We start from the raw sequence: 72,089 nt of genomic DNA, 5'->3' as shown, positions 1-72,089 counted from the left end.
TACATGCTATGTTTGGCCTTGGGCAAATCACTTAGCTGGTTTTTTTCATCTGTTAAAATTCTGCTAATAATACTTACCTTGCAGGGTTGCTGTGAAGATTGGAGATAATGTATGCAAAGTAGCTAGCTTAGTGCCTGGTGTACCTCGATAAATGGGAGGTATAATTATTATCATGAATAAGATATAGTATACTTAAGGAACTTACCATCTACTCAAAGAGAGAGAAGAGTACTTTTATGGTATATTGTTCTATGTATAATAATGGAAAGATATAGGTGGTAATGGAGTAGTCTCTGGGGCTTTACATGTTCTCTCTTCTGCCCACCTTTCTGTCTCCCACTACTTACTCACCACCCGTCCCCCCAACCTCCAGTATGCTTCAGCCACCCAACCTCCCCTTCTCAGTCTCTTTCCATTTGTCCCTTGTTTCCTCTTCCTGCAAAGCTCTTCTTCCAGGTCCTTACATGCTGGCTCTTCCTTATCATTTAGGTTTCAGCTAAAATGTCACCCATTAGAGAGGGTTTCCATAACCATCCAATCTAAAGTAACCCAGTCCCCTAAAACAGAGTGGATATATGTATACATATGACTGGTTCATTTTACTGTACAGCAAGAAACTAACACAACATTGTAAAGCAACTGTACTCCAATAAAAATTAATTAAAAAAATAAAGTAACCTTATCCCTTTACCTCCAATTTTTTCACTCAGTTTTGTTTATTTTATAGAAATTCTCTGTGATTATCTAATTTGTTGGCTTAGATGTTTATTTTCTGGTGCTCCCCATCAGGATGTAAATGCCATGAGGATAGAGATCATATCTGGTTTTGGTCGTCACTGTATCCTCAACGTGGTTGAGGATGAGCTGTATTCTCAACAATGACAGCAGCGGAGAGCATGTTCAGTAAATTTTCGGGGGAATGAGCAGTGGTAGGGAGGTACAAGGCAGGGATTTCAAACAGAAGTGTTTAGTAGTGGTGGGTCTGCATTTTGCTACTGCCGCTGCTGCTGTAATGAACAGCCCACTGCCCTACACGGATGCCATCATGGGCTCCTGAGTCTAATGCAAGAGGCTAAGGTCATGGGAGATTCACAAGGTGGTTTCTGACTTTGTACCCCTGAACCTGGTTTCAGAAAATTGTATTTAAATATCCTTTTAAGATCATCTCCATGTGAGTTTTAAATGTCTGAGTCCTTGTTCCTGGACCCGAAGCAAATTCCTAGTAGGGAAGTGATTTAGACACCAAATGGTGGCCCTTGATAAAGTTTCATGGAAATCCATCTTTTATTGCCCCTTTTCCTATGGCTTCCCAGTGGGAGGTGGGGAAATTTATAGGAATAAGTAGGTAGGCATTTGGGTTTTTGTGAGGTTGAATATTTAGCTTTAAGCATACGGACTTGTAGAATTCAGTGCTAATGTTTACAACTAATACAGTTTGCCCTCCATGTCCATGCGTTCTGTATCTGTGGATTCAACCAATCATGGAGTAAAAATATTAAAAAAAAAAACAACAAACTTCCAGAAAGTTTTGAAAAGCAAAACTTGAATTTGCCATGTTCTAGTGACCACTTATATAGCATTTACATTGTGTTTACAACTCTTTACATTGCATTTACATTGTATTAGGTATTACAGGTAATCTAGAGATGATTTAAAGCAGTTGACACGAACAACAGTTTTAAAGTGTGTGGGTCCAATTATACATGGATTTCTTTCATTAACACTACAGTACTACACCATCTGAGGTTGGTTGCATCTGTGAATGCGGGATCACATCTGCTGAAGGACGACTGTATATGGGAGTATGCGTGAGGGTTATTTGCAAATACTATGCCATTTTTTATAAGGGATTTGAGCATCTACGGTTATGGGTATCGGAAGGGGTCCTGGAGCCAGTCCCCTGCAGACACTGAGCGACCACTGTATTTCTCCCCCAGAATCCGAGTCAGGCTTAGAATGAAGGCATTTAGAAGTCCTAGCCATGTTTTTAAAAACATGTGATCTTGATCAAAAGCAGAGATTGAGAAAAATATAGAAGGCTCAGTGGGAATTTATTCCTTCTGTTGGAAAAACAATTCAGAGGGCAAGAAGCACACATCAAAGCTCCCAGTACACTGAGGGGGACCAGTCACACCATTTCCCTATGAAAAGGACAAGTTTTTGTTTTAGTTCCACTAAGGCTTGCCAGCTCTGTTATACAAAAATATCTGCAAGGCATCCACTTAGCTTCCAATCAAGTGGTTAACTAAGACTTTATAGTTGCTTCATTGGTGCCTCTCAACCCTCACTCAGAATTTTAATTGGCATCCAGATATATTTATGTTTTCTCTTAATTTTCTCTCTCAGTCTCAATCAAAAAGGAGCCCGAAGACTTAATGCTACTTAAGTTTTATCTTTATATGATTACAGTTAAATGTAATTTCAGGTTTTATTATGGCATGGGAGAAACAGATATGGCTAAAGGACTTAATTTGATTCATTGCAATTCATCTTTAGGCCTTGGCAGTGTCAGAAGCTCCAAAAATTTGTTCCAGCCTCTTAGTCCTTCAGCCTACCTTGGCTACGTAAATTGAAGCTCAGAAATAGAACTTTGTTTATTCACACATAAGAAAAGTCTTTTAGATGAGTCATATACGTACATTTAAGAGGACTGTTTTGCTTATTAAGATGAACTCAAATAGATATCATAGTATTTGAATTTTATATTTTTTTAATACAGCAGGTTCTTATTAGTTATCTATTTTATACATATTAGTGTATATCTGTCAATCCCAGTCATAGTATTTGGATTATTATTAGCTTCCCATCAGAATATTCGTACGCAGGCTGGAGGTGCTGAGCATCTAAGTGATTGAGACGTGATTTCCATTAGCAGTTGCTGTCCGTGATGGGATCTTTAACAATGTCACGGTGCTGCCTTGTGTCTGCACGCTCTATATTTGGTACACTCTTCTGTTTCTTTTGGAAGCAGACCTCAACCATTAGATGATAGGCATCAATACATGAGCCAAAGGGAGCCAGTAATAGTGCTCAACCTTCTTTAGGCTGGACGTGATCATTGTCTGGCTGACATTAGCCCTTGCATGGGATCTTTGACTCAAGCTGAAAGAGAAAAACGCTTTTGTCTTTGAGTCAAGCACCTGTTAGAATGTGAGTCCATTGATCCAGGCAGCCGCATTTACCACAGTCAGGAGGAAGTCTCTTTACATGAAGAGAAAATAAAGCCTTATTCAGGAAGAAGCAGAGACAAGAGATCCAGAAGCACTTGAGTGCCTGGTCTGCTCATCCCAGCCACACCCTTGCCTGTGCAGGGCACATGAGCAAATACTGTTTGTTTGTTTACTTTGGTTAAGGCAGTTTGAGTGAGGAGTTCTGACAAATAACCAAGAAGACCTTCATTAACATAGACCCTAATTCACACCAAAGGGACAAGGGTTGTCATATCCTTCCCATGAAGTCAGCATGGAGAAAAACATGTTGATTAGGATAAAGGAGGTGAAACACTGACCCAGTTAGAAACATAGATACAAAACTGTAGCCACCTTACAAAATAATAAGGGCCTAGAGATGAGAATGTAGCATCTCCCCAGAGATGATAAGGACTCTCAGGAGAGGGTTGGTAAAAACTGGGGACCACTTACTGAGATACATGGGCTAAGTAAGGTTCGTACCAGTCTCACTGAGAAGTGGAGCTGAGCATTTACACAACCCACTGTATATTAGGGCGTTTGTATAAACCGTCTGTAAAAAGATTCTTAATACCCAAATGACTCATATAGAGAAAAGCCTTTTTGTTATCTCTTTGGTGTTTATTTAATGTCTAAGTTATTGCTATTATGAATTAACAGTGATTTTTAAAGCAATAAATAATAGACATTCTAAATATTCACATATTATTAGATCATGATAAATAAAAACTTATGGGTTTAACAAAATAAATTTCCCCAAACACTTAGACATTGACTGTGAACTTAAACTTGTTTCTTGAAGCTCTCCTATGATTTAATTAAAAGCACAGATCTCCAGGAGATTTTAAAAGCACTTAAATATACTAGGATGCAGAGATAACACACACAGAATATCTCAGTGGTTACCAAGTTATTATACTTACTATAAAACTTAGTACCATAACACAAATAGCATAAATTGAAATGTAGTTTTTCATGTCTCTATTCTCATTCTCATATTTATTATTTTTGCTGTTCCTAGTCTTATTTTTAATTTCTATTCTAATTATTTTTTTCTACTCTTATTTTTACCCTTATTTTGATTCTTTCCCAGGGTTACCTTTCTAAACCTACAGTAGACATGCAGTATACTCTATTTTCATCCTATGCTTGTGATGATCTTACCAGACTCAACTGAAAAATAATACCTTCCTGACTAGCCAAGGTGACTTGTCTGAGCTGTTGACCAGTTGGTGGTACAGACCAGAATTATGCCTGAATGTTGGAAAAAGGTGAAGCTGCTGCTTTTGAATCATTGACAGAGCTGGAAAATATATTTCTTGCTTATTGATTCCTCCAATTTAACAATTTATATTTCTGTCTCTTCTTTTAGTGTGGTTTTCATTTTTCACTAAGTCTTTCTATTGTATTGAAAATTTATTCTTAGTTTAATGTATAATAAAAAATACCTACTTCTTGTTTCAAAGGGTAATAAATCTAGTCATTCTCCAAAATCTTCTGCCATCTTCCTAAATCCCAAGTTACACTGTGATAGAGGGATTCTCTTACTGTGCTGGGTTGGGCTTCCCTCACTTGTGGAGCAAAGTCTGAGTTAAGCAGTCTCCCTTGTCTGTCTTGACGAGACTTATTTCTGTCCAAATGTGAGGCACATTTTCCTTGCACTTGGAGCTCCATTGACTTTCTGCAGACAGATACAGTTTTCTGCTTTTGGGCCTGAAATAAAGCCATCGCCTCATTTCCTGGATGTAGCTCAATCAGCACTCCCTGTTTTTCTAAGAACTTTGGAATACCTCCATAGGGAAGTTACCATGGAAATGAAAAGTGCAATTGTCTGGTTATTAGCTTTTATTGCCCTATGGAACGTCTAACTAGAATGTTTTGACTCCTCCAAAGAGGAGTCAGAACATTTGTCTCTTCATAAAGTCTGGGAGGAGAAGTTCTTGCCCCTTTGGGAGTGACAGTAGAGTCTGGAACTCCTCAGAAAGATGTTCTGCCAGGCCATCCACTCAATTACTGCAACCATTTGCTGCTAACAACTTCTTACACCAACAGACCCAGTTTTCTGTCTCAAGAGTTTTAAAGCACCACGTTCCTGCCTATTCTGACAGTCAGTCCACAGCTTGCCCTAAATGTTTTCATTTTATGTCTGGCAGTTAATAGGAGCATGGTTTTTTACATGCAAAACACATTTGGACTAATAAAAAATGAATAAGACCACCTGGTGGTCCTTCCCTTTAATCTAGACCTTGGGCTCATTTCTGCCCCATTTATTCAAGGTTGGGGCTGAATTCCATTTGCCAAGTATAACAAGTGCAATCATTTCTGTTTAATTTTTTTTTCTTTTTGTTTTTGGAGCCTGCACATTTTCTGACTTTAGTCTGGGTGAATACAAATTGAAGCAATGCAAAACCGGACTGTGCAACTTTAAGAAAACTTCAAGTTCATTCAGCTCTGCCATTAGGGGGCAGCAGTACTCCATTTATTTTTAAGGCAATAAATGGAGTAAAGATAATAACGATGACGATGATGATCATGATCATGATGAGTGAGGCATATAACCTTGGATTTACATATTGCCTTTATTCCGGTGTAATTTTATTGCTGTTTTCCCATTGATCCTCACAATATGCATGGGAGGTGGGGAAGGGAAAGTCTTATTTCCATGTTGTAAGGTGAGATTAATTAAACTCAAACTTGTTGAGAGATTTGCCCAGTTAGCCTAGCAAGTTATTGTCAGAGCCAGTCCTGGAATCTAAATGTTGGGATCCAAATCCAGGCTTCTGTTCACCTGCACTCTTTTCCACAAAGCATTAATTCTCTTTAAGTATGAATTTATGAATCCTCATTAAATATGAACTTAAATTTACCAAAGAATTATATTTCATCCACAGATAAAGGGAAGAAGTAGAAGGCAAGAATGTGTAAAGTAGAGATCTACTTTGCCTAAAAAAATGGGAGAAAAACGTTGTCTGAGGGTGACAACATCTGTGAGTTTTTGAGGCCAGATCCCTGGTTTAGTGAATAACAGGCATTTGTAGTTTCAGCATCTGTTTCTTCTGTGTCATTTATGACATATAGGAGCTCCTGCATGACTCTCAGACCACCTGAAATAATATTTGGTGGCCTACTGCAGGGGCTGGGGGTTGCAGGAGTGAATAATGCTTATACTGGTCAGTGGCTTCACACAATAGAAGGAGAAAGGCAGTGCATATAAAGGGGCAGTGAGACCACCCCAAGGACAAGAACCACACTTCTCCCAGATTTATTTTGCAGTCAGTAATCGTCAAAAGCACAGCAAAGCTCTGAGCATGGGAGGTCTGTGGGTGGGATGAACTCTGAACCATACTTGGGTATCAGGTGCCTGGGCTTAAGGGAATTGGGAATAGAAAAAGTTATCTTTAGTTTCCGTTTTCATTCTTTGCCTTTGAAGCAAAAGGAGAGTCTTGAGTCAAACCAAGAATTTTCTTCCTCTCTTGAGGAAAAATCCAGTTCATGGTCTGTGTCACAATCAGGTAAGAGTAATAGCAGTGTGGCCAGGGGAAGAATCTTTCCCAGGTTTATTGAGAGGTTGCTACAGCATACAGACAAGTGCGAATGAAACAGTTAAACTACTGTTGGGTTGGGTTAGGGCCTGTGCTTGGGCAACACGCAAAGGGCACAGAAGACATGATTTCTCACCAGTGAGGGAGATATTAACTACATAGATTTTTCACATACTTTTACCCGTTTTTGGTTGCATAGTGGCTCTATGCAAAGTCTAGCTTGTGAACAATCACATACAGTAATTGTATTCTCTGCAAAGCGTCTGTGAACTCTGAAGGCTCCTATGTAGATGGGAACACAGATCAGAGAACAATGGAAAGCCTGGAGGTTAGAAAAGGATTTGTATCAGAACCAGGGCAGAGACATTGCTTGTATTTTCTTAGATTTGGAAGCAAAGAACTGTCTTTTCCCAGGACATATGGGGAGCAAGACTTGGGGTCTAAAGGCACATGGTCATGGTGTTGCTTCATTGCTGTCTTTGAAGGGAATTCTCTCGGTAAGAATATTCCAGCACCAGATATAAATATTTGTGGGATTTTTATTGTTTTATATCACCCGTGCTTCTGCTTTTTTCCTGTAGTGTGGATCACTGAGCCCAGAGGAAGTAGAGAACTGTTTGATAGTGGCACACATGTGCCACATGTTTTGCATATATTATTTCATTTGCTTATGTTATTCATTGACTATTGATTGAGAACTACTATGTATCTGGCACTGTGCTACACCAACAAGTCTCTTTTTAAAAAAATATATTATTTTTGTTTTTTGGCTGCATTGGGTCTTTGTTGCTGCGCATGGGGGCGAGTTGCGGCGAGCGGGGGCTACTCTTCGTTGTGGTGCACGGGCTTCTCATTGCAGTGGCTTCTCTTGTTGCGGAGCACAGGCTCTGGGTGTGCGGGCTTCAGTAGGTGCAGCATGCAGGCTCAGTAGTTGTGGCATGCGGGCTCTAGAGCACAGGCTCAGTAGTTGTGGTGCACGGGCTTAGTTGCTCCGTGGCATGTGGGATCTTCCCAGACCAGGGGATGAACCCGTGTCCCCTGCATTGGCAGGTGGATTCTTAACCACTGCACCACCAGAGAAGTCCCACAAGTCTCTTGATATAAAGCCCATAGTCCATGCATTTGTGAGTGGAATAGGGGAAATGGATATAAATTAAACCAAGATGTACATGCTAAGATTCTGGTTCCAGTTCCTGTGTGTGTGTGTGTGTGTGTGTGTGTGTGTGTGTCTTTTGTGGTTTCCCACACCACCAAGCAATTCTCTGACGCCAACTGAGTGTCCTATAATTCAACTCAATTCTCACACTCTCTACCCAGAGATAACATCAGATTCCACAGGTTAAGGGCTCAGTCCAACAAGACTGCCCACTTCAGGTGCCAATCACAAGTCCAGGTTGTTACCTGTGCTTCTGATGGAATGGCTATAAATCAGATGTTCCTTGGGTTCAGTTAATTTGCTAGAGCAGCGCACAAGACTCAGAGAAACATTTTACCCACTAGATTTTTCCAGTTTATTATAAAAGGATATAACTTAGGAACAGCCAGATGCAAGAGATGCTTAGGGCAAGGTAAGGGGAAGGGCACAGAGCTTCCATGCCCTCTCCCAGAGCGTCATTCTCCCCGAATCTCCATGTGTTCACCAACCTGGGAGCGCTCCGAAATAACCCTGACCTTTTGGGTTTTTATGGAGGGTTCATTACAAAGGCATGGTTGATTAAATCACTGGCAGTTGGTGATTGATTCAATATCTCCAGCCTCCCACCCCTTCCTGGAGGTTGGGGGAGGGGTAGGGGACTAAAAGTTTCAACCTTCTAATTACCTGGCTGTCTCCACAAGCAACTAGCCCTCTTCCTTAGGTGCTTTCCAAAAGTCACCTCATTAACGTAACAAAAGACACCTTTATCCCTCTCAACACTTAGGCAGTTCCAAGGGTTTTAGGAGCTCTGTGCCAGAAATGGGAAGGAAGACCAAATATATGTTCTCATTATAAATCGCAATATCACACACATACATAGGTGTACATATCTACATAGTGACAAGGGAAGTTTTGTGGCTTCATGCAGATGGATGGAAGGCAGAAGGAGAATGAAATGAGTGGTAGGAAGCAACATATGAAGATCATGGGTTTAGTGTAGGATATACTGAACACGAGTAGCCCTTCCTTGAGACACCAGGTGAAGGGATAGATAAGTCTGGGCTTAGGGGAGAAGTCTGGACTGGGCTGTAACTTCCGGTTTTCATTGGCGTATGGTGTTTAAAGTCATGAAAAAGGACAAAGTCATTTTGGCATAGTGAAGAAGAAAAAGTACCGTTTTAGATTGCAGCCTTTTTGAAGCTGCTGGGAAGACAAGTAAAATGAGGGCTGATAACACCCACTGGATTTAATGATAGAAAAGACTGGCCTCTTTGGAGGGTGTTCTGTCAGGGAGAGCAAATGACACACCCCTAGTCCCCCCACCCATATGTGTATAAATAGGCCATGCCCATTTACAAGTCTTGCTTTCCTGATCATTTAGAATTTTATCTTTCTTTTTATTTGTTCATCTCCTCGTTAGACTCAGAGGAGAGAAATCACTGCCTGTTATCCTTCAAATTCCTCTTTGAAGACATATATCTGGGAAAATCCATCAAGTAACTGATCAATAAAAGGATGAAAGGTAGGAAGCAGCAGCTATTACATGTCTCTCAGACCCACTGCCTGGTTCACATTGTGTTCTTTTCTACCAGGCAGGCCCTGAAATGGGGCTGCTTTTTGTGTGGCTGGTTAATCAATATCCAACTCAGACTCCACATATTCTGGCCCATTGTCCTGTGAAATGCGTTTGTACCTGTAAGATGGTGTGTCCTGATTTTTTTTTTTTTTTTTGTATAACATGGTTTCCATAAGAAGAGAGGAAGGGGTTTCCTTCCAGAGAGGCAGTGTTGATGGTCCCAATGCTCTGTCACCCTTGGTGCCAGTGATTTGAGACACATCTTGTCTAATCCTTGTTCTTTCCCTCTAGCATTCACTGAAGCATTAAACTCATCTATAATGGAAGCACTGCATTGGCAAGGGTTTGCATCCTCTCAATGGAAAACAGATGACTGTACTTTTGATTGCTGTGATCTCCATTGACTTTGGGACTTCTAAACTTCTAGAAACATGTCCCTGTATTAAGATTTAGAATAGAGAGAGAATGCAGTATTAGTTTGCATAATATTCTTCCTAGAAGCTGCATCACAAAATTTTTCAGCTGTAAGCAGAGACCCGATGGAGAATGCATTACAGAAGGCAGCTTGATTGGGGCATCTATAAAGGTGGAAGCTGCAGACAACAATTGAAGGGCCTCAGCCAGGGAGAAAGATGTGTTTGCTGAGACTTTTTTTTTAATCCTTTGGGAAAAAGAGCTAGTGACAGCCAGCAGCCCCTCTGTGAAGGGAGAGCGATAGAGGGAAGTTCTGATGGCTGTGTAGACCTCAGGGTAGCTGGTAGATATAGTGAAGGGGACGGGACTCTGATCCTGAGCTCAAGAGCGTCCTGGCTCGGGGCTTAGGTCTTCCCAATGACTTCACTGCAGAGACCCAGAAATGCATTTCAGGAATATCCAGAGGATATTTGGAGGAACATCTTGTGTACAAGCCTAGGAAGGCCTATGGCAGCCTTGAACAAGAACCTTGATGGGAATAATTCCATACAGAGTGATGCTTGGGTTAAATTTTGGGAGAATGGGGAATAATTATCACTTTTTGAGACCAACTTTGTGTCAGGCAATGAACTAAGGTGTCTTACCTACGTTATCTCATTTAATCCTCAGAACAAATGTACAAGGTAGCTGTTCAGTCTTCTTCTGTAGGTAAGAAAACTGAAGGTCAGAAAGATTCACTCATTCAACAAACAGTACTTATAATAATAGCAAACATCTATTGGGTATATGCTATGTGCCAGACACTGTTCTAAGTGCTTAGCTGAATTATTTCATCTCCATCTTCATAACAACCCTATGAAATAATTACCATTTATGTAACCACTTTAAGATGGAGAAGCCAGCAGAAAAAGTTTAAGTAACCTTGCCTCAGACCACATAGTTAGTCAATGTCAGAGCCAGGGTTCAAATCCAGACAGTCTGACTCGAACTCTGAGACCTTCACTGTGACATAACTTAAGTGTCAGTCGTGCTCCCAGAACCATGCTGAGCACTGGGGCAGAGTACAAACAAGGCAGACATGATCCTGAGCTTCATGGAATGTGCTCCTTAGTGCTAGAGAGGTTAAGTGAATTGTCTAAGGTCACACAGCTATTCTGGGTTGGAGGTTTGGACTGAAGTCTTTCAAAAAAGTCACATGTTACAGGGCATCTAAGCACCTGCCAAATACCCCCTGCACATCTGATCAGGACTCTAAGCCCTTGGAGTACCCTGTAGCCTTCCTTACTCTCCTAGTCTGTGTTCTGCCATTTTATCCTGTTTCTTCATCTTCCCTCTTCTTGTCTCTGATTTTATGCCATCTTCCCGAACCTAATGCAGCAAATCTAAAACCTCAAGAGAGCTGCACAGAGCTTCTCAGAATGAAGAGATGGAAACTGTCATTGCACTTTCTTTTTAAAGTAATCTGAGGCAATCTGGAGCATACAAACTTCTCTCACTGTCCAGCCCTGAAATTATGACTTTAGGTATGTAAGGGGGGTAACCTCAGTCTGAATGACGTAGCCCACTATGTTAAGGATTAGTTCCTTTCAACATTAACTTCCTTCCTTCCTTCCCTTTTCCCTCCCTCCCTCCCTCCCTTCTTTCCTTCCTTCCTGCCTTCCTGCCTTCCTGCCTTCCTGCTTCCTGCCTCCCTCCTCCCTCCCTCCCTCCCTCCCTCCCTTCCTTCTTTCCTTCCTGCCTTCCTTCCCTCCTCCCTTTGTTCCCTCCTCCCTCCCTCCCTTCCTTCCCTCCTTCCTTCCCTCTTCCGTGGGTGTTAGATCTGACCTGCATCGTAGTCTGAAGGCTCACCCTGCTTACTTCTGCGCCCTCTCTTTATCTATCACAAGGTGTTCCTCCAATAAATGTCTTGCACTTCTAACTGTCTTGGCATCTGCTTTTTGGAGGACCTGAAGTGACTCAGCGAGTGTTAGTCAGGATAGGCTTGATTACGCTGCAGTAACAGATTAACCTCTGAATCTCAATAGCTTAACACAAAAAGCTTGATTTCTCCCATGCTCTGTATCCAGTGCAGGTTGGAGCTCTGTTCCTCAGGTATCTAAGCTGACAGGGGCTCAGGCCTATACCTGACTTCAAGGATTGCCACAAAGAGATCTGGAGAAAGGGAGAACTTTTATGGCTATGTCTGGATGTGACTTAAATTACCTCTGCCCACATCACATTGTCCAGAACTTAATCACATGGTCCCACTTAAGAGTAACTTGTGAAGTGTCATCTTCTTGTGTACAAGCCCGAAATGAGGCAGTATTGCAGGGAATAAACACTGTCTGTGCTTCAAGTGGTCACGATGTGTCAAGCCTTATCTATTTGCTAAGGTTTAAATTATCCCTGTTTTATCAATAAGGCACCTGAGGCTGAGAGCAGCCAAGTATTTTTCCCAAGGTCACAAAATTATCAAGAGGTAGAGCCAGAATTGGGAGTCATATTATGTCTGACTACAAATCATGCTTTTAACCACTCTTCTATGGGCACAAAAGAAATGACTATATGCCAGGGGGTTGTTGGTGGCTGACAGGTCTCTAAATCTTGACCCTACACACCCCAATCTCTCCAGAGATGGTTGAGGCTTCTGTGATACGTCTGAGACATAGGAAACAGGACAGAGATTTGTGCCAATCCCATTATACCAAGTGTCTTCCGTTGCTGCTGCATTTTCATTTCTGAATAGGATAGATGGTGTTTGAATGGGGCTTCTTCCCACATCTCCAGCCAGGAGGCAGGAGGAGAATGTTTATTTGGCTTTCATGTCTTTGGGTAGAATAGAGCAAGTGACAAAAAATGAGTTGAACAATTTTGGGGGCTATATGTATTTTTTTTGGTTTTTTTTGATCATAGTTAATAGTTTTAAAGAGTGCTACAAAATGACGTAGCTTTTGAAAGAAATGCTTTTTGCCCAGTTTCTTTCTGGCCAAGGTTTTGAGAAAAGAAAGCTATAAATAGCTGAGATAAAAGAAAATTGCTGCTGTGATCTGTGAAGAAAGAAAGAGGAATACAAAAGGACCGCTCTGAGAGGTTTTCAAATAAAAATTATGGTTCCCCCTCCAAGGGTCTAAGATTGCTACTTCTTGGAAGATGGAAAGGGCAGGGATGTGATGGATGTTTCCCCTTTCTTGTTTATTTTCAGAGATGTTTTAACTTAGTTGCTTTTATTCTATAGAACTCAGAGCTCTTCCCATCTATTAACATTTTAAATGAAATGAATTTTCCCCCAAAGTAAATAATTTACATATAGAGGTTTTTTTTATTTGTAAGGCAGTCATCCAGTTCTTTAGTTCTCTGTCCATCTCTCTTTTTTTTTCTCTCTTGTCCTCATGTGTTCTTTGGAACAGATGTGTTGGGGTGGAGGAGAGGTAAAAACAAAGGTACAAAGAAAAATCGGCACCAGTTTGGTTGTCGAATGGATAGTGCCCTTTTGTTTGTTTCTCTCCAATAAACCATTTTCAGTTTCCTGCCAAAATGTTTGTTTGCTATTGATTAAACTTCACGTCTTTTGTGTTTGTTTGTTTGTTTGTTTTTTGCGGTACGCGGGCCTCTTGCTGTTGCAGCCTCTCCCATTGCAGAGCACAGGCTCCAGACGCGCAGGCTCCAGATGCGCAGGCTCAGTGGCCGTGGCTCACAGGCCCAGCTGCTCTGCGGCATGTGGGATCTTCCCGGACTGCGGCATGAACCCGTGTCCCCTGCATTGGCAGGCGGACTCTCAACCACTGCGCCACCAGGGAAGCCCCCAAACTTCACGTTTTTATTACCCAGAATTATATATAATGTTTATGAAAATGGAAGGTGAAAAGAGAAATTTCCCTGTGAGTTGTTTTATTTTCCTGTAACCAAAGGGCTTCCCTAAGCCGAAATTATCTTTTTGTTTGAAATGCAGTTCTTATCAATTGGAAGTAATTGGGCCACAGCTCAAGTGTGCAGCTACTGTTTTGAATAACTCATAGATCTCTATTTGCTGTATGTTTTTAGTTTGATACAAAAGTTGGTTTCCAGAGGTTTTCTCAAAACAAAGTCTGGGAAACTGTGATCTTTGGGTTGAATGAAGATAAACTGGTTTAGGTTTTAGGGACTCACTGATATGTGTGTACACTTACACTTTTCTTTTGAGTTACATCTATCTTTTGAGCTGGGGACCCTCCTTGCTCCTGTGGACAGAGCACAGGGACTGATCTTAGACTTGAAAGAATTAATGGGTTTCTGTGGAATTGTCTCCCAGTGGCAGGTGGGAGCTCTGTCAGAGTCAGGGAAGGAGAAGCATGTCTCCGAGATCAAAGTCATCCTGACAACTTGACATGGAGAAAGGGGAAAAAAGGGAAGTTGAAAATGAGAGAGAATAAAGTCAGAGAGGAAACTCACCCAGGGGCATTTTAGAAAGTGATCTTGTGATATTAACATTTACTTTTAAGAAAAAAAAAGGAAATAAATTGCTGTCCAGTGACCCTGAAGGTCATTAGCACCAGCTGCGGCTTCGTAAGGCCAAGAGAGAATGACAGTGAGGAAGGATGAGATGGGTGTGGACTTGGGAGTATAATCAGATGTGTGTACAGTTTAGTAAGCCTGGACATTTGTAGCAAGTTCAGGCTTAGTTGAACTGAGCTGGCCCTAGAATTTAGTTTAGCTGTCACCTCAGGGTCCAGTTAGAAGGTACACGGGATTAGGAGCCAGAAAACAGGGATGTAACGTTCATTCTGTCCCTGGTTGTATAATTTGTTGTGTAACTTCACTGATCTGTGCCTCAGTGTCATTATCTGTAAAACCAAAGATTTGGGCTGGATGACCTGTAATCCCCGAGGTTCTAGCTAACTGTGTGAGGTGTGGTATGTCTATGACCAGACCTCCTATTATCGATTTTGGTCAAGAAGTCGGTCAATGAACACATGCACTTTCTCTGTGCTAGGCACTGTGGAAGGGATGGAGAGGGTATAAGGAGTTAAAAAACCTGGTTCTTGTTTGCTGACAGTCCCATGTGAGGCTGCACTGTGACTTTTTCAAATCACTGTGTCCCCAGGGTCTGTCACAGTACCTGACATGCAGAAGTGCCTCCAGAGATGTCATTTGGCTGATGAAGGAATATTACTTTGTATCTAGTTAGAGAGATAAGGTATTAATAAAAGGTGCCCAACAATGCAAGTCATTGGTACCAAATCAGTGATCATAGTACAAATTATAGAACTTTTGAGAAGGTGGCTCTCTTTGGGCAGAAATGGCATGAGATTTTCCATGGAGAGGGAGATTTAGCTTCAGTGGCTAAAATCCAGGCATCAAATTTATTTTGGAGCCTGTAGAAATCAGTCTCCAAGCTTAGACAAAAGGAAAGCACAAATCTTGCTTTACTGTTCTTTCGTACAATAAATATCATAATTCAGGGCTTAGTTTGTTGTACAGAAAGGGTCACAGTGAGACTTAGAAGATGTAAATCTGAGGACTGTGGGGGGAGAGCAGCAAACACTTCCCACATTGGGGTATAGACAGGTGTATTTCTCAGGGCAGATTATATGAGAGCGAAGCACACACTTGGCCCCAGTTTATCCATTCAATGTTTATTGGCTTTGGGCCATCTTCCTGTGCTCATTTTCTCCCTCCACATCCTCTTTTCTCTGTGCTTAGATACCACCACAGTGGTAGGTGATGTGCTGGGTGCTGGAGAGACAGAAGTGAGGAATAATATGATATCTCCTCTTGAGGAGACTGGGTCAGTGGAAGAGGGGGGCCGTAAAATAAGAAAAATTACAATGCCTTGACACTACGTAGATGTGAATAAATAATTGCTGTGAAAGCTTGGAGCTGCAAGGGATTAAGGGCCTCAGCAAATTGGGAAAGACCTCTGGGTGCCAAACCCATGCTAAGTGTGGTAGAGGATGCAAAGATGCAATTACCATGTGAGGCAGGCATAGTGCACCTCACCTAGAATCTGAGGTACACTGCTTTGCGAGGTTTCCTCCAGGGACTGGAAGAGAAACAAACATGCATGTTATTTGGATGGAAAAAAGAGACCCTGCATTTCTGTATTAGTTTCCTGTTGCTTTTGGAAACAATTACCGGAAACTTCACGGTTTAAAACAACACATGTATTATCATAGTTCTGGATGTCAGAAGTCCCCAAATTAAGGTATCAGCAGAGCTGAGCTCCTTCTGGAGGCTCTAGAGGAGAATCTGTTGCCTTGCCTTTTTTAGTTTCTAGAGGCTGTTTGCTTTCCTTGACTCATGGCTCCTTTCCTCTGTCTTCAAAGCCAGCAGTGTAGCATCTTCCAATCTCTGTCTCTGTCTCCGACCCTCCTGCCTTCCTCTTACGAGGACCCTTGTGATTACACTGAGCCCACCTTGATGATATGAGATAGTTTCCCCATCTCAAGATTCTTAATTTAATCACATCTGCAGAGTCCATTCTCTTTAGAAGGCCATTATTCAACCTACAGTAGTACCCAAATGTTCTGAGAGTTGACCCTCTCCTAGATCTCTCCGCCACACTATCTGGTCCAGATCCCTCCACAGGGAATGTAGAATGGGAGTAGTGTAGCTCAATGATTCTAGATTAAACCTCCAGTGTAACAATGGTCTAGTTATTTAACCTTTCAAAACCTCAGTTTCCTCATCTGTAAGGTAGAGATAATAAAGATACCTATACATAGAGCTGTGGTGAGGGTTAAATAAGGGACCATGTACAGAGTTCTTACTTCAGGAGAGTCTTGCACATACAATATGCTCAATTAATGTTGTTTATTATTTTTGTTATTCTAATTATTATTAGGATGCCAGGAAGGGATACAGGCAGAGAAGAGGAAGGTCTCCAAAAACCTGAACTGTACTGAGAACTCAGCTTTGTCTTGGTTTTGGTTTGGGAGGTTCTCGGTTTGCATGAAATCTGATTTCCACTGGCTGACTTTTTCTCCCATCACCCTAGCTCAAGAGAACCAGTGTGTTCAGACTGACACCACTCCATCAATATGCCCCAAGTCCAGCATTTTGGGGTAGGGAAGAGAGGGTCATTTTTAGGCTTTCAATCTTGTGGGAGTTTTAATTCTAGGAGCTCTTTGGAAGCAGAATGCTCTCTAATTCCCTAAATCCATCTTCTGATTTTATCCTGGCATTGTGAGGAAAATTGTCTCATTTAATTTATTTGCCCTGGTGTGTGCCTATCTGATGGCTCCACAACCCTCCATTTTTATCTATAAATGCTGCTCATTAAACTAATAAAATCTTTGAATGGTGAAATTTCAAGAGGAGTGATAAAGGGAGATGAACATAATTTGGAAATATAGGGGAAAATCTATTTGGCCAATATGTTTGCCAGGTTATTGGGTGTATTTTTGCCTAAGGCTGTAGCTCCAGCAATGGGTTGCTGTAAACTATTCTTTCCTTTCAGCGTTTTCCATTCCTCCAACTTTTGAACACACATTTTGTCTAATTCAGTATTCTCAAAGGGGCTCCAATGCTCTGGGGAAGTTGGGATGGATGGGATATTTAGCATCTGGAACTGGAGTGGTGGTAGGCATCTGATGGTTAGGGATATTGTAGGTCCTGAGTTTTTAAGTAAAGGGCATGCCTGGATTGCAATTTTTTGTAATTTTTTTTTGCGGTACGCGGGCCTCTCCCTGTTGTGGCTTCTCCCGTTGTGGAGCAACAGGCTCCGGACGCTCAGGCTCAGCGGCCATGGCTCACGGGCGCAGCCGCTCTGTGGCATGTGGGATCTTCCCGGACCGGGGCACGAACCCATGTCCCCTGCATCGGCAGGCGGACTCTCAACCACTGCACCACCAGGGAAGCCCTGCAATTTGTTTATTTTTATCTGCTTTAACAGAGGACATTTTAAATTCAGCTCAGTTATTAAACATCCAATATCTCAGGATCACACGAGCAGATAAAACCTCAACATTTTTATTAATGTTTTTCTTTTCCAGAGCTATATTTCTGCAAATGAAATGTAATAGTAATCTTCAGGCACCAGGTTTGATAAGTCCAATAAGGAAATGGGATTTTGCCCCAGTAGCTGTAGCAAATGATTAGGCAGCACATGAGTCTTTAACTTCCAAAGAATCTCTTGGGAGAGAAGAGGTGGTATATTTATTGGTGGTGCAAGGTGCTAGATGGAAAGGCTTAGAGGATCCAAATTCTATTCCTCACAAAAGAAACCTTGCCAGCTCCCAATAGGTGTGACTTGTTTTGGGCGGTAGGGATTGTTCCTAAGGGATAGAATAATAGTTTGGGTAGGAACTTTTGTTTCTGCACCGTTTTATCTGTAACATAGAATTTTGATGCCCCTTTTTACATCAATATCTGAGAATGCCTTAAAAATATTAGTTGTTGGTTTTCTCAGGGCTCTGGGATGATAATAGAAGTTACTATTGATCAAATACCTATGACAAGATGCTTTTAGTGCATTTTCTCTAATCCTCATCACAATCCTACAAGAGGGATATTAGGACGTTTGTTTTACAGTTAAGGAAAGCAACACTCAGGATGGACTAATAACTTGTCTAAAGTCACATAGCTACTAAGCTGTAGAACTGGGATTTCTGGAAAATTCAACTGCAGAATTGGTAGTGGTGGGGGATTAACTAGTGCTCTCTACATTTGGAAGATAAAGGGGAGATTAAGTTTGAGAAGAGAGAATTTGAAAAATGATGATTTAGTTAAAAACAAATAAAGAAAAACAAAAAACTATACCCACTTAATTGCATTAAAATCATCCAATACATTATATAGTATAGTACTCTTTAAGCTGTAGTTTGCAATCCAGTAATGTGTCATGAAATTTATTATATCTCAAACACTTTACTTTTAGTGAGATAGAGTAAAATTAAATAGAAGAGAAAATACCAGAAGACAACACATGAAGTAAGGATGAGTGGCTTCTGAAAACATGTGTGTGTAGGTATGTGTGTATTGGGACAAGAAGGAAAATGTACTATGGGTTATGGTGAAAAGAGTATGAAAAATACTTACAGGATTTCCTTAATAACACTGACTCTCACATATCCATTTTTAGAAATACATACCCCAGTCCTTCCTTCTAGAAATTACTACTGCTAATGAAAGGACTATCCCCAGGTGTGCTGTGGTATAGTAGCCAGAAGCATAGCCCACTGAACCTGAGGGTTCAGAGAATTTCTTGGGAACTAAACAGTCATGAGCAGTGACCATTGGGTGCTACAAACATTAATAGAGATAGAAGGATGACTCCTGGTTTGACTGATCAAACCCTCTGATCTTGATTGTCTTTGTCTTGGTTACTTGGTTTAATTTTGGTCACATTGTGTTTATGTGGGTGTGCTTATGTAAGACCTCAAATGGTTTATTTGAAGAAGGTATGATATAAACAAATAAACCAAATACACAAATATCAATGTATCCATTATTCATTTAATAAATGTATAATTGAGCACCTATTTGTGCTAGTCACTATGCTAAGTGCCAGAAATGGGAAAAAGTGTACCCTATGTTCACTGTTCTTGATGAGTTTATATGGTTGTGAGACACATAAAGAAATAATAACACAAAAAATGGGATGCATGCTCTGGTTGATGTAAATCCAGAATGGCACTGCTATGGACTGAATGGTTGTGTCCTTGTTAAATTCATATGTTGATGCCTAATCCCCAAATGGTGGTATTTGGAGATGATAACTTTGGGAGGTGATTAGGTTATGAGGTGAATGGAATTAGTGCCCTTATAAAAGAGACCCCCAGAGATCTCTCTTTCTGCCATGTGAGGATACAAGAAGAAAATGGTATCTATGGACCAGGAAAGAGACTCACCAGACACAGTATTTGTCTGTGCCTTGATTTTGGACTCCTCCATCAGCAGAACTGTGAGATATAAATGCTTGTTGTTTAAGCCATCCAGTCTATGGTATTTTTGTTATAGCAGCTCACATAGACTAAAACAAACACCCAACCCAGCATCTGTGTGAGCATGTAGGGTAACTGTGTGGGGTGTGAGGGTGGGGTAAGGGGTAGAGGATTTGGTTACAGAAGGCTTCTTGTAGGAAGTGGTGTTTGGGAGTCATATAATGCAGTGGTTGTCAAACCTTATTGACTGGAGGGGTTGTTAAAACACAGAATCCGGGCTTCCCTGGTGATGCAGTGGTTGAGAGTCCACCTGCCGATGCAGGGGACACGGGTTTGTGCTCCGGCCCGGGAAGATCCCACATGCCACAGAGCGGCTGCGCCTGTGAGCCATGGCCGCTGAGCCTGAGCGTCCGGAGCCTGTTGCTCCACAACGGGAGAAGCCACAACAGTGAGAGGCCCGCATACCGCAAAAAAACAAAAACAAAACAAAACAAAACCCCCACAGAATCCCGGGCCCTACCTCCACAGTTTCTTTTTCCGTAGATCTGAGATAGGACCTGAAAATTTGCATTTCTGACAAGTTCCAGGGTGATGCCGTGTTCTTGGTCTGGGGACCGTATTCTGAGGGCCACTTTCAAAATGTTTTTAGTTGCAGACCCCCCCCTTCCCTTTTTTTTTCCATGTGAAATCTTACCTGGAGTGTTCATATATAAAATAGACAAAAGTGGAGATGGCTGCAAGGAACCCTGACTTTCTCCCCAGCCTGTGCTCTCCACAGTGGTAGCTTCTGAAACATGGAAATTATAAATCTAGGGGAAAATCAGGTTCCACAATTTTATAGTTTTCTCTGTGGCATCTCCCTCTCTCCCCTTCTTCCTCTTTCTTGCTCTCTCTCTATTCTTCTAGAATCCAGTCAAGTGATTCTAGAAGAGCCCTGTAAATCAGTGGGCAGAAGTTTTGGCAAAGAATTTGTGGGCTTATGTTTTGATTTCTCCTTTTTCTTAAAAAAAAAATGTGGTGATTAGGTTTGTTCTTGGACATCTTTCTCCAAAACCTTGCTTTTTGATGCTTTATTCAATTAAGTTCAGCATTTTTTAGATGAGATCTACAGGTGTTAGCCCTCTCTCATAAATTATTCTGAAGACTGCTCTGTGTTTCAGTATATAGTAGAGTGAGAACAATGCTTTGGGTCAAAAGCATAGCAGAGTCAGGAAACTTTCTTTGATGGCTCTCTGAGATGAGTTCACAGTAAGTCATTATCTATTCCTTAAAGCATCTTTAAGACGCTTAATGTCTTAAAGAAAATGGAAAAATTGATCAATTCATCCAGATATCCAGAATGTTAGGAAAGGCTTAAAACTGATTGAACTGTTCGTTGTCCTTCCAGATGTTTTGCATCACAGAGTAAATGTAGTTCATTTGTTAAGTGGCAAACTGGTTGTAGTATAATTACTTGAATCCATATTGATGATCTGTAACTGTAATTGCTTATAACATTTTAGTGTCTTCATTTTCATCATTGGTTGAAATGAAGATTCTACAGAAGAGAAAAAAAAGACAAATGCCTTCCTATTTTGGAAAAGAAAAACTCTTGAAAGCCTGCTTTGGGATTATTCCAAGTTTTGCTGAATAATTAGATTATTATTTATTTATTTATTGTCTTGGTGGGACATTAGCAAAAGCCCAGAGTTTTGCAAAAGCCCAGAGTTCCAAGCAAGTTTTAATAAATACTCAGAAGCTTGGATGATTTACTGAAACTTGTCCAAACGTTTTGTCTGGTTTGGGACTTTGCAAGCCTCATCTATTAAGGTACTTGGCACTTCTACCCAAAATCAAAAAATTCAAAGGCAAATAGAAATAAAAAGTGATTATTAAACAAAATACAATCAACATTTCATGATGTTAATTACTTCCACAGTTTTGGGAAACATTTTATTTGATTTGCTATGCCTATTTCTGATGATGATATTACTTCATTTGGATTTAAGTCTGAGGTCTGATAATTTTTTAGTTTATAACATCACCAAGTCTTCATTTATATGAGATACCAAAATGGTGGGGCCAGATATTAGCCATTGCTAATTTTAATCTGTTTTTCACTTTTCTAAAACCAACTGGTGACATTGGGGGTTGGATTGTGGTTAATGTATTTTAATGTTTATAGAAGCCACTGCTCAACTTGATTTCTCCAGAAAAGGAGACACTTTTGCCAAGAAGACATCTGGGAGAGATCCATCAGTGGTCAAAGATTCAGAAAAGCATTCGCATACTCTTTTGGAGTTGACAGAGATGTGTGAAAACCTAACACATCTGGAAGACAGTCAGCCCTTACAGTTAGTCAACATCTGGGAATGTAACCACCCGGGGTTGACAAAATTGGCAATTAAACGTGATGGAAGTTCACCATCTATAGACAAGTACAGAGTAACTGCCTGTGAATTATGCGAACATACATACCTCTTGCATGCTATAATGAGCCATTAGCACCCAGCTTGTTTGAGTTGGAAAGGCATCAGAACACAGGTTTGCATGGAGATGTTTTCCAATTTGTTTTTCTTTCAGAGCAATGTATAAAACTACACATAAATTCAGACAAAGCAAAACAAAAAGTTTAGTTTCTCTATGCTTCCTCATTCCTTATCCTTCATGTTTTAACTTGCTATTTTCATTTTCTGGCTTCATCCTCATTCTCAAGCCATTTATTTTTGTGTGTCTGAGTGTCAAATACCACCATTATTGCTACTTCTCCTGGGTCCTTCTTCAGATCCATTTTAATCACCCTTTGGGCAACTTCAGATGTTCCATAACAGTAGCCAGTATCTACATTTCCTTCTGGGTTTTTTTTTTTTTTTTGGCTGTGTTGGGTCTTTGTTGCTGTGTGTGGGCTTTCTCTAGTTGCGGTGAGCGGGCTTCTCATTGCAGTGGCTTCTCTTGTTGTGGAGCACAGGCTCTAGGAGTGCAGGCTTCAGTAGTTGTGGCACATGGGCTCAGTAGTTGTGGCTCGCGGGCTCTAGAGTGCAGGCTCAGTAGCTGTGGCACATGGGCTTAGTTGATTCGCGGCATGTGGGATCTTCCCGGACCAGTGCTCGAACCCGTGTCCCCTGCATTGGCAGGTGTATTCTTAACCATTGTGCCACCAGGGAAGCGCTCCTTCTGTTTTAAACATTGAAAATAATTCACTTTGCTTAAATAATCATTAAATATGACTCTTAAGAAGAACCCAAGTAAGAACAATAAAAATGATTAACAGCTTCACTCTCTTCTGTGATTTTTATACTCCATTCTCTTGCTCTTTTTCCCCCTATTTTTTCTTCTAAGTTTCTCCCTAAGATTTTTGTAGCTCAAAAGATCTAGCACCAAACTATGTATAAGACAGGCTTTTTTGACTTAATCTTTCTCATTTTTCCTTCCCTAGAACAAGAAAATCAGTGGCTTGTAGCTAAATGAGAAAGAAATCCGACTTTCTTATGGAAGCAGAATTTGCTCAAATAGAAAGAAGTAGTTTTGTTGTCTGCAGTCCATGACTAAAGATAGGTTCACGGAAGGTATTCCCACTACTTCTTGTTCAACAAAAACTTTACAAAATGCTGCAGATGTTTCAAGATGAAGGAAGTAAAGTTATGAAAAACCTTAACTGTGTTCTCAGTAAGCCAATTCTAAAGTGAGTCTTTGTGGAGGGTTTCCATGGAGGAAATTCTCAATTTCATTGAAATAATAGTTAGTGATCCTATTGATCGTACCTTTAAAATCAGATTCTTCCACCAGCAAGTAGAAAAAGAGAACCACACTGAGAATGAAAAATTCCCTAAAGCTCTCAGAAGTTAGAATGAGCACCACCAACTTGGTAGTATTTAAACTAGGAGTCTAAAAACTTTTTCTTTTTTTGTTTTTAATTTTTATTTTTATTGGGGTATAGTTGATTTACAATGTTGTGCTAGTTTCAGGTGTACAGCAAAGTGATTCAGTTATACATATACATATATTCATTCTTTTTTAGATTCTTTTCTCATATAGGTTATCACAGAATTTTTTTTTTACATCTTTATTGGAGTATAATTGCTTTACAATATTGTGTTAGTTTCTGCTGTATAACAAAGTGAATCAGCTATATGTATACATATATCACCATGTCCCCTCCCTCTTGCGTCTCCCTCCCACCCTCCGTATCCCACCCCTCTAGGTGGTCACAAAGCACCATGCTGATCTCCCTGTGCTATGCGGCTGCTTCCCACTAGCTATCTGTTTTACATTTGGTAGTGTATATATGTCCATGCCACTCTCTCACTTCACCCCAGCTTCCCCCTCCCCCACCCCGCCCTTCAAGTCCATTCTCTATGTCTGTGTCTTTATTCCTGTCCTGTCCCTAGGTGCATCAGAGCGATTTTTTTTTTTTTTAGATTCCATGTATATGCGTTAGCATACGATATTTGTTTTTCTCTTTCTGACTTACTTCACTCTGTATGACAGACTCTAGGTCCATCCACCTCACTACAGATAACTCAATTTCGTTTCTTTTTATGCCAGCAAAGTAAATATTTTCAGCTTAGGGGCCATAAGGCTTCTGTTGCAGTTCTGTCATTGTGGTGCCAAAGAAGCTATAGACAATACTGATCAAAGGAACACGCATTCCAACAGAATTTTATTTGCAAAACTGGTGTATCTTGAGGGGCACAGTTTGCTAATCCCTGATTCAAACATTAATATTAAGCATTTAGGGAAAACAGAGAGAAAAAATACTTCGAATTACGGTGAGGTATTGAGTTAAAACTCCAGGAAAAAATGGTTAACACTTTGATCAACGGAACCTATATTATTCTTTTAATTTTTTTTAACATATTTATTGGGGTATAACTGCTTTACAATAGTGTGATAGTTTCTGCTTTATAACAAAGTGAATCAGTTATACATATACATATGTTCCCATATGTCTTCCCTCTTGCGTCTCCCTCCCTCCCACCCTCCCTATCCCACCCCTCTAGGTAGTCACAAAGCACTGAGCTGATCTCCCTGTGCTATGTGGCTGCTTCCCACTAGTTATCTATTTTACATTTGGTAGTGTATATATGTCCATGCCACTCTCTCACTTTGTCACAGCTTACCCTTCCCCCTCCCCATATCCTCAAGTCCATTCTCTAGTAGGTCTGTGTCTTTATTCCCATCTTACCCCTAGGTTCTTCATGACCTTTTTTTTTTTTTCTTAGATTCCATATATATGTGTTAGCATACGGTATTTGTTTTTCTCTTTCTGACTTACTTCACTCTGTATGACAGACTCTAGGTCTATCCACCTCACTACAAATAACTCAATTTCGTTTCTTTTTATGGCTGAGTAATATTCCATTGTATATATGTGCCACATCTTCTTTATCCATTCATCCAATGATGGACACTTAGGTTGCTTCCATCTCCTGGCTATTGTAAATAGAGCTGCAATGAACATTTTGGTACATGACTCTTTTTGAATTATGGATTTCTCAGGGTATATACCCAGTAGCGGGATTGCTGGCTCCCCCAAATGGTAGTTCTATTTGTAGTTTTTTAAGGAACCTCCATCCTGTTCTCCGTAGTGGCTGTATCAATTTACATTCCCACCAGCAGTGCAAGAGTGTTCCCTTCTCTCCACACCCTCTCCAGCATTTATTGTTTGTAGATTTTTTGATGATGGCCATTCTGACTGGTGTGAGAAGATATCTCATTGTAGTTTTGATTTGCATTTCTCTAATGATTAATAATGTTGAGCATTCTTTCATGTTTGTTGGCAATCTGTATATCTTCTTTGGAGAAATGTATATTTAGGTCTTCTGCCCAGTTTTGGATTGGGTTGTTTGTTTTTTTATTATTGAGCTGCATGAGCTACTTGTAAATTTTGGAGATTAATCCTTTGTCAGTTGCTTCATTTGCAAATATTTTCTCCCATTCTGAGGGTTGTCTTTTGGTCTTGTTTATAGTTTCCTGTGCTGTGCAAAAGCTTTTAAGTTTCATTAGGTCCCATTTGTTTATTTTTGATTTTATTTCCATTTCTCTAGGAGGTGGGTCAAAAAGGATCTTGCTGTGATTTATGTCGTAGAGTGTTCTGCTTATACTTTTCTCTAAGAGTTTGATAGTTTCTGGCCTTACATTTAGGTCTTTAATCCATTTTGAGCTTCTTTTTGTGTATGGTGTTAGGGAGTGTTCTAATCTCATACTTTTACATGTAGCTGTCCAGTTTGCCCAGCACCACTTATTGAAGAGGCTGTCTTTTCTCCACTGTATATTCTTGCCTCCTTTATCAAAGATAAGGTGACCATATGTGTGTGGGTCTATCTCTGTGCTTTCTATCCTGTTCCATTGATCTATATTTCTGTTTTTGTGCCAGTACCATACTGTCTTGATTACTGTAGCTTTGTAGTATAGTCTGAAGTCAGGGAGCCTGATTCCTCCAGCTCCATTTTTCGTTCTCAAGATTGCCTTGGCTATTTGGGGTCTTTTGTGTTTCCATACAAATTGCAAAATTTTTTGTTCTAGTTCTGTGAAAAATGCCAGTGGTAGTTTGATAGGGATTGCATTGAATCTATAGTTTGCTTTGGGTAGTAGAGTCATTTTCATAATGTTGATTCTTCCAATCCAAGAGCATGGTATATCTCTCCATCTATTTGTATCATCTTTAATTTCTTTCATCAGTGTCTTATAATTTTCTGCATACAGGTCTTTTGTCTCCTTAGGTAGGTTTATTCCTAGATATTTTATTCTTCTTGTTGCAGTGGTAAATGGGAGTGTTTTCTTGATTTCACTTTCAGATTTTTCATCATTAGTATATAGGAATGCCAGAGATTTCTGTGCATTAATTTTGTATCCTGCTACTTTACCAAATTCATTGATTAGCTCTAGTAGTTTTCTGGTAGCATCTTTAGGATTCTCTATGTATAGTATCATGTCATCTGCTAACAGTGACAGGTTTATTTCTTCCTTTCTGATTTGGATTCCTTTTATTTCTTTTTCTTCTCTGATTGCTGTGGCTAAAACTTCCAAAACTATGTTGAATAAGAGTGGTGAGAGTGGACAACCTTGTCTTGTTCCTAATCTTAGTGGAAATGGTTTCAGTTTTTCACCATTGAGGACGATGTTGGCTGTGGGTTTGTCATATATGGCCATTATTATGTTGAGGAAAGTTCCCCCTATGCCTACTTTCTGGAGGGTTTTTATCATAAATGGGTGTTGAATTTTGTCAAAAGCTGTCTCAGCATCTATTGCGATGATCATATGGTTTTTCTCCTTCAATTCGTTAATATGATGTATCACGTTGATTGATTTGTGCATATTGAAGAATCATTGTATTCCTGGAATATACCTCACTTGATCATGGTGTATGATCCTTTTAATGTGCTGTTGGATTCTGTTTGCTAGTATTTTGTTGAGGATTTTTACATGTATGCTCATCAGTGATATTGGCCTGTAGTTTTCTTTCTTTGTGACATCTTTGTCTGGTTTTGGTATCAAGGTGATGGTTGCCTTGTAGAATGAGTTTGGGAGTGTTCCTCCCTCTGCTATATTTTGGAAGACTTTGAGAAGGATAGGTGTTAGCTCTTCTCTAAATGTTTGATAGAATTCACCTGTGAAGCCATCTGGTCCTGGACATTTGTTTGTTGGAAGATTTTTAATCATAGTCTCAATTTCAGTGCTTGTGTTTGGTCTGTTCATATTTTCTATTTCTTCCTTGTTCAATCTTGGCAGGTTGTGCATTTCTAAGAATTCGTTCATTTGTTCCAGGTTTTCCATTTTTTTGGCATAGAGTTGCTTGTAGTAATCTCTCAGGATCTTTTGTATTTCTGCAGTGTCAGTTGTCACTTCTCCTTTTTCATTTCTAAGTCTACTGATTTGAGTCTTCTCCTTTTTTTTCTTGATGAGTCTGGCTAATGGTTTACCAATTTTGTTTATCTTCTCAAAGAACCAGCTTTTAGTTTTATTGATCTTTACTATCCTTTTCTTCATTTCTTTTTCATTTATTTCTGATCTGATCTTTATTATTTCTTTCCTTCTGCTAACTTTGGGCTTTTTTTGTTCTTCATTCTCTAATTGCTTTAGGTGCAAGGTTAGGTTGTTTATTTGAGATGTTTTCTGTTTCTTAAGGTAGGATTGTATTGCTATAAACTTCCCTCTTAGAACTGCTTTTGCTGCATCCCATAGGTTTTGGGTCGTCGCGTTTTCATTTTCATTTGTTTCTAGGTATTTTGTGATTTCCTCTTTGATTTCTTCAGTGATCTCTTGGTTATTAAGTAGTGTGTTGTTTAGCCTCCATGTGTTTGTACTTTTTACAGATTTTTTCCTGTAATTGATATGTAGTCTCATAGTGTTGTGGTCTAAAAAGATACTTGATATGATTTCAATTTTCTTAAATTTACCAGGGCTTGATTTGTGACCCAAGATATGATCTATCCTGGAGAATGTTCCATGAGCACTTGAGAAGAATGTGTACTTTGTGGTTTTTGAATGGAATGTCCTATAAATATCTATTAAATCCATCTTGTTTAATGTATCATTTAAAACTTGTGTTTCCTTATTTATTTTCATTTTGGATGATCTGTCCTTTGGGGAAAGTGGGTTGTTAATGTCCCCTAGTATGAATGTGTTACTGTCGATTTCCTGTTTTATGGCTGTTAGTATTTGCCTTATGTATTGAGGTGCTCCTATGTTGGGTGCATAAATATTTACAATCGTTATATCTTCTTCTTGGATCGATCCCTTGATCATTTTGTAGTGTCCTTCTTTGTCTCTTGTAATAGTCTTTGTTTTAAAGTCTATTTTGTCTGATATGAGAAGTGCTACTCCAGGTTTCTTCTGATTTCCATTTGCATGGAATATCTTTTTCCATCCCCTAACTTTCAGTCTGTATGTGTCCCTCAGTCTGAAGTGGGTCTCTTGTAGACAGCATATGTATGGGTCTTGTTTTTATATCCATTCAGCCAGTCTGTGTCTTTTGGTGGGAGCATTTAATTCATTTACATTTAAGGTAATTATCGATATGTATGTTCCTATTACCATTGTCTTAATTGTTTTGGGTTTGTTATTGTAGGTCTTTTCCTTTTCTTGTGTTTCTTTCCTAGAGAAGATCCTTTAGCATTTGGTTTAAAGCTTGTTTGGTGGTGCTGAACTCTCTCAGCTTTTGCTTGTCTTTAAAGGCTTTCATTTATCCATCAAATCTGAATGAGATCCTTGCTGGGTAGAGTAATCTTGGTTGTAGGTTTTTGTCCTTCATCACTTTAAATATGTCCTGCCACGCCCTTCTGGCTTGCAGAATTTCTGCTGAATGATCAGCTGTTAACCTTATGGGGATTCCCTTGTGTGTTATTTGTTGTTTTTCCCTTGCTTCTTTTAATATGTTTTCTTTGTATTTAATTTTTGATAGTTTGATTAATATGTGTCTTGGCATATTTCTCCTTGGATTTATCTTGTTTGGGACTCTCTGTGCTTCCTGGACTTGATTAATTATTTCCTTTCCCATGTTAGGGATGTTTTCAACTATAATCTCTTTAATTATTTTCTCAGTCCGTTTCTCAGTCCCTTTCTCAGTCCTCTTCCTCTTCTGGGACCCCTGTAATTCAATGTTGTTACATTTAATGTTGTCTCAGAGGTCTCTGAGACTGTCCTCAGTTCTTTTCAATCTTTTTTCTTTATTATTCTATGCAGTAGTTATTTCCACTATTTTATCTTCCGGGTCACTTATCTGTTCTTCTGCCTCAGTTTTTCTGCTGTTGATCCCTTCTAGAGTATTTTTAATTTCATTTATTGTGTTGTTCTTTGTTGCTTGTTTCCTCTTTAGTTCTTGTAGGTCCTTGTTAAATGTTTCTTGCATTGTCTCTATTCTGTTTCCCAGATTTTGGATCATCTTTACTATCATTATTCTGAATTCTTTTTCAGGTAGACTGCCTATTTCCTCTTCATTTGTTAGGTCTGGTGCGTTTTTACCTTGCTCCTTCATGTGCTGTGTGTTCTTCTATCTTCTCATTTTGCTTATCTTACTGTGTTTGGGGTCTTAATTTTGCAGGCTGCAGATTCATAGTTCCTGTTGTTTTTGGTGTCTGTCCCCAGTGGCTAAAGTTGATTCCATGGGTTGTGTAGGCTTCCTGGTGGAGGGGACTATTGCCTGTATTCTTGTGGATGAGGCTGGATCTTGTCTTTCTGGTGGGCAAGTCCACATCTGGTGGTGTGTTTTGGTGTGTCTGTGGGCTTATTATGATTTTAAGCAGCCTCTCTGCTAATGGGTGGGGTTGTGTTCCTGTCTTGCTAGTTGTTTGGCATAGGGTGTCCAGCACTGTAGCTTGCTGGTCGTTAAGTGAAGCTGGGTGTTGGTGTTGAAATGGAGCTCTCTGGGAGATTTTTGCCATTTGATATTACGTGGAGCTGGGAGGTCTCTTGTGGACCAGTGTCCTGAAGTTGGCTCTCCCACCTCAGTGGCACAACCCTGACTCCTGGCTAGAGCAGCAAGAATCTTTCATCCACACGGCTCAGAATAAAAGTGAGAAAAGGTAGAAAGAAAGAAAGAAAGAAAGAAAGAAAGAAAGAGGATAAAATAAAGTAAGATAAAATAAAATAAAGTTACTAAAATAAAAAATAATTATTAGGAAAAAAATTTTTTTAAGTAACAAAACTAACAAAACAAAAAAACAGACAGAACCCTAGGACAAATGGTGAAAGCAAAGCTATATAGACAAAATCTCACACAGAAGCATACACGTACACTCTCACAAAAAGAGGAAAAGGGGAAAAAGTAATGTATCTTGCTCTCAAAGTCTACCTCCTCAATTTGGGATGATTCGTTGTCTATTCAGGTATTCCACAGATGCAGGGTACATCAAGTTGATTTTGGAGATTTAATCCACTGCTCCTGAGGCTGCTGGGAGAGATTTCCCTTTCTCTTCTTTGTTCGCACAGCTCCCATGGGCTCAGCTTTGGATTTGGCCCTGCCTCTGCGTGTAGGTCGCCTGAGGGCGTCTGTTCTTCTCTCAGACAGGACGGGGTTAAAGGAGCAGCTGATTTGGGGGCTCTGGCTCACTCAGGCTGGGGGAGGGAGGGGTATGGATGAGGGTCGAGCCTGCAGCATCTTAGGCCATCGTGACGTTGCACCAGCCTGAGGTGCCATGTGTTCTCCCGGGGAAGTTTCCCCTGGATCCTGGGACCCTGGCAGTGGCAGGCTGCACAGGTGCCCCAGAAGGGACTTGTGGATAGTGACCTGTGCTCTCACACAGGCTTCTTGGTGGCGGCAGCAGCAGCCTTAGCGTCTCATGCCCGTCTCTGGGGTCTGCGCTGATAGCCGCAGCTCACGCCCATCTCTGGAGCTCCTTTAAGCAGCGCTCTTAATCCTCTCTCCTTGCGCACTAGGAAACAAAGAGGCCAGAAAAAGTCTCTTGCCTCTTTGGCAGCTCCAGACTTTTTCCTGGACTCCTTCCCGGCTAGCCATGGTGCACTAACCCCTTCAGGCTGTGTTCACGCTGCCAACCCCAGTCCTCTCCCTGCGATCCGACCTCCGAAGCCCGAGCCTTAGCTCCCAGCCCCGCCCACCCCACGTGGTTGAGCAGACAAGCCTCTCGGGCTGCTGAGTGCTGGTCGGCACCGATCCTCTGTGCGGGAATTTCTCCGCTTTGCCCTCCGCACCCCTGTTGCTGTGCTCTCCTCCGCGGCCCTGAAGCTCCCCCTTCCGCCACCCGCAGTGTCCGCCGGCGAAGGGGCTTCTAGTGTGTGGAAACCTTTCCTCCTTCACAGCTCCCTCCCACTGGTGTGGGTCCCATCCCTATTCTTTTGTCTCTGTTTTTCCTTTTGCCCTACCCAGGTACGTGGGGAGTTTCTTGCCTTTTGGGAGGTCTGAGGTCTTCTGCCAGCGTTCAGTGGGTGTTCTATAGGAGCAGTTCCACATGTAGATGTATTTCTGATGTATCTGTGGGGAAGAAGTTAACCTCCATGTCTTAGTCTTCCGCCGTCTTCCCCTATATTATTCTTTATTGAGGTGTGCCTTTTGGAATAAGAGAAAGGCACAGAACAACAATAATGAGTGTAGTTAGCTTAATCCTCTAATCCTTTCTTCTGCTCTCTTTTTCGCCTTTCTTCCTTTTCCTTCTCATTCCAATTTTCTCCTTTATTGTTTTCAGTAAACGTTTAGACTTGTGTACATATCACATTCATGTATCCATTCCATAAGAATGCTTGAGCTATTTTGATGGATAGCATTTAGTCCCAGCTTGACTTTCATGTAGAATGGGAGTGGAAGAACACTTTAGTCTCAAGAAACAAAGTTTGCTAGCCAGTTTACGCAGTTTGCATGTCTACTGGCAATGAAGAAAGACAGATCTTCATGTCAACATGCTGACTCGTATACTCTACTGCCACTTCAATGACTGAAGAATCTGCAATCAATTATGTGACACAGTGTTGTCTAATTGATGGACTATATGTGTATGTGAGGCTATTATAATAGATTAGCTCCTATTAAGATAAAATCATCATGTGGAAAACTCTCTGACTGCCAAATGCCAGCTTCTGGCAAACCATCTGATCAGTGTAATAGAATATCTAAGCATTTATTCTCAGAAAAGTGACTGTAGAAAAACAGCAGCCTCACATTCAGCACATTGGCCCTGTCTCCTCCTTGCTTCAAGTCACATCTGCTGATTTCATGGTTTGATACTTTTTAAAAAATTCTTGTTAGCTCTCTTGAGCCTGTTGGATCCCATCCGGCCTCCCAGCCTTACACACTAAATCAACCAAGCTCAGATCAGGCTCTCTGCTAAGCAGGAAGGAAGGAAGAAGCACAGAGGGGCATAGAAACATTATACTGAACTCTGGTAGGCTTGGAGAATATTTGCCCGAAATTGATCCCTTGAACCTTGAACCTAACAAACTTGCTTGGTACTCGTTGTCATATTGTGGAAACCGCAGTATTGAATTGGACTTGGTTTTGGCCACACCCCTAACAGTTGGCATAGATAGGATCTCAAGCAAGACATGAAATATCTCGGGTCCTCAAATTTTTACAAAGTAAGGAAGATGGATTGGGAAGATTTTGAGGATATGTTTCAGTTTTATATTCCAAGAATCTCAGATGATGTAGTTTGAAAATTCTTTTTTGACTCTAAACTTAATAGCAGTGCATTTAATAATGAGGTTCCCTGATCTAGTTATCTCTTTTGTAACAACCCACCCCCAAATTTTGTGGCTTAAGAAAACAGCATATATTTTTCTCACAAATCTGCAATTTGGGTCAGAATCTGTCAGGCAGTCATCTCTACCCCGCTCAGCATCGGCTAAGGCAGCTCAAAGGCTGGGGGTTGGAATCATCTGAAGCCTTGTTGACTCATGTACTTGGCAGTTGATGTTTGCTGTTAGCTGGAACTTAAGCTGGAACTGCCAGCTGGAACCTCTGTAGGTGGCATTTTCATGTGTCCTGAGCCTCCTTACAACATGGTGGCTGGGTTTCCAGGGCAAGCATCTAGATTGAGGGAGCCAGGAGGAAGCTGTGTTGCTTTTACGAGCTAATCTTGGAAGTTGTGTAGAGTCTCTCTCACCACATTCTATTTGTCAAGAAAGTCATAAAGGTCTGCCCAGTTCAAGGGGAAAGGAAAAATTGATAGGGGTGTGGCAAGTGCTGGAAGAGCTGGTGGGACAGGAAATATTTCTGTGGCCAGTTTTGGAAAGTATAATCTGCCACATTCAGGTTATAACAATGGCTTATATTTGAATAGAACTGCTATGGAATAGATGTGCTAGTATCACTGCTTGGGAACTCAGCTTCCTCATTAATAATTTAAAAAGGAAAAAAAAATGAGTGATTCTATATCCCAGAGTCTCTGCTTAATATCCCTGTATGCCTTATTTCATTTAATCTTCATTTTTACAGATGAGGAAATGGAAGTAGGAGGAGTTCAAGTACCTTGCCTAAGTTCTCATAGCAGGCAAGTGTGCAATGGAAAGTGGACTTCAGAATCAAGCCTGTCTAGTTACAAAGCCCCTGTCTCTTCTGCTACCCCATAGTGCTTCACACATAAAACTCTTATTCTCATGTTTTAACTTTATTTTTGTTGTTGTTGAAAGAGGGTAAATTCAGATGATATTTTAGGTGGGACTGAAAAGGGAGAAGAGTTGCCAGATAGTTTAACACCTGAAGTGACTCCATATCTAAAATTAGTCTTTGAAAATTAGTCAGCAAGAGTTGATTGTTAATGGCCATTTTTTCTCTTGCACTGGAGAAGGCAAAGCAGGACTATAGCCTGGCTGGTATTGGTACCTAAGGACTGGGGAAAATGCTGAAGCATGTCTCTGATTCATAGCTTTTGGTATGTACAACCATAACGTGAGTAAAAATTTATGAGGCAGTTCTCCAAGTGTTAATGATGAATAAGTGTATAAAGTGTCATTAGAGTCAGAGTGAGAACACGGAAGAGTAGACCAAAGCCGGCCAGTGGTCTGGACTAAAAAGGAGTCAAGCAGTTGTTGCCTGAGGTTGGGCTTCTGTGTTTGTAGGCCAGGCACATGTAAGAGAACGGAGCAGGCAAGAGTGTCTTTGCTTGTCCCTGGATTAGGTTCTTCTACCAAATTTATGTGTCAGGTATGCATGCCAGATTGCCAGCAGTTTTAAACAGAAGGCTTTGTGAAGGCTCTCTGCCTACACAGGGTCACCCTTTAATGATTGCCTACCCCATTCATTCAGTAAAATCAAACAAACAACAACAAAACAAAATGTAGTTGACCTGATCCAATTATCTTTTAACATATTTGGCATTGACTTGACCCAACCAACTGAGTGTGGCATCATGTGAACATAGGCTCATAGGGATTCACCTCCTATCCCCTGCTTTTTTTCCCCCCACACACATTAGCTATAGAGAAATCTGTGGTTTTTAAGAAAGTTATTATAAGAATTTTTGTTTTTTGTTAACAATGGGGTAGCTGTTAAAAGACCATTCTGGGTCTGGTTGACAAAAGATTTTGCCTCATTGTCTACATCAACACACTCACTGCCTTAGTACAAATGGTCTCCCAAGGACAATTTTTAGGTCTTAGCTGTGAGATTTCTTTTTCTCATGTGCTTGCAGCAATTTCAATTGCTTCATAGCTCAACATCTGGACCACATTTGGCTTCATTGTTGGAAAATAAATTAGCATCCCAGATCACGAACAAGGGGCTGACCTTGCACTGGAAAGCAGCGACCATGTCTTCAGTTGATAGACCAGTCTTCCTTGACTATGGAGAAAAAGCTGAAGCGCATCTCTTTTCTGGAATTAGTGCCATCTCTCAGAACAGCCTGAGTCTGCTCACAATAAACTGGACATTTGCCCTAGGATGTGGAGCAAAAGATGACACTAATTGGAAGTTGGCATCCTGGAAAACATGTCACAGTCATCTCCTGCAGGAAGATAACCCTTATCATGTGCCAGCACTGAACTGTGGGCTCCATGGACCTGCCTGTGTCTGCTCACACCTGTTCCAACACGGGTGCCAAGAACTGGGGGGTCAGGAGGAATTAGACACACAGAGCCTTTGGGAAGCCACAGAAGTCACAGGGCCCTTTGGAATTATAATAGATTCGACAAGGAGGGGATGGCCTATGTAGATGTATTTGGCTGTGGTCATGAACATTGAGAATCCCATGTCAAGCACCAATCTGAACAAACTGAACACTGAAGGAAAAAGAAGATTTAAGGAGCCAGAAATAAACACCGTGAAAAAGACAGAGGATTTACATTACTGGTAAGTTTTATTTTTATTGCAACTTTTTCTTTTTAAATTAGGGGTGATGTACAAATATGGAGATAGAAATGCATTGCGTTGGTATAAATAAATAGACTTATACACACTAGTATCTTCTGCTATTTAATGGATCGGGGCAGATTTTAAGTCAAATCATGGTCCAAGAAGTGTCAGTTGTAAGCACATATAAAACCTGACATCACAATTAGCATAAACATGGGTGTTAATCCTAACTGTGAAATATAAAGTGATTACACTTTGTGATCACACCTCTCTTATTTTATCTCCTTACCTTATAAAGGGCTCCCAAAACTTTTTTTTATATGGGACTGCGTAAGATGCAGAAGTGAGGAATAGATATAGATGACTCTATGTAGCCAGGAGAGATACTGCTTCTTTCCTACTATGGCATGTTAAGTCCTTTTCCTACTATTCAGTTAGTTCCACAAAAGTTTATTAGGATCCCATTTGGTGTCAGACACTGTGTGCTAAGCACTTGGGATACAAAATATTTAGGCCACTTTTAGCTATTTCCCAGATTACTGCGCTAGTCTCTTAGTCAGGGATCTTGTTTCTGGTCTCACCACTTCACCATTACACTTTTCCCAACTTGCTCTTCAAAATGCAGATTGAGTCATCTTTCTAAAATGTAAATTCTATCACATTACCTCCATGAATTAAATTCTTTAGTTGTTATCAGTTGCCCTCAGGATACAGTCCTAGCTCTTTGGCAGGACACCTGAGATTCTGATGAGCCTGCTACTGCTTGCCCACCTCATCTTTGGCCACCCCTCATCACGCCTCTGAGGCATGTTTAACTGAGCACAGTTACACAGAACTACTTGCAATTACCTGAAAGCACCATGTGCTTTCTTATCTCTAGGTCTTTGCAAAAAGTGTTCCCTCAACCTGGATTACCTTCTGCCCCTCTGCATGTGGTCAATGCCTACTCATCTTTCCTACCTTCATTGAAATGCCACTTCCTTTGGGGAGCTTACCATAACTTTCCTTCTACACTGCTGTAGCACCATTAGCTTAATCAAGTAACCATCTCTTGTTGGTTCAATGATTTATTTTATCACTCACTCGTACATTTGTCACTCCTTTACATCTCTCTAGAGTAGTTAAGTCTTTGATTAAAATATAACCAATCTATGCACTCCTACCCTTTGTTTTGTGTCTTGTGTACACGCCATCAATATTATAGCTATGTGCATATTCTCATACTTATTTAGCATTTACGATGGCAAAGAATAGTTTTTCACTTATCATTATTTAATCTTTAAAACAACTCTAAGTAGTAGTTATTACTGCCATCATCTCATTTTCAGCTACATTTACTTAATTTCCCCAGGTGGTTAGAATAGCAGAACTAAGATTTAAACCCTGATCTGTAGGACACCAGAGTCTATTTTGCTCTCTCTTAAGACACAGTATAAGTTCCTTCTGTCTGTCTCTCACTTATTTAATTTTAAACTTTCCAAGGTTAGGAATAATGTTTTAGTCCTAGTTACAGCTCCAGTACATAGTACAATGTCTTTCATGCAATGCATTTTGAGAACACAGAGAATGGATGGGGAGGCCTTTGCACCTATCCTTAAGTTGCTCATAGAACTAGAGGGCAGACACCTAAAAGGATAATTTTGATATAATGAGATAAACGCACTATTATAGATAGGCACAGGTTACTATGAAGTGAGGAGGAGGGACGTATAGCCCAGACTTCAAGTGCTTGGTTTCCTAAAAGAAGTAATGCCTGAATTGAATATGAACACACTAACTTCTTAGGTACATTTGCACTAAATGTGTATCTAGGGGAAATTCAAGTAATGTAATCTTCTTCGTGACAAAAAATTAAACTGCAGTCATATTTTTGAAACATTTAGCATGTAGCAGATGAGGTGTGGAGAAATGATATCATGTTAGGGTTAAGGGCTAGATTTAAAATTTTTGATTTGGCATTTTTCATGTGACAAATGATTATTGGAGTCTGGTTGAATAAAAACTCTAAGTCTTCAAGTAATATGAACTTGAAACCCCCCTTCAATTTTGTTTAATTTTTTAAATATGTAGAAACATTACCATTTCTATAATATCCAGACTAAAGTCTGTTTAGAAACCATCTGCATGACTTCTTGTCCTCATTCTTTTGACCTCTACAAAGGAGAGGTTGGGTTGAAGACTCCTGAAGGATATTTCCACCTCTAGTAGACTCTGATCCTCAGTTTTATCCGTGATTTACTCTGAGAATGTAGTAAAATGTCCACTGTTTTAATAAATACAGATAATCATATTCTGAAAGGAAAAGTAGTATTATAAGTCAGGTGCTTGCAATTTTGAGCTAAACTCCGAGCACTTCTAATCTGAATTCAGATGAGCTCCTGAGATGGGTATACCCGTTTTTTTTTTAAGATTTTTTTTTTCTTTGATGTGGACCATTTTTAAAGCCTTCTTGAATTTGTTACAATATTGCTTTTGATTTATGTTTTCGTTTTTTGGCCCTGAGGCATGTGAGATCTTAGCTCCCCGACCACGGATTGAACCCGCACCCCCTGCACTGGAAGGAGAATTCTTAACCACTGGACTGCCAGGGAAGTCCCTAGCATATCTGGTTTTTAAATGTGGTTACTGACACCGATTTCAAAGTGAGGGCTGCTGTCCTTGGTGCTGACAGTGATGTTTACATTGATCTTCTTGAGCAAGTATGTGTGTGTGAAAGAGAGAGTGGGGGGTGTGGGGAGAGAGCGAGAGGTGGGTGGGGACAGAGGGAGAGTTATCCAGGACACAGAAAAAAATGTCTCTCACTCGTTTAACCAGGAAGCATCGCTTTTACTCTTCTAAACTCATCTAGGGAGCTTCAAAGATTTTCTGGGATTCTTCATTATTTGATCTATATCTTTTTTTTTTTTTTTTTTGCGGTACGAGGACCTCTCCCTGTTGTGGCCTCTCCCGCTGCGGAGCACAGGCTCCGAACGCGCAGGCTCAGCGGCCATGGCTCATGGGCCCAGCCGCTCAGCGGCATGAGGGACCTTCCCGGACCAGGGCACGAACCCGTGTCCCCTGCATTGGCAGGCAGACTCTCAACCACTGCGCCACCAGGGAAGCCCTGATCTATATCTTTTTAAACTGTGACTGAATTTTTACATAAGGGGTTAAGAGTGGTTCCCGCTTAGCTTTTCATTTTCCATTTTGATTTCTCAGTTTGCCATACAATAGCCTTTGTATGCATATTGTGTCAGGGAGTTTCTTCCTTATATTTTCAGCAAATTTAAATACCCATTTGACATTATTCTTTGTGTTCTCCTCTTCACAGACATGGAGGACATCAGTTCAGTTTCTATGAACTTAAAAATCAAGTTGTGATTAACCTATTTATGTAACTGGAAAATACTATGCCTCCTTTCCTCCCCTGCAGGGTATCTGCTCCTCCTATTTGTTCTTAATAACAACCAAATTCCTTGGGCTAATGATATTATTTGTTGAAAAGCATGGAAGACTACTGGGAGCCATTATCATTCTTGCCATCTTTTTCTTTTTTTAAAAAAAAAAGAATTATGAAGCTTTTGCCTCATCTCTCCATTTTCTGATCATTTCACTGATCACATGTCAGCATATTTCACACCAGGTGCTATCTTTCAGACCAGTTTATTTATTCCCCTTTTAACCTTCCTTATGCAACTCACAGTTCTTTTTTTTCCCCCAATTCTTTTCCAGTTATCTTAGAAAGATTGTCTCCCTCTCTTTGTTCCACTTGTGAGAATAAAAGGGGCTAATCCAGACTTTTCAGTATAAGAGTATTGCTGGCAATATCTCTATAGTCAAGGGAATGAAAGCTAGAAACTTTGATGTGGAATTAGGGAGAATAAAGAACCAGTGCCTTGAACTTTGAAACCCAGTGAAAATGCATTCAGTACCTTTAAGAGTCAACATTTTCTTCCTTATCTTTCTCTAGTTAAATTTACTTTTATCAAATAACAAAATCTTTTTTTTTCTGTTTTGTTTTCCCTTTTTTTTGGCATTTCAATCATATTGTTTGCTACAGTTTTTTTCTAATGCAATTGTACCATATTTCAGTTTCAGCTGAGGTTAAAAAAGCTTTTGTGAACTGGACCTTTACAGATGATGTATAACATTTCATTATGTTTTTGAGGTCCAAGCAATAGGTATATAACTTTTGGAAAATATTTATTTCCATCATGGGGCCTCTCTGTATTAATTTCTTATGCTTGATGGATTTTGTTAAATATTTCATTGCCATCCATTTATTTTCAAAACTGAATGCCTACATTTTCTTTGCATCAAACAAATAACTACCTTAGTAGGTTTTTATCTATTCACACTCCAGTTTTTAATATTCCTTCATTTATTCACATGGCAATTATTTATGACAATTATCAATAGATAGAGTGCCTAGTACATACCAGGCATTGTACTAAGTCCTGTGACAGAGATATTTAAAGAATAGTCTTTATCTCAAGTTGCTCATGCTGTAATAGGGGGTACCAGATGAGCAAACATAATTGTGGGAGTGAATTAACTGAATTAACTCAGTTAATTGAATTATGACAGAGGTACAAAGTGTCATGGAACATAGGAAAGGGTACCAACTTATCCACTGGGGTCCAGAGCTGGAAACTCTATGGTATGACCTTGAAGAATTGCCCTAATGGACTTATAACTGAGCAGTGTTTACTGGCCCTGATTGTGATACATCTGTGCAGTTGTATGGGCTTTGGAATCAGAGAGACCTGGAAACAAATTCTGGCCCCGCTGTTTCCTAAGTGGTGTTCTACTTGAGATTCAATTTTTTCATCTACAAAATGAGAATGATGATACCTGCCTCACAAAATATGATTTGAATAAGATAATGAGGTTCATATATTTTCTTTAAGCCCCTCCCCATAGACATTAATGATAACAAGACTGAACTCTGATTATCACACTTGGTAATGCTCAAGCCCTGGTTTAAGCTATTTACATGTCTAATCCTTTTGATTGTCACCACGACTCTGTTAGGTATATATTATTATTTCTATTATCCCTGCTTCACAAGGAGGAAAGTGAGGTCTACAGAAGTTAAATGATTTGCCCCAAGGATATGGTTTATAAGAGAGAGAGCAAGGGGTTGAACTTAGATCTGCTTAGCACCGAAGCCCAGGTCTTTATCTCCTCCTGTACCCTTGCTTCCTGCCCTGTTTTATTTCGATTATAGAGTATGGTAGACATTTATCTCACGGGTTTTGATTCCCAGGTAGGAGACTAGGGTAGACATTAAAGTATACATTTTATGTGGACGTGCACCATGTGTGTTTTGCTAAGCTGAATCCCCAGCTTGTCACATAGGACTTGATACCCAGAAGGCACTTATATTTGTAAAAATGTAGGCTAAGCTGATGTAACAAAGAAACTCCAAAACACAGATGTTTATTTCCTTCTCACATAAGAGTCCATGGCAGGTAGGTAGGCTTGACTTTTCCATTTTCAACAAGCAGACAAGTAACAGCAAAAGTCCAGGTCAAGGATTTTTTTTAAGCAAGTGATGCCAAAGTTGCCCTTGTCACTTCCATTCACTCTCCATTAGTGCAAACTTAGGTCACCACCCGTCCCTATGAGATGGGTCAGAAAATTTACATTCTAGTTGGACAGCTACTTTCTCAGGAAGGGGAGGAGAATAGATTTGTGGGCACCACCAGAAATTTCCATTACAGTGCTCAGTGAACATTTATTGAATGAGTAAATGAAGAAAATCAAAGCCTGTAAGTAAACATGAGCCCCAATGAGACCAAGACAAAGGTGTTAGCTTGATCCACTAGTTCAGAAACCTATGTCAACGTGCCAATACGTCTTTCCAGCTAATTCTTGCAGAAACACAACTTTAGTCATAGCCACCTATTGTAAGTGTCATTTCACTCTAATGTTTTCCTTTAATGTGACTGTCAACTTTTCTCTTGAATGTCAGAATGGGATCGAAGCTAGAGAAAAGTTTATGTGAGCTCCATGGATTATGCCACTCTCTTAAGGGAGATAAAGTGACAGGTTATACAGCTCTTATCTATGTCAGCTATCAGGGACTCTTCATCCTGGAGCAGGGGAGAGTATCACGAGTTTTAGCTGTTATTTGTGATCCTCTTTCAGAACTACCTTGGAATTAGAAGAGAGTAGCTCTGACACTGGCAAATGTAGTTTTAGTTCTCCTAAAAGAAATTTTCTACCTTTGGGCTTCTAGACTCTGTCAGATCAATATCCTAGCTGGGAACTCTATCCTGGCAACGTCCTCTTTTCTGCAATGTAACACTTGCCTTGTTTCATTAGAGTTTTTTCACAGCCCGTGTAGGGGCATGTATTGTATGATGATCCACTGGTAGCAGATAATTCACCCCAGAGAGTGTGTCCACTTTTCTTTGTTGCCTGAGGGTATGACAGATCCTTATTAATTTCACCGAGTCAACAGCCAGAATTGCAATAGACTTTGTGAATGCAGAAGAGAAAAAGGTACAGATCAGAGGGAGTAGTCAGTGAGGACATTTTCTTCCAAATTTACCAAGGTGGAACCTTCCCCTCTCACTTGTAAGGCTGAAAAAAAAATTAAAGAATAACTACTGAAATCTCATATCTCTTTAAGCTCTTTCATTCCTAAGAACTTAAAATGACTCTGTAGACCTACATCTCATTTATTTTCACGACATCCTTGTGGAGTCAGAGGCTAGTTTTTCTTTTACTGTCCAGAGGAAAGACAATGCACTAAGAACTCAAGTGACTTGTATTCAAGGTCAAAAAATGAGACAAGTTGTAAAGCCAATGCTTGAATTCAGGCTTCTGGCTTCTTATCTAGTGGCTGCTTTAAGATGATAGTATTTGGGGAAGAAACATAGATGGGAGAACTTAAAATATATGATAAAGACACGATATATTGAGGTTCAGATCTGGAAATGTTCCTTAGTTCACAGATGTAAAAAAATGCTTTCGAGGGACTTCACTGGTGGTGCAGTGGTTAAGAACCTGCCTGCCCATGCAGGATACACAGGTTTGAGCCCTGTTCCAGGAAGATCCCACATGCCACGGAACAACTAAGCCCGCGTGCCACAACTACTGAGCCTGTGCTCTAGAACCTGTGTGCCACAACTACTGAAGCCTGTGTGCCTAGAGCCCGTGCTCAACAACAAGGGAAGCCACCACAATGAGAAGCCTGCACACAGCAACAAAGGGTAGCCCCGCTCACTGCAACAGGAGAAAGCCTGCGTGCAGCAATGAAGACCCAACGCAGCCAAAAATAAAATAAAATTTAAAAAAAAATTAAAAAGAAAAAGAAGAATGGAGGATATTGGCCATGGCACATAACTGATGCTCATTAAATTGTTGTGGAATAGAAGGGTTGTATAACAAAAAGTGGGTGAACAAAATCACCTCAGATTTGTAGTGTTGGAGCAAGATCTCCTTAGCCCCTATGGTACCTTTGTACAAATTAGGCAAAGTGCTTTTCTTTCAGGTGCACACAGCCCTAAGTCAGGGTGCACAGCTCGGTGAGTGAAGCCCTGGCTGGATTTCAGTGTCATTTATCCAACCCTTCAGCTGGATGCTCTTTATGGCAATCTTGGGGTAGGATAGCACCCTTAAGAGTCACCTAGTCCTTCTCCCCACGTTCAGGGAATATAACGTCATGTCTACCCCACAATAGAAGTTAATCCACTTTTAAAGACCTCTTGGAAAAATATTTTCACTTCATCAGTTTCTCATAATATTCTGAAGTCCTTGAGGTTAGGATAAGGTTCATCTCTATATGAAGGGAGAAAAGAACAGCAACAATGAGGACCGCATAGATTATGAGCTTGCAGTGGATTTAACAAAGTTCACAAGAGGCCAGTTTATAATAAGCTTTCCACTGGAAGTGGAAAACATCAGAGGGAAGTGCTGGTATACAAATATGCAGCCTGGCCAACTTCAGACAGTCATTCAGAGAAGAGAACCTAAGTTTCCATGAATCAGGACTGTAGGTGTCTGCAGCCTATGTAGAGCACAGGAAGCACTAAAGCCCCCAAGACATAACTAGTTCCTACAGCAGCCCTCTTTCTTAGACTCTATTAATTTTGGTAAGAATATAATTGTAAACACATGGTCACACTAATGTTGGATGATGGGTACCTTTTAATTCACAGCTTAAGAAAAAGAGAAATGGACAGAAATGAAGTGACTAGCTCACATGGCATTAGCAAACTTTAAATTTCTAATTCCATCTTTCCACTAAATCTGCTAATTTCTAGAGTTGACCAAATAAGTCCCTGAAATACCAATAATGTGAATACTTATCATGTGTCAGTTACTGTGCTAAGTTCTTTCTATAGTGTATGGACTGAATTGTGTCCCCCCTAAAATTCGTATGTTGAAACTCCAACCCACAATGTGACTGTATCTGGAGATTAGGCCTTTAGGGAGATAATTAAAGTTAAATGAGGTCATAAGGTAGGGCCCTAATACTTTAGAGCTGGTGTCCTTATAAGAAGAGAAGGGATGCTAGAGGTGTCTTTCGCACACATGCATATGGAGGAAAGACCATATTAGAACGCACTTAGATCCTAGACTTCTGGCCTCCAAAACTGTGAGAAAATAAATTTCTGTTGTTAAAGTCACCCAGTCTGTGAAATTTTGTTATGGTATCCCTCTCTGACTAACACATATAATTAGCTCAGATAAGCTTGTTACTGAGGCCGGTGGTATTATTTTAGGAATTAAGACTAGCGATTAACAGTACAGGTGGTTTTAGAGCCCAACTATCTGACCTCAAATCCTAACTCTACCACTTTCTACTTATGTGACCCTGGGCAAGTTCTCGATCTTTCTTTACATAAGTTTTTCCATGTGAAAATTGGCAATAATAATAGTATCTTTATCATTTTCTATTCATTACTTTATTAAAAATAAAATAATCAAAAAACAAAGAGATTGCCAAATACTAAAAAACAGAAATTGTAGGAAAAGAATAGTATCTTCCTTGTTGGGTGTGAAGAGGGTTCAGTGAGTTAATGTTTAAAAGTATTGTATTGCTTGGCACAGAGAATACCCTCAGTATGAATAAACTATTGTTATTACCCCAATTTTAGATGAAGAAACTGAGGCTTAGGAAGATTAGCTAACTCAAGGTCACCCAGCTATTATGCTGGGATGTACCATTATTGTAACTAAATTCTTCATTTGCAGAAACCAAGGACTTAATCTTTACACTGTATTGACTCTGGCAAAGGACAATCAAGTGAGAAATGCAGTTAAAACCTTTTTCTAAGTGGCCTAACAATCTAAACATTTTGAAATTTGCCCACTTACACTGTAGGGCCAGGACTTTGGTGGGACTTACTTTCAACCACTTAACTTTGCTAAAACCACCAGGGTTTTGAATGTCAGAGAAGGGATCTTTTGTTATTTCTCTTCCTTCTCAACACTATCCTGACTTGCTTTCTCCTGTCCCAGCAGTTCTAGAAAGTGTCCAAAATATAGGAAAAGCACTCTTACCATAAGGTATATGAGGAAATTTAGCTAATAGAAAATGCTCCGTGTGAAACATTAAGTGGGCACATGGGCACTGAGAATGGCAAGGTGACCTCAGTCTACTAAGTTCATCCTATTTCTTTCCATTGGGCAGTGAGACAGGTGGAAAATGCTGAGGGATGCTAGTTTCTATGCAGCTTCTTGGCCTCTATGGAAAGCCCTGAATATTGGGAAGACCAGGAAATCCCTCTCATCTTTGTCTTAGGTGAACCATTGGCTCTTCCCTCTCTGGTTGCACTTCTGCTGGCTCTGGCCTTGATTCTGTGGTTGCTTAAGCTGTGATTGCAACATACCCTACCTTCTGGGGAGCTGCTGGCCACACAGCTGTTGGCTATTTAATATACTCTTGACCTGAGACCCTCACGCATGCTAAATCTTTTTAGTGGCCAGAGGGAGGGGAATTTAATTGCTTTGGCTCGTGATGGACCATCTTCTCCTCTTTGCTTCTGAAGTCTTGACAGAGACATTTTCTAACTCACTTGACCTTCCAAGATCTTTCTTTGTACCCAGTTGATCCTCTGATTTCTACTTCTCTTCATATTACATCCTGTGTCCATTTTTTAACACTTATAATAATTATCCACTATACTTCAAGGTCATTGAAGGTAAGAAATAGGTATGTGTATAGCCTCATAGATGCCATGGGTTATGCTGGGCACTGGAGATATCTACAAGACTCTCTCACTCTCTCTGTCTCTATATGTGTGTATGTATGTATGTATATATATATATATATATATATATATATATATATATATAAATTAATTAATTAATGGGTCCTACTCAGCTGCTCTTGAGAGGACCTAGCCATATATACTTCCATATTATAGGTTATTGGAAGATAAAGCATTGAATAGATATTTCCTTATATACATACACTACTTTGGATCATGGTCCAAAGTCAACATCTTCTCAGGCAAACACAATACTTCAGAACTTGATAACTTTCAAATTTGTAGGTGCTGGAAGGTTCTAAGACGATGGGCTTCATTGAAATTCTCCAGCTTTTTCAATTGTCAGAACTCAGTGCTGTTCTGAGAGGGAGATTCTGAGATATCTCCATGGTAACAGGGCTCCATTAAAGACGTGACATCATAAAGCTGTGCGTTTTTGAGGACACCTGGGAATTTCAGGTATAGACAGAAATGCTATTAAAGGCCAATTACACATACACAGTCCGTGTAGTTACGTGCACATGTATAGATATGCCTAATTTAGTCACAGTTTTCATTTCATCCCATTTATCATTAGGCTTTTAAAGACTCAGATCTCAAACATGGATATGGTTCAAGGTGTTTTATCTTCTTGAAGAAGAGCTCATCTGAATTTTGAGATAAATATCTCCCATTAATGTGCTGCTGCTCTTGAGAAGAATAGAAAAAAATCAAATCCTTTGCTTAGCTACTTACATTCCTTTTAACAAAATTAAGGGAATGTTGATTCTTAACATACCCTCTGAAATGGATAAAATATATCATCTCTATGCAAAATTATGCAACACCATGCACCTGTCTGGCCCTTCATAGCTTAGGTCAGTTCCAGTAGCCTGCCTGAAGGGAGCATTTTAGTTATGAGAAGGGATTGTACAGACAACCTGGGTCAGGTCACCTCAAGTGTCTTTTATGTTGCTTTTTCTGATTTAAAAAATTAGTCCAAATATTCAAACCATTTGTTATTTTGTAGTTGCCTCTAAATACTTTGCACAGAGTCTGAAAAAGGAAAAGGTTTTTGAAAGAGAACACAGAAGGGTCCGTGATTTAAGAATGGTCTTGATTCCCTCATCATTAGGATAATCCCTTTGCTTAGTTCTGGATTCCCTTCCTATCAGAAATATTGTTTCTAATGGCTCCATTTTCATATTATACAATGTAGCCTGGAAACGTCTAAGTCAGACTGGATTCACTCTGAGAATGCAGGAAAATATGACAAGTTTAAAGGCTAGCTATGAAGTTGGTTGGCTCATAAATAATATAAACTGCATAGGACTTATCAGAAGAAAATGTGAATAATCTGCATAGCTTGTGTTGCAGGAACACGTGTGTCTCAGTGTTTCCACTAGCTGAAGAGGTGCTCCAGCTGGAGTATTTGCCAAGGTGACTTTTCTCTCCAGGGTGTTTTTAAAGGTCCTTGCTGTACTTCCCTCGCTCCCATTCCCCACCCCCTTCCCTATAAATTCCTTGGAATTGGTAAAGATATGAGGCTGAACGCTTGGCTTTGTTTATGACATTGAATTGAACTGAGTTTTTTAAAATCAAAGTCTAATGCTGTTTTTCTAAATAATAGCTATGTGTGGTCTCTTCATTGACATTCATATTTTTGTTACAAGAAACAATTTGTTACATTTTCTGCATTTCAAATGAGTCCGGAGCAGTGGTCTCCATCAGCATTTTTCTGAGGGCTAGGTGAACAAAATATCTGAGAATCAAAAATTACTTTCTCTATGTCTGTTAAATCCCATACAATTATAAGTAATTTTTTTTTCTCAGTGGAAAAAATGTTCAAATAGGAGGTTAAAGTTGGAAGGAAACTTAGAAAACATGTAGTTCAATCCCTTCAGTTTTGAAAATGAAGAGACTAACCCAGAAGAAGAAACTAAGCCAACAACTAATTTGTAGCAGAACCAGAGCAGGAAACCAGGGATCTCAGCTATTTAAGTTTCTTGCTAACATGTGGGAATATATGTATAAACGTACACGTAATATATGTATGCCTACATATATGTAACTGCACATGTTTACATATATATATGTAAATATAGCTTGAATTCTAGTTTTATCTCACCCCTTATGACTCCAAATGTGGTCGGTGAACCTGCAGCCTTGCCATCACCAGGAGCTTGTTAGAGATGCATAATCTCAGGCTCTACCCCAGACCTACTGAATCTCAACCTGCATCCTAATAGGATTCCCAGGTCATTCATATGCATTACATTTGAGAAGCACTTTTAACAATTCCTGGTTTTCTGTGATAATGAAGTATAGTTATTCAGAACCCAGAAATAATCTAAAATGTTCATTATATATGTTGATTTCTCATCTCTCTTTCACTAAATTTTAGTCACTTCCCGCTGCTATAAAATGATATCGAAATTTGTCACTTCTCTTCCAATCCTGCCCTTTAGTAGAAAAGATTGCCTTCAGTTCAGATTTTGACTCCCTCTATGAAATAATAATTGTTAATATGTTTTGCATGTTTGTTCTGTGCCCGAAAGTGTGCTAAGTGTTATCTCCTTTAATCCATGCAATGATGGTGTGAGGTTGTAATGATCTTGATGTCTCCATTTCATGGAAGAGGAGACTGAGGCTGAAAAAGATTAACTAACAGGATGTGTCAGGGCTTGAACTCGAATGGAGATTTGGCTCATTCCAGAATGTAAGCATTAACCACAGCTTATATTGCTTCTGCAATTCAAAGTTCTAATCTGCTTTTTCTCCCAAGCATTTATGCCCTCTGAAAAATTAAATTATCTTAGCAAGTAAAAACCAGAAGTCAAACTTGTCACAGTGCCTGGTACCTAGTGGGCCCTTGAAGAATATTTGCATAAATGTGTAAAGGAATGAAAAGGCCTAGGTCTCCCCGATAAGAAAGCACAACCTCTCCATAACACCAAAAGAAAGAGGAGATGTCCAGCAGGAGAGACATTTCCCATTTTAAGGCAGTTGACATTTCCTTGAGGTCCCTAATCCCTTCACCCCCTTTCTGCTTTCCTTTACCTTTGACCTATATATTACTGTACATGACTTACTGTTCTTCTACATTTTCAGCTTTAATTATCGTCTGTTATCTTGAACAGTAGTCTGACTGGAGGACCGAGGCCAAATCTAGGGACATCCTTGGAGGCTCGGAGCTACTATTTCAGGGATTCTGAGAAAGTCCCATTCACCTTTAATCCTCTTGCATTTCCTGGGAATTTCAGAGTTAGAGCCTCAAGCTTTAGGTTAAGATTTTATGCTATTAGTGTTAGTGTCAGTGAAAGATCAGGAGCCAGTCCCTGAGGAGGGAAGAAAAATACAGGGACCCTGAATGCCTGGGACTAAGAGAGATGGGGGATGAGGAGCAACAGAGGCTGATCCATCTGAGACGTCATTCTGGGAGAACTGAAGAGGAGTGGCCTGATACCCACTTTTGAGCAGAGCTGGCTCTAACGAGGTAGAAGGTGGCAGGGACCAGCGAAGGGCAGGGGCAGCCTGCTGAATATTGATCTCGACTGTGCAGCTGCCACTGTGTGTGTGTGTGGACTCGGTACCCATACTACCCTGGGTCTCATTTCCTAAGCTATAAAGTAATGGGGTTTTGGGTGTTTAGATATTTATTTCCTTTGTTTGAGAGGTTAAAAAAAAGGGGTTCTAAATTGGAAAAGGGGCAAGCTGGGCTCTGTGGAGACAGGTTTCAGAGGGCCAAGTAAGGAGGGTACAGCTCACATCGGCTTGGATGGTTTATTTGGCCTGTAGTCTCCTCCCTGGCCCTTTACTCTGGTCGGTGGTGCTCTTGAATTTGGGGAACAGCCCCACAGCCCCATGTTTCCTCATTGCACCAGCTGATTCTCAGACCTTCAAAGGCTTTGCACTATGTAGATTCCCACCACATAGCCCCTCTGGGGGTTGAGGAGGGAAGAGGCACACATAGTCTAAAGGGATGTTTTGGGATTTGCTAGAGGACATTGTTTTAAACTGCTGAGCTGACAATGCTGATCTGAATGTCATCCACTATTGTACTATTTTTATTTTGTAAATGATTAATATATTAAAAAGAATCCATGCCCTGTATGCATTAATTGATTTTACGTGTTTGTGTTTGATTTAGTTCCTGGGTGGAAAAACATCTTTGCTAACCAATTTATGGTCCTTCAGCCAGGATTATATGAGAAATTGATTTAGGTCTCGTCATTAATCCATCCATATGTGGGGCATCAGCCACGTGCAGACTTCATGCAGGAGTTGGAGATAAGGATAAACAAAATACAGCCTCCGCTTTTAAGAAACTCAGTATAGTGGAAAGGAGATAGGTATGCAAATAGGTAATTGTAATACGAAGACACAAATGATACAGTGGAAGTGGCAATAGAGTGTCGTGGAAACGTGTAGGGGGGAGGGGCAGGCTCTGTTTGGGAAATTAGATGAAGTTTCAGAGGACGTGTGATCTGGTGATAGTGAAGTCGCAATACGTAATTTGCACGTTATATTTCTAACGTCTTGAGAATACATTCGATTGTTTGAGGGCTCGGCAACAAACCTTTCCCCTTCTCTGTGCTCCCTCTATAACCCAGCAAACAATTACAGTCAGCTGAAATGCATCAAGGCAAATAGTACGGGGTTAAAACTAAAAGCTGCTCTTTGCTGACTTGGGTCAGCTCCTGGTAGCTGCAGAGAACACTTAATTTTAACTTTTTCTGATTAAGGCTTTCTCCATCGGCTCCTTCCGTGGAACAGGTAAGCAAAACAAGCCTGCTAGCAAACGACGTCACAGATTTTATATTTCAGTCTCCATGCTTCTGGCGTACTTAGCAGGATGTCATCTGCCTGGTGTACAAGGAAAATAAAATTGCTTGCGTGAGGCCCTGGTTACAGGGAATCAGGAACGAACTCAATCCTTGGCTTAGAAAAATCTAATTCTCTCGATATATTGAAGTCTGCAAAGCAGTTATCTTTCTGAGCAGCTAGATGTAACCTGGAAATGCAGCTCCTAATAGCCTTGGTGAGATTAAGTGAAGTTTCTGTGATTGTGGTTGGCACACACAGGTCATGTAGGGTTTGATTCCCTTGCTCCCAGTCAGCCTGTATCTGCAGTCCCTTCCACACTCTCCATCTACCCCACACTCTTTCCCCACTGCCCCCAATCCACTGGCATCTCTATAGGAGGAAGGAGAAATGAGTGGCTTGATAGTGTAGAAGGATACATTAATAGAAATTGATGGAAGTGGCCCAGGAAGGCCACTATTCCATTATTCTTGTGGTAAGAAAGGTTATCAGGGCTGGATGGAGCCACACTCTTGCTGAAATATTTTGTGACGAGGAGTCTTGCTGTTTACTGGACTTGCAAGGGAAGTGGGAGAGAAGTTGAAAGGGAAATTAATATGAACTGTAATTGATATAAGGTCAGTCACAGGATGGTGGGAGGGAGCAAAGTTGAGGGATGGTTTTGTGGAGGGGTGGGAAATATTGCTCCGAAGTCGTACTAGGACCCTTTGCGGTGAGAAGTGTACTTTGTGAACAAGGGGTCAGTTGGTCGGTCTGGTTTGATTATCATCAGCATTTCAGATTGAAATATGTGTTGGTAAACATGCAAACAGATTTGGTGGCACCATTTTATCTCTAATATTCTTTGCATGTAACAGTTAATCCCTGAAGAAATTCAGACTCCTTAGACAAAAGGTACCTCATCAGCCCCTGCCTGTACTTACACTTTAGGCTTGGATTTCAGTTCAGCATTTGTTCTTTTCTTTTCCCTCCTTCTTTCCTTCCTCCTTCCCTCCCTTCCTCTCTCCTCCTTCCTTCTCTCTTTCATTCTTATTTCCTTATGACTTCAATGTCTTCTTCATATCCCTTGCCTATCCCACAATTTTCATAAATTAAAAGAGTAGAATATTTTTTAAAAATCTCTTTTTCTTTATTTCCAAAATTGAACTAAGGGTCAGATGTATTTATTTATTTATTTTTAAGATGCAGTGCCCTGAATAGCATTTGAATAGTGTCTTTTTTTTTTTTTCATTCTCTTCTTGCTCTTCCAGCAAATTGTCTTAAGGACCATTGTGTTTATTTTGTATTGTCCTCATCTATATTGTTTTATAGACTTCTAATTAAAATTTTTCATATTTTATTTTAAAAATATTTTTATATCTCTTTAAAAAAATGTACATACCCTAGATAATAGCAAAAACATTCAAAAGCCTAAATTAACATGTGGTCAGAGGAGGATGCAATAGAGATAATGACCATGGAAGTCTAAGAAGAAAATCAGGCCCTGGAATTAATGATGACTGTTCATTTCTGAGTGTGAATATTCGTTGTGGTGAAAGCAGCAAAAGAGATAGGAAGATTAGGTAAGATATTGCAAAATTAGGATCTGGAGCAACTTCTTGGAAAGTGCTTTTTTGAAATTTCTAAGCATTGTGAAAATGGAACTGTCTTTATTTTCTGTCTTTTATTCTTGGATCTTCAAGGACCACAAAAGTGTAGGGGCAGAGAAAAATCTTTGTAGTTTTAGCTTATTAGTAAATTACTTCTGTTTCTAAATTATTTCCATTTCTAATACCCCTTTTCTCTTATTCCCCATGTTGCAATTTTCAGTCCTTCAAGACCCACCTCACAGTTAACTCTCTCAATGAAGCTATCTCTTAGTGCCCTGGCTGAAAGTCCTGTTTCTATTGGCCGTCCTCTAAAACAGTGGTTCTCAAAGTGTAGTCACTAGACTAGCAGCATCAGCAACACCTGGGCACTTATTAGAAATGCAAATTCTTCCCCGTTTTTCCCCCAGCCTACTGAGTCAGAAACTCTGGAGGTGAGGCTCAGCAATCTGTGATTTAACAAGCCCTCCATGTGATTCTGATCGAAAAGCTCTAAAATTTCGCATTCTGTCTTGTATTTACGTGGGGAATGTGTAACATCTGCTCCACTAGATAATGTGCTCCTGGGAGGATGTCTATGTCATATTTGATTTTTAGGCCCCTATGAAAGGTAAGAGACATTGAAACATAAAAGTTTGTAGATGAATGGGCATCATAGGGTATTGATCTGATGTAAGAAAGAGAGAGGGGAACAGAACCTAATCCAGTTTTTCAGTTTTCCAATTTGCCTTCTGCTTTGACTGAATGGACCAGATAATTACTAAATCCCTGTTTCACTTTATGGCTAAAACCCTGTTTTGTTTTATGCAGTGTCTGTCTGAACACAGAATAGATGTGCTCCCCTGTTATGGTCACTAGATATGTGTTCACTGATGATGATCTGCCCGGCAATTGCAATACTGTTGCTTAGAGCTTTTATGGAGTCTGTTGGTTAAATTTAAGTAAAGGGCAAATCTACTTTAAATATATAGAACAGTCTATTAAGCATTTTTGTTCTTCAGAAGACACTGTTCCATCCCATCAAAACAGACTCTCACTTACTTCAGGTGTTGCCTGCGAGGCTGCTGAGTGTCTAACCTTGGCCTCTTGTCATCAGCTATTAAAACTGCTAAAACAGAAGAATGCTTAACCACTCCAGCTGTTAAAACATTAGTACATGCTTCGGTGAGCTCAAGTTTAAATGCTTTGAACAGCCCTTTAGGGGATCTTCCTTCTCTTTTTTAACTTATAGTCAAAATTCAGCAATGGTTTTAATGTTTTCATTTGCTGAATGTGCTCATATTTCTCCATTTTTTCCCCCCAAGATGGACCAGTTAGCCATTAGTATAAGGATTAATTTTTAAGCTGTTAGTTTTGTGCTTAATATTCACCAGTAAAGACTCTGATTACTTTTCTTGCTTTGCCTGCTGTCTGTTACTCCAAGCTTTGTTTCTTTTTTTTTTTTTCTCTAAAATTCTAAATCATTCTTATAAGGTGGAACAGGATAATATTAGCCAAAAAGGAATCAGAGGGATCCTTTTCTTCTTACCAGTCTAATAGATCTATGATGCAATAACCAGCCCACATCCCATCACTGTTTCCTGAACTCTACATGAATCCCTTTGTCTTTCTTAACTTCTTTTGCACTCACGTTCTGTGTTACACAAATGTCAGCTTCTTATACATTCTTTACTAAATTTATAGTATTTTCCTTCAAATTTTCTGGTTTGCTAATTCTTCTATATATTCTCAATTTGGGCTCTCCTTAAGAAATACATTTAATGTTCCCAAATTTTATAGCTCAATTCCTTTTCTTTCTACAGAGCTCCAGATCTCTATTCTACCTGTATTCAGCTTGGTTATCTAAGGTCTTGCTACTCAAAGCATGGTCTGTGTTTCAGTATCATTGGCATTATTCAAGAAATGTCAGAAATGTTGGATCCTGGGCCCACCTCAGACCCACTGAATCAGAAACTGCATTTTAACAAGATTCCCCAGGTGATTCCCGTGCACATTGAAGTTTGAGAAGGACTGTTCTAATAAGCACCTCACACTTAATTAGGACAAAACAGAATTTTGGATTCCTTTTTTCTGTGCACTTCCTACCCAGGTGCTCTTTCCTATACCTGCTCCCCTCCCACCCCAATTTATTTCTTCCCTCAATCCTCTCATACACTCCATTAGAAAGTCCTATAAGATCTCTCTCTGATACATATTACAGAGCCATTCATTGGTATCATTCTTCATGACAACTACCATTGTATTACGTTCATTATATCACTCGTCACTACTTGAGGTTATCTTCTCTTTCTATACTTATTTTTTGTCCTTACTCCATCTAGAAGGTAAAATCCTTGTGAGCAGAATCTTGTCTGTATTGTTCCTCTCTGTATCTCTAGCACTTAAGGTGATGAATGGCATGTAGAAGATGCTCAAAATATTACTTGAATCGATTAATGAGGTTTTTCACATTATCCAAACAACATCTATCATGGATTAGATGCCCCATGACAATGTGAACAGTTGATGAGTTGGGATTCAACACTGGCTTCTCTCTGGGTCCCAAATTCTGATACAGAGAAATGTTGCATACTGAAGAAGGAAATTTCATTCTGAGCAAACTTACAGGTACATTAATAATCAATACTGAGAATCAAATCGTTTAAGTTTATATTCATATTTAGTCACATATCAAATGTGCGATTCTGGTTGTTATTTAATTTCGAGTTTTCTCATCTGTAAAAGGAGAATATTATATTACATGTAGGCCATCTGCCATATATCTTCCTGATTGAATGTATTCTATGAAAAATATTTAACCTACCCATTTTCCTTACCATAGTTTTCAATAATTATCTGGTACACATCAGCTAATTGTCTGGTACAAATCAGCTAATAGGCTATTTCTGCTCTCGTATTATTGCTACCAGGTATTATGTTAACTTTGAATCAATTATAATTTTTTTGTTTGTTTGCGGTATGTGGGCCTCTCACTGTTGTGGCCTCTCCCGTTGCGGAGCACAGGCTCCAGACGCGCAGGCTCAGTGGCCATGGCTCACGGGCCCAGCCACTCCGCGGCACATAGGATCTTCCCGGACTGGGGCACGAACCCGCGTCCCCTGCATCGGCAGGCGGACTCTCAAACACTGCGCCACCAGGGAAGTCCTCAGTTATGATTTTAAAGGGAAGCTGAATATATTTAATTACATAATTTTGAGCTGTCCAGGTTTAATTTCACCAAAATTGCATCAAACAGGGACACTCTGAAAAATGACTTACAAAAAGGAAAAGTAGTATGAATAAAGCTTTGATATGTACTTAACTCACCTATTAAGTCCTATTCTTGTATGCTTGGTAAGAATTTTCACTATTTATTGTTCTTATCAACAAAATAAACTTTATGTAGCCCACATGTACATGGATTTCTGACCATGTAGCCTACAGTTAAAAACACAACGCTCACAAAGTTTGAAGGCTTTGGACTGGAGGTTCTCTAAGATCTCCATTTTAAAACACATAAATATATACACATAGATTGCTTTGAATGGCTTATTATTTATTTATTTATTTTTAGCCGTGTTGGGTCTTCATTTCTGTGTGAGGGCTTTCTCTAGTTGTGGCAGGTGGGGACCATTCTTCATCGCGGTGTGCGGGCCTCTCACTATCGCGGCCTCTCGTTGCAGAGCACAGGCTCCAGACGTGCAGGCTCAGTAGTTGTGGCTCACAAGCCCAGTTGTTCCGCGGCATGTGGGATCTTCCCAGATCAGGACTCGAACCTGTGTCCCCTGCATTGGCAGGCAGATTCTCAACCACTGCACCACCGGGGAAGCCCTGAATGGCTTATTAAATACATATAATAAATTACAGGAAAAAAATATTTTTTCATTTTCACCAAGAACTTTTTTGAACAGCGTATTCACCCTTTTGTTCCACTACCTTCTGCCACTTTTCAGGCAACTTCATAATTCCATTTTCCCAAAACTTTTAATCTTTTTGAGCAAAGAACTGTTCCAGGTGCCTTTTACAGTCTTGCAAGGAATTGAAATTTTTTCCATTAAGAGAATTTTGTAAAGACCGAAATAAATAGAAATCCGAAGGTGCAATGTTTGGTGAATACGGTGGATGAATCAGAACTTCCCAGCCAAGCTGTAACAGTTTTTGCCTGGTCATCAAAGAAACATGCAATATTGCGTTATCCTGATGGAATATTATGCGTTTTCTATTGACTAAATCTGGACGCTTTTCATCGAGTGCTGCTTTCAGTTGGTCTACTTCGGAACAGTACCTGTTGGAATTAATCGTTTGGTTTTCCGGAAGGAGCTCATAATGGAGGACTCCCTCCCAATCCCACCATATACACAGCATCACCTTCTTTGGATGAAGACCAGCCTTTGGTGTGGTTGGTGGTGGTTCATTTCACTTGCCCCACGATCTCTTCTGTTCCACATTGTTGTACAGTATCCACTTTTCATTGCCCATCACAATTTGTCTTAAAAACGGAACGTTTTCATTAGAGAATCACATGGGGAAATATGGTCAAGAAGGTTTTTTTTTTGCTTAACTTATGTGGAACCCAAACATCAAAGCGATTAACATTACCAAGCTGGTGCAAATGATTTTCGGTGCTTGATTTGGATATTTTGAGTATGTCAGCTATTTCCCACGTGGTATAATGTTGATTTTCTCAATTATTGTTTCAATTTGATTGCTATCAACTTCAACTGGTGTACCTGACCGTGGAGCATAGCCCTGTGAGAAATCTCCTGTGACAAAACTTCACAAACCACTTTTGACACATTTGATCAGTCACAGCACCTTCTCCATACACTGCACAAATCTTTTTGTGTGTGTTTCAGTCGTGCTTTTACCTTTCTTGAAATAATAAAGCATAATCTGCTGAAAATGTTGCTTTTTTCTTCCATTTTCAATATTAAAATGGCTACACAAAAATTCACCAATTTTGATGTTTTTTTTTTTAAATGCATGCTGATAGGACAGCTGTCACATACAGTCTAACAAAATTGTTTCAAATGAAGTTAAAGACAACTAAGTACTACTAGAGACATCTTATGGAAAAAACGAACGAACCTTTTGGCCCACCTAATACATAGGCTTTCCAGGCAACATGAAGAAATGGGGACCAAATTTAGCTTCCTACCTGAAATAATTAAAAACCGGATTAAATTTATGAAAGACTATTCTTGAGATACCGATCAACAAATAACAAGACGAGCCCTAAAAGTTCCTGATTACTGTCTAGGCTGCAGTTCAGGGAAGGAAAATGCAAATGAGCACAGTGCCCTCCCTGAGTCAAAGAGATGGAGCTGGTTGTCTGGGGAGGCCAAGGGAGCTAGAGCCATAGAAAGGAGAGAGCTACAGAGATGGGAGCTTCAGAGACCTGAAGGTCTCCATCAGGTCTTCCCTTGAGTATTGATTAGTGCATGTGTGAGGTCAGGGAAATAACGTTCCGAAATGATTCGAGGGAAGAGTGCTCAGAACTGACACAGGGCCAGAAATAGTAACTGCTCCATTAGCTACAGTAGAAAACGTCATAATTCATGAATACATTGGATTGAATAAGCAGAAGGGTTTTGCTTCAGTGGTGTGGTAAAATTAGGCCTAGCCTAAATACTGATGTATTACTACATAACAAAGCCTAAAAATAAGACCTGAAAATAGAAAATTGTTTCAAAGTGAGTTTGTTCCAGAATAAAGCTCAAAAATATCTACAGGAAAACCAAAACATCCAGGACTCAACAAAATAAAATTTACAGTGTCGACAATTCAATAAATTATTAAGAATGCAAAGAAGCAAGAAAATACAACACATAATAAACAGAAAAATTAATCAAGATCAAACACAAAATGTCACAGCAGACTGAATTAGTAGATAAGAACATGAAAACATTTATTTTTTCTGTATTCCATATTTTAAAGAACCTAGAGGAAAGGTTAAGCATGTTAAGTAGGGGTGTAGACCATGTAAAAAAAAAAGGTAAAGGAATCTGAAGACATAGCAGTAGATGCTCTCCAAAATGAGATGCACAGAGAAAAAGCCAAAAAAAAAAAAAAAAAAGGAACAGAAAATGAGTTGTGAGACAACTTTAAATGACTTAATGTATGTGTAATTGAAGTCCTCAAAAGAGAGGAGAGAAGGAATTGGGACAGAATGTTTTAAAATAAATTTTGTCTGATGATTTTGTTTGATAATTTGCTAATTATGTCTGATAATTTTCACACTTTGAGGAAAACTGTAAACCCACTAGTACAAGAAGTTCAAAGCCCAGCAGACCCTAAGCATGTCATAATTAAAATGTTTAAAATGAGTGACAAAGAGAAAACAAAAATAAAGCAGTTAGAAAAAAGATGTTATATACAGTGAAGCCAAAACAGCAGACATCTTGTTGGAAAACAATGTAAGCCAGAAGACAGTAAAGCAATGTCTTTAAAGAGCTGAAAGAAAGAAAGAAGGAAAGGAAAGAAGGAAATGAAGGGAAAGAAAGGAAGGAAAGGTAAGGATGGAAAGAAGGAAAAGGAAGAAACAGACCTAATACTATACCCAAAAAAATCTTTCAAAAGTGAATGAAGGGACTTCCCTGGTGGTCCAGGGGTTAAGAATTCGCCTTCCAATGCAGGGGGTGCAGGTTCGATCCCTTGTCGGGGAGCTAAGATCCCACATGCCTTGAAGCCAAAACCAAAACATAAAACAGAAGCAATATTGTAACAAATTCAATGAAGACTTTAAAAACGGTCCACATCAAAAAAAAAAAAAAATCCTTAAAAAAAATTGAATGAAAAATAAAAACACTTTAAGATATAAGAAAAGAAGTAATTCATGACCAACAGACCCAGACTATAAGAAATGTTAAATGAAGTCTTAGAAAAAAAAAAAATTCCAGATCAGTAGAACAGACACAAAATTGATAAACAGACCTACACCTATATGCTCCATTGTTTCTTGTCAAAGGTATAAAGGTTATTCAAGAAAGATAGGACAACCTTTTCAAGAGATGAGGCTGCCAAAGTAAAACCTTCAGCCACACGTTGCATAATAGTAAAAAATTAGAGTATAGATTTAAATCAGAGACAAAAGTAAAATTTCTATAAACAAATATGGGAGAAAATCTGTATAGTTTTTGATTAGGTAAAGCTCTCTTAGAAAGGATACAGAAGCATGGTGTTTACAGAAAAGAATTTGAGAAGTTGGTCTTGTTCAAAGTTAAGAGAATCTGCAAAGTTAAGACATCCCGTAGACTGGGAAAAATATTGGTGTAAGTCACATATAGGACAAAGGACTTTTATACATAATATGTAAAAATTCTCAAAATTCAAGTAAGAAACAACCATTTTTTCAAAAAAATGGGCAAAATCTTTGAATAGACAAAGCATAAATATATGAAAGCAAATGAACATGAAAAAGATGCTCAACACTGAGTTACTAGGAAAATGCCAATTAAAAGTACAATGAGACATCACTACAAACCTATTAGAATGTCCAAAATGAAGAAGAATGAAGATATCAAGTGTTGGTAAGATGTAGATCAAATGGAACTCTTTATACTCTGCTGGTGGGAATGTAAAATGGTACAGACAGTTTGTAAAACAGCTTGACAGTTTCTTACATCATTCAGTATATACCTAGCAAATGGCCCTGCCATTCCACTCCTAGGTACTTAGCCAAGAATAGTGAAAACATAGGTCTAGACAAAGGCTAGGTCATAGATTTTCACAGCAGCTATATTTGTAATAGGCCCAAACTGGAAACACTCTACCTGCTTATCAAGAGGTGAATGGATATTCATTCTATATATAAAAGCTTACATCTGCTAATGGAATGCTACTCAGCAATGAAAATGAATGGACTACTTACACATGCAGCAACATGAGTAAATGTTTAGAAAAGAGTTAACACTAGGAGGCTTGAGACTACTGTCCTTAAAAAGACATGCTTAAAAAGCGGGGAGATTCCTGCACAGACGATCGGTGCCGACCGGCACTCACCAACCCGAGAGGCTTGTCTGCTCACCCGCCGGGGCGGGCGGAGCTGCGAGCTGAGGCTCGGGTTTCGGTTTTGGACGGAGCGCAGGGAGAGGACTGGAGTTGGCGGCTTGAGCATAGCCTGAAGGGGTTGGTGCGCCACGGCTAGCCGGGAGGGAGTTCGGGGAAAAGCCTGCACCGGCCGAAGAGGCAAGAGACTTTTTCTTCCCTCTTTGTTTCCTGGTGCGCGAGGAGAGGGGTTTAAGAGCGCTGCTTAAAGGAACTCCAGAGACGGGCGCGAGCCGTGGCTAAAAGCGCGAACCCCAGAGACGGGCGCGAGCCACGGCTGAGGGCGCGAGCCCCCGAGACGGGCGCGAGCCGCGGCTGAAACCGCGGAGCCCAGAGACGGGCGGGAGACGCTGGGGCTGCTGCTGCCGCCACCAGGGGGGCTGTGTGCGAGCACAGGTCACTCTCCGCGCCCCTCTTCCGCGGAGCCTGTGCAGGCCGCCACTGCCAGGTTCCCGGGATCCAGGGACAACTTCCCCGGGAGTACGCACGGCGGGTCTCAGGCCGGTGCAGCGTCACGCCGGCCTCTACCGCAGCGTCACGCCGCCTCTGCCGCCGCAGGCCCGCCCCGCACGCAGTGCCCCGCCTTCCCCCATCCCCCAACCCCCGGCCTGAGTGAGCCGGAGCTCCCGAATCAGCGGCTCCTTTAACCCCATCCTGTCTGAGCAAAAAACAGACGCCCTCCAGCGACCTGCGCGCAGGAGCAGGGCCGGGTACAAAGCTGAGCTCCTGTGAGCTGTGAGAGCAGGGAGGAGAGGGGGAGGTCTCTCCCGGCAGCCGCGGAGGCGGCGGATTGAAGCTCCACAATCAACTTGATGTGCCCTGCATTGTGGAATACCTGAATAGACAGGGAGTGATCCCAAATTGAAGAGGGGGAATTTAGGAGCGAGATCTGTGATTTTTTTCCCTTTTCCTCTTTTTGTGAATGTGTGCGTGTATGCGTCTGTGTGAGATCTTGTCTGTATACTCTTGCTTCCACCATTTGTCCTAGGGCTCTATCCGTCCATGGTTTTTTTTTTTTTTTAAAAATTTTTTTTTAATAATTAATTTTAATTGTAATAACTTTATTGAACTTTACCTTCGTTCTTTCTTTCTTTCTTTCCTTCCCTCCTTCCCTCCTTTAGACAGCGAATCACCCCAGGTTGAGGGGGTGGTCTCTGGGAGCAGGATTTATGATTTTTCCCCCTTTGCCTCTCTTTGTGAACGTGTATGTGTATGCTTCTGTGTAAGATTTTCTCTGTATAGCTTTGCTTCCAACAGTTGTCCTAGGGCTCTATCCGTCCATGGTTTTTTTAAAAAAAAATTTTTTTTTTAATAATTAATTTTAATTGTAATAACTTTATTGTACTTTACCTTCGTTCTTTCTTTCTTTCTTTCCTTCCTTCCTTCCCTCCTTTAGACAACAAATCACCCCAAATTGAGGAGGTGGTCTCTGGGAGCAGGATTTATGATTTTTCCCCCTTTGCCTCTCTTTGTGAACGTGTATGTGTATGCTTCTGTGTAAGATTTTCTCTGTATAGCGTTGCTTCCAACATTTGTCCTAGGGCTCTATCCGTCCATGGTTTTTTTAAAAAAAAAAAAAATTTTTTTTTTCTTAATAATTAATTTTAATTGTAATAACTTTATTGTACTTTACCTTCATTCTTTCTTTCTTTCTTTCCTTCCTTCCTTCCCTCCTTTAGACAGCGAATCACCCCAGGTTCAGGAGGTGGTCTCTGGGAGCAGGATTTATGATTTTTCCCCCTTTGCCTCACTTTGTGAACGTGTATGTGTATGCTTCTGTGTAAGATTTTCTCTGTATAGCTTTGCTTCCAACATTTGTCCTAGGGCTCTATCCGTCCATGGGTTTTTTTTTTTTTTTTAATTTTTTTTCTTAATAATTAATTTTAATTGTAATAACTTTATTGTACTTTACCTTCGTCCTTTCTTTCTTTCCTTCCTTCCTTCCCTCCTTTAGACAGCAAATCACCCCAGGTTGAGGAGGTGGTCTCTGGGAGCAGGATTTATGATTTTTCCCCCTTTGCCTCTCTTTGTGAACACGTATGTGTATGCTTCTGTGTAAGATTTTCTCTGTATAGCTTTGTTTCCAACATTTGTCCTAGGGTTCTATCTATTCTTTTTTTTTTTTTTTTTTTCTTTCTAAATATTTTTTAGTACAATAACTATATTATACTTTATTTTATTTTTACTGTATCTTCTTTCTTTCTGTCTTTTTTCCTTCTTTCCCTCCTTCCTTCCTCCCTTCCTCCCTCCCTCCCTCCCTCCTTTCTTTCCTTCTTTGCTTCTTCCTTCCTTCCTTCCTTTCCTCCTTTCCCTCTTTCTTTCCTCATACTTCTACTAATTCTCTCTACATTTTCTCCTTCTTTACCTCCTTCCTTCCTTCCTTCCCCCCTCCCTCCCTTTCTTTCCTTCTTTGCTTCTTTCTTCCTTCCTTCCTTTCCTCCTTTCCCTCTTTCTTTCCTCATACTTCTACTAATTCTCTCTACATTTTCTCCTTCTTTACCTCCTTCCTTCCTTCCTTCCTCCCTCCCTCCCTCCTTTCTTTCCTTCTTTGCTTCTTTCTTCCTTCCTTCCTTTCCTCCTTTCCTTCTTTCTTTCCTCATACTTCTAATAATTCTCTCTACTTTTCCTCCCTTTTATTCTGAGCCGTGTGGATGAAAGGCTCTTGGTGCTCCAGCCCAGGAGGCAGGGCTCTGCCTCTGAGGTAGGAGAGCCAACTTCAGGACACTGATCAACAAGAGACCTCCCAGCTACACATAATATTAAACGGTGGAAATCTCCCAGAGACCTCCATCTTAACACCAGCACCCAGCTTCACTCAACGACCAGCAAGCCACAGTGCTGGACAACCTATGCCAAACAACTAGCAAAACAGGAACACAACCCCACCCATTAGCAGAGAGGCTGCCGAAAATCATAACAAGGCCACAGACACCCCAAAACACACCACCAGACGTGAACCTGCCCACTAGAGAGACAAGATCCAGCCTCATCCAGCACAACACAGGCACTAGTCCCCTCCACCAGGAAGCCTACACAACCTGCTGAAACAAACTTAGCCACTGGAGACAGACATCAAAAACAACGGGAACTACGAACCTGCAGCCTGCAAAAAGGAGACCCCAAACACAGTAAGATAAGCAAAATGAGAAGACAGAAAAACACACAGCAGATGAAGGAGCAAGATAAAAACCCACCAGACCTAACAAATGAAGAGGAAATAGGCAATCTACCTGAAAAAGAATTCAGAATAATGATAGTAAGGATGATCCGAAATCTTGGAAGTAGAATGGACAAAATGCAAGAAACAGTTAACAAGGACCTACAAGAACTAAAGATGAAACAAGCAACGATGAACAACGCAATAAATGAAATTAAAAGTACTCTAGATAGGATCAATAGCAGAATAACTGAGGCAGAAGAACGGATAAGTGACCTGGAAGATAAAGTAGTGGAAATAACTACTGCAGAGCAGAATAAAGAAAAAAGAATGAAAAGAACTGAGGACAGTCTCAGAGAGCTCTGGGACAACATTAAACGCACCAACATTCGAATTATAGGGGTTCCAGAAGAAGAAGAAAAAAAGAAAGGGACTGAGAAAATATTTGAAGAGATTATAGTTGAAAACTTCCCTAATATGGGAAAGGAAATAGTTAATCAAGTCCAGGAAGCACAGAGAGTCCCATACAGGATAAATACAAGGAGAAATACGCCAAGACACATATTAATCAAACTATCAAAAATTAAATACAAAGAAAGCATATTAAAAGCAGCAAGAGAAAAACAACAAATAACACACAAGGGAATCCCCATAAGGTTAACAGCTGATCTCTCAGCAGAAACCCTACAATCCAGAAGGGAGTGGCAGGACATACTGAAAGTGATGAAGGAGAAAAATCTGCAACCAAGACTACTCTACCCAGCAAGGATCTCATTCAGATTTGATGGAGAAATTAAAATCTTTACAGACAAGCAAAAGCTGAGAGAGTTCAGCACCACCAAACCAGCTTTACAACAAATGCTAAAGGAACTTCTCTAGATAAGAAATGCAAAAGAAGGAAACGACCTATAATAACGAACCCAAAACAATATAGAAAATGGGAATAGGAACATACATATCGATAGTTACCTTAAATGTAAATGGACTAAATGCTCCCACCAAAAGACACAGATTGGCTGAATGGATACAAAAACAAGACCCTTATATATGCTGTCTACAAGAGACCCACCTCAGACCTAGAGACACATACAGACTGAAAGTAAGGGGATGGAAAAAGATATTCCATGCAAATGGAAACCAAAAGAAAGCTGGAGTAGCAATTCTCATATCAGACAAAATAGACTTTAAAATAAGGACTATTAAAAGGGATAAAGAAGGACACTACATAATGATCAAGGGATTGATCCAAGAAGAAGATATAACAATTGTAAATATTTATGCACCCAACATAGGAGCACCTCAATACGTAAGGCAAATACTAACAGCCATAAAAGGGGAAATTGACAGTAACACATTCATAGTAGGGGACTTTAACACCCCACTTTCACCCATGGACAGATCATCCAAAATGAAAATAAATAAGGAAACACAAGCTTTAAATGATACATTAAACAAGACGGACTTAATTGATATTTATAGGACACTCCATCCAAAAACAACAGAATACACATTTTTCTCAAGTGCTCATGGAACATTCTCCAGGATAGATCATATCTTGGGTCACAAATCAAGCCTTGGTAAATTTAAGAAAATTGAAATTGTATCAAGTATCTTTTCTGACCACAACGCCATGAGACTAGATATCAATTACAGGAAAAGATCTGTAAAATATACAAACACATGGAGGCTAAACAATACACTACTTAATAATGAAGTGATCACTGAAGAAATCAAAGAGGAAATAAAAAAATACCTAGAAACAAATGACAATGGAGACACAACGACCCAAAACCTATGGGATGCAGCAAAAGCAGTTCTAAGGGGGAAGTTTATAGCAATACAAGCCCACCTTAAGAAGCAGGAAACATCTTGAATAAACAACCTAATCTTGCACCTCAAGCAATTAGAGAAAGAAGAACAAAAAAGCCCCAAAGCTAGCAGAAGGAAAGAAATCATAAAAATCAGATCAGAAATAAATGAAAAAGAAATGAAGGAAACGATAGCAAAGATCAATAAAACTAAAAGCTGGTTCTTTGAGAAGATAAACAAAATAGATAAACCACTAGCCAGACTCATCAAGAAAAAAAGGGAGAAGACTCAAATCAATAGAATTAGAAATGAGAAAGGAGAAATAACAACTGACACTGCAGAAATAAAAAAAATCATGAGAGATTACTACAAGCAACTCTATGCCAATAAAATGGACAATCTGGAAGAAATGGACAAATTCTTAGAAATGCACAACCTGCCAAGACTGAATCAGGAAGAAATAGAAAATATGAACAGACCAATCACAAGCACTGAAATTGAAACTGTGATTAAAAATCTTCCAACAAACAAAAGCCCAGGACCAGATGGCTTCACAGGTGAATTCTATCAAACGTTTAGAGAAGAGCTAACACCTATCCTTCTCGAACTCTTCCAAAATATAGCAGAGGGAGGAACACTCCCAAATTCCTTCTACGAGGCCACCATCACCTTGATACCAAAACCAGACAAGGATGTCACAAAGAAAGAAAACTACAGGCCAATATCACTGATGAACATAGATGCAAAAATCCTCAACAAAATACTAGCAAACAGAATCCAACAGCACATTAAAAGGATCATACACCATGATCAAGTGGGATTTATTCCAGGAGTGAAAGGATTCTTCAATATACGCAAATCTATCAATGTGATAAACCATATTAACAAATTGAAGGAGAAAAACCATATGATCATCTCAATAGATGCAGAGAAAGCTTTCGACAAAATTCAACACCCATTTATGATAAAAACCCTCCAGAAAGTAGGCATAGAGGGAACTTTCCTCAACATAATAAAGGCCATATATGACAAGCCCACAGCAAACATCATCCTCAATGGTGAAAAACTGAAAGCATTTCCACTAAGATCAGGAACAAGACAAGGTTGCCCACTCTCACCACTCTTATTCAACATAGTTTTGGAAGTTTTAGCCACAGCAATCACAGAAGAAAAGGAAATCAAAGGAATCCACATCGGAAAAGAAGAAGTAAAGCTGTCACTGTTTGCAGATGACGTGATACTATACATAGAGAATCCTAAAGATGCTACCAGAAAACTACTAGAGCTAATCAATGAATTTGGTAAAGTAGCAGGATACAAAATTAATGCACAGAAATCTCTGGCATTCCTATATACTAATGATGAAAAATCTGAAAGTGAAATCAAGAAAACACTCCCATTTACCATTGCAACAAAAAGAATAAAATATCTAGGAATAAACCTACCTAAGGATACGAAAGACCTGTATGCAGAAAATTATAAGACACTGATGAAAGAAATTAAAGATGATACAAATAGATGGAGAGATATACCATGTTCTTGGATGGGAAGAATCAACATTGTGAAAATGACTCTACTACCCAAAGCAATCTACAGATTCAATGCAATCCCTATCAAACTACCACTGGCATTTTTCACAGAACTAGAACAAAAAATTTCGCAATTTGTATGGAAACACAAAAGACCCCGAATAGCCAAAGCAATCTTGAGAACGAAAAAAGGAGCTGGAGGAATCAGGCTCCCTGACTTCAGACTATACTACAAAGCAACAGTAATCAAGACAGTTTGGTACTGGCACAAAAACAGAAAGATAGATCAATGGAACAGGATAGAAAGCCCAGAGATAAACCCACGCACATATGGACACCTTATCTTTGATAAAGGAGGCAGGAATGTACAGTGGAGAAAGGACAGCCTCTTCAATAAATGGTGCTGGGAAAACTGGACAAGTACATGTAAAAGTATGAGATTAGATCACTCCCTAACACCATACACAAAATTAAACTCAAAATGGGTTAAAGACCTAAATGTAAGGCCAGAAACTATCAAACTCTTAGAGGAAAACATAGGAAGAACACTCTATGACATAAATCACAGCAAGATCATTTCTGACCCACCTCCTAGAGTAATGGAAATAAAAACAAAAATAAACAAATGGGACCTAATGAAACTTCAAAGCTTTTGCACAGCAAAGGAAACCATAAGCAAGACCAAAAGACAACCCTCAGAATGGGAGAAAACATTTGCAAATGAAGCAACTGACAAAGGATTAATCTCCAAAATTTACAAGCAGCTCATGCAGCTCAATAATAAAAGAACAAACAACCCCATCCAAAAATGGGCAGAAGATCTAAACAGACATTTCTCCAAAGAAGATATACAGAATGCCAACAAACACATGAAAGAATGCTCAACATCATTAATCATTAGAGAAATGCAAATCAAAACTACAATGAGATATCATCTCACAACAGTCAGAATGGCCACCATCAAAAAATCTAGAAACAATAAATGCTGGAGAGGGTGTGGAGAAAAGGGGACACTCTTGCACTGCTGGTGGGAATGTGAATTGGTTCAGCCACTATGGAGAACAGTATGGAGGTTCCTTAAAAAACTACAAATAGAATTACCATATGACCCAGCAATCCCACTACTGGGCATATACCCTGAGAAAACCAAAATTCAAAAAGAGTCATGTACCAAAATGTTCATTGCAGCTCTATTTACAATAGCCTGGAGATGGAAACAACCTAAGCACCCATCATCGGACGAATGGATAAAGAAGATGTGGCACATATACACAATGGAATATTACTCAGCCTTAAAAAGAAATGAAATTGAGTTATTTGTAATGAGATGGATAGACCTACAGTCTGTCATACAGAGTGAAGTAAGTCAGAAAGACAAAGACAAATACCGTATGCTAACACATATATATGGAATTTAAGGGGAAAAAATGTCATGAAGAACCTAGGGATAAGACAGGAATAGAGGCGCAGACCTACTGGAGAACGGACTTGAGGATATGGGGAGGGGGAAGGGTGAGTTTTGACAGGGCGAGAAAGAGTCATGGACATATACACACTAACAAACGTAGTAAGGTAGATAGCTAGGGGGAAGCAGCCGCAAGGCACAGGGATATTAGCTCGGGGCTTTGAGACAGCCTGGAGGGGTGGGAGGGGGAGAGTGGGAGGGAGGGAGACGCAAGAGGGAAGACACATGGGAGCACATGTATATGTATAGCTGATTCACTTTGTTAAATATCAGAAACTAACACACTATTGTAAAGCAATTATACCCCAATAAAGATGTTAAAAAAAAAAAAAAAAAAAAAAAAGACATGCTTAAATGTTTGGCCCTCTGTAACTGGGAGCTTGAATTTCGAGAGGGTTTCCACCATTCTCAGAACTGTTAAAAAATGACTCAGTGTACCTAAACAGTTTGTGCAAACAATATAGTTTATGTTGAACACCTGCCTTCCTTCTGAGAGTCTGGAATTTTGGTTCATATCAGACAGATACTGCCTACATGACCAGCCCCTAGTAAAAACTTCAGGAACTGAGTATCAGATAAGCTTCCCTGGTAGATAACATTACACATGTGTTGTCATAACTTGTTGCTGGGAGAATTAAGTGTATCCTGTGTGACTTCAGGGAGAGAGGACTCTTGGAACCTTGTGTCTGTTTTCCTCTGGACTTCATCTCATGTTCCTTTCCCTTTGCTGATTATACTTTGTATCCTTTATCCTGCAGCAAAGCATAGCCACCAGAATGACTAGATGAATCCTGTGATTAGCAAATCATCAAACCTAAGGGTGATGCTTGGACTCCTGACACAATAAATCTCAAAACTGTTAGGCTGAGTGAAAGAAGCTAGACTTTCCCCCCTCTAAAGGAAGAGTACATACTACACAATTTTATTTATATATATATATATATTTATAGATATCATATTTATTTAAAATATTTTAAAAGATTCATTTATATATATAAATATGTATAAAATTCTAAGGAATAAAAACTAATCTATAGTGACAGAAAAATCAGTTGTTTCTTGGAATGTTAGTGGGTGATGGTGGGAAGAGCAGAAGGAAGGAAGTAGAGGAAGGGGCGTGAGAGAACATTGGTGGATTATGGGTGTGTTCATTTTCCGAATTATGGAGATGGTTCAATAAATGTATACATACATTAAAACTTATCAAATTGTGCAAATTAAATATATGTAGTTTACATAGGTCAGTTATACCTGAAGGAAGCTGGTCTTTTTTTTTTTTTAAGTACATATCACTTTCTATATAATAGGTAATATGTTCAGCACTTTCTGTGGATTGTATTTTTTTTTTTTTTAAACCTCATGAGATAAGCACTAGTATTATTCTCAGGGGGCTGAGCTTTAGATAAGCAAAGTTACTAACCACAGCACTCAAAGTCAGAGAAAAAGCCTGAACCTCAAACCAAGTCTGCAGAATTCCAAAGCATATTCTTTATGCACTATTTTAAATTTCATAGATGAGTAACTGAGAAATTAACTTTGGTAACTATTTTGATATTTCTCTCCTATGAGGGATCTTCCACTGGCACTTCAATTTGGGCATTACAGGATATCATTAGTTCAAATTTGTGTCCTCTGGCTCTTTGGCTTTTTAAACATTCAGGCCCTGCCATGATGGCCTTAGGCCTTTAAGAGACAGCAGAGGCCAATGGCTCCTGTTTCAGAATTCACTTACCTGACTCCTGGTTTGCCTTTACTAAAGGTTCCTTACTTCATCTCCCTGTCCCTTCAACCCTTGATTCTGTTCTCCAAGTCCCAACTTCTGCTTCACATTTCCTATTGAGTTATGGATTCATTTGGTCCCTTTTCATAAGGTCATTAACTTTGGCTCTGTCCACCTTATATTTTTACTATTGAATCCATGGGATTCTTGGCAATGACAGCACCCACTGCTCCAGGCAAGAGACCCTCTTTCCAGCCCTGCATGACTCCCATAGCTCAAGCTAAACTCCTGTTCTAGAGAAGAAAAATCAGACACTAAGGTCAGTAAACCAGATGAACTTCCAAAGATTAAGCTAAAATTAAAAAAGAAAGAAAAAGACTGTCTTCTCCTCTGTTTTGATGTATGTTTAACTTACTGCTGTTTGGAGCTCTGCTGTACATCATCTGCTGTTGTCACATTTGTTGTATCAATCAGAGGCACCTATGAAACTGCCAACTCCATCCTTTTTATTCAGCAAGGATGTCTAATTCTACAGCTATTAATAACCTTATCTGTCTTAGTTTATCTGTTTCTTTTCCAACATTTTGATTCCTGGTACTGATATGGCTTGTCAGTTGCAAATAGAGGATGTTAGGAAATTAAACAATACTGGTTGTAGCAGACGGAAGTAATAGGGAATGATTTTCATGGTGGTGCCTGGTATGTGCATTGTACTGTAAATTAAGTGAGGTATTTTCAAATGGAGAAAAAAGATCATTTTCTTAGAGTGTAGACGTGAATGTTATCACTGGATTGTGTAAGAAATAGTTTCACAGATATAGGAGATAGTGTAATCGCCAAAAATTTCATGTCATGCCGTAGACTTACAGTCTGGCCAGGACTCAGAGAGTTCACATTTAATTTATCTTTCCCACATCTAATAATACTAAGGATCAGAAGTGAAAATAAATTCTTGCTTCAATAGCATTTGGAATTTTAGGTTGGCATCTAAAATTGTGCTTCCAAAAGTCTCATTTCTGTGGAGCCAGGGAGTCTATATGTGAATGTCAACTGTTCAGTATGTTCTTACACCTGGGCTGCAAGTCTCTTTCTGCCCCATGATCTTTTTTTTTTTTTTTTTGTGGTACGCGGGCCTCCCACTGTTGTAGCCTCTCCCGTTGTGGAGCACAGGCTCCGGACACGCAGGCTCAACGGCCATGGCTCATGGGCCCAGCTGCTTCGCGGCATGTGGGATCTTCCCGGACCAGGGCACGAACCCATGTCCTCTGCATCGGCAGGCGGAATCTCAACCACTGCACCACCAAGGAAGCCCTCCATGATCTTTCTTAATTAATGGATACGATACAGGAAGAGAGGGATGCAATTTCATGGCAGCTTATGGGAAGGAAAAAAACCTTTGAATTTTATGGTAACTTAGTTTAATAATTAGGCCAAACTCTGTGTCAGGATTTTTTTTTCTCTTTTTTACTTTTCTCTTAGAGAGAAAGATTGAAGACTTGACCATTCAGTATAGCAAGAGAAAATTTTTCTTAATTTTACTTGTATCTGGATAATCTACCTTAGACTTTAAAATAATGAAATAAAACAAATAAATAAATATATAAAATCAGAAATTTTACTTAATTTCTCAAGCCCCCATCTTCTTCCTCCTCTGTATAGTAGAAATAAGTTGGGGGGGGGGGGTGGAGAAACCATATGATATATTGTATGTAGCCAAATTTAGCACTACTCATGATTTTTGCCCAGTTTGTTATAGCAGGAAGGGTGGGTAGGAGTAGCTGCTCAAAATGAATAATTGCTTAACTTTTAAAAAGAGAACAGTAGAGGTATTAATAAGAATACGTTTGCTTGAAAGTTATGGAAACCCAAGTCAAACTGACTTAAGCAAAGAGTAGACTTGGCTCATTTACCTTTAAAGTTCATGGGTAGATTTTGTTGGTCAGGGCTGGATTGAGGGGCTCAAATGATGCCTTTAGATTTGTTTCTCTCCTTCTTTATCATTTATTTTTGCTTTGTCTCACATGGGATCCACTCTTAAGCATTCTCTTTCTAGAAGGTGACTCCTGGAAACTCTATACTTAAATTCAAGATGGCTCTCAGTCCAACTGAAAGAACCTCTTTTTTTCCCCCAAACAATTCTCCAAAAACTTTATTGGACCAGCTTGCATCCTAAGTCCATTCTTGAGCCAGTGACGATGGAGATTCATCGCTCTGATTAGCAGGCTTGGAGGAAATATGTATGTCAGAAGTCAGGATGTAGCTATACCATTCAAACCATATACACTAAGAGTAGTAGCGAAGCGTTCTTGAAGGGAAAATGTGGATTATTTTTTCTAAAACAGAATAGATACTGGGCAAGAATTAATAGCTGATAA

The sequence above is a fragment of the Phocoena phocoena genome, chromosome 2, assembly GCF_963924675.1.
Source record: "Phocoena phocoena chromosome 2, mPhoPho1.1, whole genome shotgun sequence".
In the NCBI taxonomy this organism is placed as follows: domain Eukaryota; kingdom Metazoa; phylum Chordata; class Mammalia; order Artiodactyla; family Phocoenidae; genus Phocoena; species Phocoena phocoena.
The sequence above is the reverse complement of the archived record's forward strand: the minus strand, read 5'-3'. Positions refer to the sequence as shown.